This window comes from Daphnia pulicaria, chromosome 6 (genome assembly GCF_021234035.1).
Source record: "Daphnia pulicaria isolate SC F1-1A chromosome 6, SC_F0-13Bv2, whole genome shotgun sequence".
NCBI classification, from domain to species: Eukaryota; Metazoa; Arthropoda; class Branchiopoda; order Diplostraca; family Daphniidae; genus Daphnia; species Daphnia pulicaria.
This window is the reverse complement of record NC_060918.1, coordinates 8,327,360-8,394,336: the sequence shown is the minus strand read 5'-3', so window position 1 is coordinate 8,394,336 and position 66,977 is coordinate 8,327,360. Positions and strand designations below refer to the sequence as shown.

Below are 66,977 nucleotides of genomic sequence, written 5' to 3'. Positions count from 1 at the left end.
GTCTATTATTCTGTCAAAAGCAAAAAAAGATGCAGACATATTGAAGATCATCTCAGCTCAAGAAATTAGTAGTGTATCGTTTGAGATTGATGAGGTGAAGAAAGAAAAAATTGTTGAAGATCCAGATGTTGTTAGAAGAAATGCACACTTGGAAAAAATGTTAAGACGACAACGAAGAAAAGAATGGGATCTTGTTGGAAGAGTTCTACCTTCAATAACTGATGACCGAGAAAGGGAAAGAGTTCTTTCAAAAATAGCCACCAGGTAGGATAGCTGAAATCTTATTCGAATATGCATTTTAGTATTAGGTTACTTTTATGTGATATTTATTTACTAACATTTGTTTCTTTAGGGGTGTTGTGCAGTTGTTCAATTCTGTGAAAATTCAACAGAAAACAATTCAAGACAAATTAAGAGAAGCTGGTCCATTAGAGCGGAAACGAGAAAAAGCCTTAAAATCTCTAAATAAAGCTGATTTCCTCGAACTGTTAAAAGGTGGAAAACATGGAAAAGGAGAGGTACATTGATAAATTTTTATTTTTGTAATTGTTCAAAAAATGATTTAATTATATTACCTCCAGGTAAAGACGGAACACTCAACCAACATCAAACAGGAAGAGGCAACGTGGAGTGTTCTACGTGATGATTTCATGCCTGAAGTGACAATGCGAGATTGGGACAAACAAAACAGTAGCGATTCAGAAGAAGATGCATAAAACATTTCACGAGTTCTTTTTTGACTGGTTTAATAAATTGTCAAATATAACTCATTTTTCCTATAATTATTGAAATAGTCACATTTATTGGTTGAAAGTTTTTTTATATCAATTTCTTAGATGCATTCCGTAAACGATTATACTTTTACAGTATCATTGTATCAACTATCAACCTTGGAATCGAATTGATACCTTTATTTATTAATCTGGTTTCAAACACAGATGCTGTCCAAACTATCTTGGTAAAAGCAACTAGCTTGTTTCAAGGGATTTTTGTTTTTATTTTCCCTAAAAATATTTTCTTCCAATAATAAGTCTTAACTAACACAAGATTAATCCTAGATCTTTGGCATAGGTTCAAACATTATTTCGAATATGAAGTATATTGGACGCACAACAGTCAACAATTACACAATACTTTGAACAATCATTATAGGCCTGAGTAGCACAATGTTTTCATTGGTAAGTCATAGTTTAAAGAACAATAATAAAAAAGAAATTATAATAGTTGGAATAAGATGGATTTAGTTAAAATCGATTGTTAGTTTATCTTTAGTTGTCCTCTAGATGCTGTTCAAATGTCTCTGATTCCGGATTTTCAGATCTGAAGTGAATTGCGAAATGGCTATTTGGAGAACTGTCAACGAAGGCAGGTACGCTTTGACATCTAAGAACCCGACCGCCCTGTTGAATGTCTTCTGCCGCACCTGAAATGTCTGCCTCCCGCTCTACCGTTACAGAGACGAATGGACCGCTGGTTGAAACAATCGGTCCATGGTTTTCAGAACGCAAACTTGCTGAATACATGGACTGATTCAATGCCAGTGAGCTGTACGTAGGTGGAGCACAGGTGTTTTCTTGGCCAAAAAGCGCATCATAAGGTGGTGGAAGAATTTCTGATCTCAAGAGTCTGGGTTTGACTAAGAAGTGATTGCGTTGTTGGTCACAAGCGCGACTTGAGTCAGGATGATGCGCGCACGTTTCATGGTGATGATGCGGAGACCACATCATCATTAATCTTGGATCGGATGCACACGAGATGCTTGAATCAAATGACGCTTGACTCCTACTTCTATTCCTCGATCTTCGCTTCTGAATCAATTTGCAGCAAGTACCCCAGCAGCAGTAAGTTATTACTAAGCAAAGGAGTATCAGCATCACAGTCAGAGCCATTAGTCCTTGGGATGTCTGTGAAGGGCTGATTTGACCTGTAATACAAAGAAGTTATTAATTAACAAATTCAATGTGCATAATTGGGAAAAGAGGACAAGACATTTACATAAAACCTTACCGTTTTCCAGTTTACAACTGTCTATTACTCATTGGTCAATATTTAATTTTAAAACAAAACAAAAAAGGACACGTCACCCTCCAACAAATTTCACGTAAAAAGTCAAAACAAAACATACCTGGCCAGAAGCGAAAATGTAGTTTTTCACGTGGGCTGCATCCATTTTTAAATCGAATGGTACAATTACTGCTGCTGGTTGAGTTTATCGCTATGAGAACTCCGTAATCGATTGACATGGAATCACCCATGGCCAATACGTCTACAGTTCCAGATTCGTCTTCCATCATATTTTCCATCGTAAATTGTTGACTTTTTTTTGCTTTTCTTATAACTCCGTACGATTTTTCTACTGGGTCCGCTTATGCTTGGCACTTCCAATTTTTGTTTTATCGCGGGAACGATACACTTATAACGATTTTCGAACTGGGTGTAAGCCCTACGACGTTCCGATTCGAATTGAGACCAGTTCTTAAAAAACATTTGATCCAGTGCTCTTCTATGCTCTAGGCAATGTTTAACCGTTTAACCTTGTCCGAAGCAAGGTCAGAAATGATGAGTATCTTCTAAACATCGCCAAACGATTCTATAGACCTTGGGCGGAAAGAGAACCTATGGATACTGCTTAAGCTATAATCGCCTAATAATGCTAAAAGTAACAAGCAAAATATTATTAATTATTCCCTCGGTGTGCACACTTCAACAACGTTAGGAAGAGGAAAGGGAATTACGGAATAATCACTTTTGGAGGTCGATACAAAAAAGAGGAAACAGAACAGCTTTTATGACCCCCATTGAATTTCGCTAAGTTCGTGTGGACCTTCCCGTTTTACGGTTTTAGTATAGAAGAATTTGATATGCACATTCCGCCTAAACACGATTTATAATGTTTATAAGTCGCCACCGTCCATTTTTAGGCTCCTCCTACCTTCTGACATAAACACATTAACCAGTTTTTTTTTAAAATCTACACCAACAAATTTATCCACAAAAAATTTGTTAATTTAAAGTGGTGAAACTAATGGATACTAGATATTTCATGGAGAGGATTATTGTTCGATAACTTGCCGTCGGCAACTGTATTGCCATTAATATGATTAAAATTTAGGTGGAGTAAGAAAAACCGAATTTTTCTTTAAACGTATTTAACTATTTATTAATACAAACCAAATCCAGAAAATCAAATCGAATTCAACAGAAGTCGAGTGGGAAGGGAGTCCTAGTTAGCAGTTTCGGCCCACTGCCACAGGAGGAAAAGTGCTGAATCTGCGCAACTCGAACTAGATATGACTTCGATCAAAGGAATTACTAAAATTTTATTTTTCATTCACAATTTTACCGATGACCTAAACGACTTTCTGCCTTCGAGTTTCCAAAATCAACTGATTCTCTTACATTTGGACATGCTTATAATGTAAATTGAAAATTTGAAACGATAAATTTATCAAACAGTGTTTCAAAAATTCTTGAAAAACGTGGATTGGGTTTCCCGCCAAGCAAAATTTTTTATTCTAAAATCAATCACTAATAGGGTAAAGTACCTAATTCGGGACAGGCCCGAAAATTTCTTATTTGGGACGAAATAACATTTTTCAGTTTAAAACAAAAACTAACCCGAGTTTCGATAAGAAAAGTTGCTGAAATTAAAGAAAATGAACGGATCTACGTTTATATACAACTATGTCAATGTAGCTGTACAAATTTTAAAGATATGACAAAAAATATATTGGGAAAAAGGACTTAGAAAAAAGCTAGATTTGGGACGTTTGCAATCTTGCAATATTAAGATATTTAGGGGTTATTTTGAGCTGAATTTAGTCTTAAAATAAAGAGCTCGACAGAATCTTTAGATTCAATGCATAGAAATGCAAGAAAAATAAAGAAATTTCCATCAAATCGAACTTGAAGCTTGCTGGCGATAAATCCCATAACACAAAATCGGGACACCCAAGTACACAAAATCGGGACAGTATAATGTACGCAAGATGGCACTAGTTGAACTGTCAAAATCAGGGTTTTACTATCTAACTTCTAAGTTCCGTCCTGGACGACACTTATTGTGAGGTCGAATATTGATGATGAAAGTTTTTTTCATTACGTCTTTTATGATTTTGTATAAGAGTCTTGCCCCTAATTGTTAATTCTATATAATTTTGTTAAGACACTTTCCAAAAAATTCTTGTGGCACAGTGGGTTGAGTGACTCTACTAAGAATCGCATTTATAAACTCTCAGTCGTGGGTTCAAATCCAAGTCATTTTTGATATTATTTCGGAAATCGCCTCAGGGCTGTCCCGAATTTATAGCACAGTAAGGATACCCGTAAAATAAATTTGACGGTCATTTCCCTTTGGTTTTCATCACCTGTTGAAGAGTTCATCAAATATTGTCGTATTCCGATGGCACAGTGGGTTCAGTCGTTGGCTGGGAACCACGTTATACTTTTGATTATTGGTTCAAATCCCAGGAAAGGTATTTTTAAAATTATTTCGAAAAACGCCTTAGGGCTGTCCCGAATTTATAGCACAGTAAGGATACCCGTAAAATTAATTCGACGGCCACTTCTCATTGGTTTTTATCTTACATAAAAGAGTTCGAACAATATCGATAAGTTGTATTGGCACAATGGTTTAGTGGCTGGTTCTAACGCAAGATTTATTAATCGATTATGGGTTCGAATCCTGTTACCAGCATTTTTTGAATTATTTCGGATATCGCCCAAGGGGTGTCCCGAATTTATAACACAGGGGTTAGCTAAAAGCCATAGCCATAGCCAGTAGTGTACCCGTATGTAAAAATAATTCGACAGGCAACATAATCTCCCCGATGTAGAAGACTTTCGTTGTTCTCATGGCTCAACGGGTTAATTGCTGACATAGATGACATTTTCATTGAATGTCATTTTCAGCCCCGTGTTCAAATTCAGAAGATAATTTCGATAGACTTCAGATTGAAATATTTTTTAAAAATAACCAAAGTAAGATTCGAACACAGAACCAAACCAAAAATTTCGTAAGAGACAGGCACTAAACCACTGTGTCAATACAACATATCGATATTGTTCGAACTCTTTTATGTAAGATAAAAACCAATGAGAAGTGGCCGTCGAATTAATTTTACGGGTATCCTTACTGTGCTATAAATTCGGGACAGCCCTAAGGCGTTTTTCGAAATAATTTTAAAAATACCTTTCCTGGGATTTGAACCAATAATTAAAAGTATAACGTGGTTCCCATCCAAAGACTGAACCCACTGTGCCATCGGAATACGACAATATGTGATGAACTCTTCAACAGATGATGAAAACCAAAGGGAAATGACCGTCAAATTTATTTTACGGGTATCCTTACTGTGCTATAAATTCGGGACAGCCCTAAGGCGTTTTTCGAAATAATTTTAAAAATACCTTTCCTGGGATTTGAACCAATAATCAAAAGTAAAACGTGGTTCCCAGCCAACGACTGAACCCACTGTGCCATCGGAATACGACAATATTTGATGAACTCTTCAACAGGTGATGAAAACCAAAGGGAAATGACCGTCAAATTTATTTTACGGGTATCCTTACTGTGCTATAAATTCGGGACAGCCCTGAGGCGATATTCGAAATATTTTAAAAAAATGCCTTACCCGAGATTCGAACCAACGACCAAGAAAGATAATCCAATTCTCAGGCAGCCACTTATCCACTGAGTCATGGGAACATACAAAAATAGGGCGATCTCTTCAATGTATGATGCAAATCGTAGGATAGAACACGCAGAATTAATTTTACGGGTATCCTTACTGTGCTATAAATTCGGGACAGCCCTGAGGCGATATTCGAAATATTTTAAAAAATGCCTTTCCTGGGATTTGAAACATGAACAAAAAACGGTAACGGTTTCGTTATCCGTCACTCAATCCAACGTGCCATGAAACACTGTCGAAAATGATCTCTTGTGTAATACCGTTGACAATAGTCGTGCAATTCGGAATAAGAGGGATGCTGACAGTCAAATATGTTGATTAACGTTTATTCATATAAAGACACTTTTAGATGTGAAGGGAGTCGAACCCTAACCTGTTGTACGTGAGATTGATAGGTCAACATGCTATCCGTAAGACCAATCGTGTGTTTTGATTTCTGTTTTCATTACTGTCAAAAAGTGGTTGTTGCTACACAACCAACGGTAGATGGCGCTGGCGACTGTCCCGCATTTGGTTTCTTTGTCCCATACTTTTTATCGGTGTCCCCACTTAGGAAGGTGTTCGGCCTATACTAAAGCATGCGAAACGGCAATAGCCAAAAAGTGTCCCGAATTAGGAACAATACCCTAGGCCAAATGAATTAATAATTAAAAAATATATCTGTCTGTATTTTAAAAGTTGTTTGTGCTGCCTTGCCTTCTACCCTTCTACCAGTAATGACTGCTTACTGTTTAGACTGCGTCTGACCCACCCGCGACAATCGTGCTCCTTTTGTTTTCAAGTGTCACTTCACTCGCGTCTCACGTTTAACTTATTTTTACTTGATTGATCTGAAAATTCGGAAATACGGATTTCCCGCTTTCTATCTACCTATCTATCTTAATAAGATCTTCCGATTCGATAGTTTGGGGTTTTGCAAAAGCATGTGCCAAAATAATCCTCGCGACTGAAATCATTACTATCAAGCTTCACAACTAATTTAATACTTGAAAGTTGGAAATTACATCATTATATCAGTAAGTAATCACACCTTGACTGGTTTAAACCCAATGTGTGTGAAGCAACAAACAAAATATTACCAAAGTGTTTTACTACCACAGGGCACAGGCTGATTCAAAATCTTTATTCCTGTCCTAGAACTAGAACATACATAAACAATAATCCTAAACATTGAACATGAATAAAGATTTGGGATTAATAAGTTCTGCATCGCCAGATTCATCTGTTTCCCCCAATATAAGTGAAAGAGCTGAGAACAAACTATGTTTAGCAAACTCATTAAAACTGGAAGGCAACACTTTTTTTAAGCAAGGCAATCTAAAGGAAGCTATTCGCCACTACCACAGGTTAGAATTTACTAATTTAGCTAATAGTGTTTCATTTACATTTTAATTAAACAAATTCTAGAAGCCTAAAAAATATTCTTCAATTAAACAAATAATTATTAAATATTTTTTTGTGTGCATGATCTTTTTGTCTAACTTTAGAGCATTATTATACATCAAAGGTGTAGAAAGTGATGGATCTAATATGTTACAAAACTTAAGTGCTGCGTTCACAGAAACAATGAAAACCAAACATTTGGAAGAAAAAATGGATCCTAACATCATTGAAAGGAACACACAACTGAAAATTGATTGCTACAATAATTTGGCAGGTAATCCTACAATTAAAGATGTGTTGTTTGTTTAATAATAAACTTTTCAAATAATTAACAGCGTGTTTGCTGAAAACTGAACATCCTGATTTTGATAAAATTGTGTTTTATTGCGATGAAGTCATAAAATTAACTTCATGTAATCCTAAGACTCATTTTAGAATGGCGCAAGCCCTTTTTAAACTTGGCGATTATAATCGAGCATTAGAGTCCTGCCAAAAGTCGCTAGAAAACCAACTTCAACAAGGTATAATATTTTGAATTGTTTAAATTAATATTTTACCAAGTATGCTAAAATTTCCCACCTGTCTATTCATGTGTATGTATGTATATATTATAACTTTCTTAGATTCCCAAGTTATCAGTTTAAAAACAAGCTGTCTTGCACACCTTGCCAAGCAAACTTCACAGGAGAAAGTTTTGTATAGTAAAATGTTAGGATTGAAAATGAACAAACAATAATTTTAATATTGTTAAAATTACCAAAAAATTGTAATATAAAAGATTTGTGCGTGGTGTTCAATACATACTTTACTACAAGAGCTACAAGTTAAATTAATGATTTTATAATGAATGAATGAATTCATAAAATTTCTAGTGCAGGATTGAGACCTAGTTAATAGTGTTGTTGGTAAAAACGCCACTGGGTGTCGGCCTTCGAGATTTATGTAGGGCTGCGTGGGCCGGACCGCCGGTTTATTGCGAAGTCAAAATTTTGTATAATGGTTTCATCGGATAGTGGACATTGGACAATACTATATCGTAAATGAAACCCGTCAAATACAGATTATAGTAGTTAGTTAAGTGCAAAAACTTTAATATGCCCTTCAATATTTGGTCCGTTTCGCACAGCTGTTCCGCATTTTAAGCGTTTCGTGTTTCGCTTTCGCAGTTTAAGGGACAGCCAAGAACAAATGACAAACGACAGTCGCCTACGATATTTGTAAACAAACCGTCTAACAAAATAAAAGTTATAAAATGAACACAAACACCAATAGATTTGAAAATCTGCTCAGACACGTAGTTTTATACGAAGAATTGAATAAAAGATAAATGAAAACGAACAATAGCTCTGTTAACGCGCGATAATTCTGCATTTCTGCCCAATTTTGCAGCCTATCACCATAGACTACGAAGTAAAGACGGCGATCGGCTCCATAAGCCTGAGAGGAATCGTCCAAAGCGATGCTTCTGCATGCCGGTAGGGGTCAGGTCGTACGGACTAGGCTGGTGATATTCGTTTTCCTGTTTCCCTACTGTTTACGTGCTTCACACACACGCATTTTCAGGTATATAAGATAGAAAAGCAAGCTTATCAGCTCTCCGCGAAGGGATAGTCGTAAGCCAGTTGAAAACTGTCTTAAATGAAAAATTCAGGGCCTATTGTTAAGTCGGACTTTTTGCTTAATGCTGAATGCTATCCTAATTTTTCAGAATTTTTCTATAAATTCATTGTTTTTTCTATGAAATTTTGTGAAAAAAAATACTATCGCGAAATTTTGATTTGTCTGAGTCATGGTTAACAAAGGGCATGGGTCAAAACAATATTTTTATTCTAAAAAAAGTAAAGCTATAATGAGACTTGAACCATGGCCCTCTTCATGATCATGCCAGCGCTACAACCAACAATCTATTTATCGCATTTTAATTCCATCCATTATCAAATGAAATTGATTGTTGTGCGACAGTGTCGTGCTTTTTATTGAAAAATTTTTCATCACGATATTTCGTCAGTTCCGAACCTAGACTACACATACCCTATCCCATTCACGCCGTGTTCACGATAAACGATGTTGGTGGGAGGCGGACTTGAACCAGTCATCTTCGCCAGAAGCAAAGAGCAAAATGGATTCCGGCGAAATATATTTGCAGGATAGAGGGTTTTCACGAATAGCCTACGGTGGTAAATTTGCACGACAGAGGTGCACTTTTATCAAATCAAAGATTGCGTCACCACAGCGATGCTATGGACATCTGGTGGTGATTTATTTTGACCTAAATTGTAAAAGTTGTAGTCGAAACCACCAGATGTCACTAGTCGTAAAACAATTATTTTATCAGTTTTTCATTAATTACGGGAAAACTAATTAAGTAAATGAAATTATTTTTGTTCTGGTCGCACCGCATATTTTTTGTGTAATTTTTAAGACCAAAAAGTCCGAAATCTATCGTGAAACGTCCGAGCTATAGAACGTTACAGACAAAGTGACATGGCTTTTTTTTTCTGCGTATGCGATTATTAGCTTCGCCCTTCGGGCTCGCAATAATTCATATGGATTTTTCGATTTAATTCCATAATTTTGTATAGCCCTTCCCTGTGCCCCTTGAATTTTTACTTAATTTTACTTCAAAGTTCGGGTGTATAAAAAAAAGGTTTTATGTGACCCCCTTTTCCGTATGAAAAGAGCCCTCACAACAGTGTTGCGCGATTTCTTTTAAAAATCAAATATTTAATCTTGCAACACTGTTGTGAGGGCTCTTTTCATACGGAAAAGGGGGTCACATAAAACCTTTTTTTTATACACCCGAACTTTGAAGTAAAATTAAGATTCTTATTTTGTTGGTGAATACTTATATATCCGTAGGTATCGTGTTTATGATTCTTATTTTGTTGGTGAACACTTATATCATGGTATAGGATTCTATGGTACGCGTTCTTCCCAGAGCCGTCGACTGCCAAACCGGACCGAAAACTGGAATCGTCAACTATCGGCAACTCTGGCCGGGTGTGTAACTAGAAGGCCCATTTTAACATGGAGTCTTATGGGACTACCTATTTTGAAGCCCTGCATTTCTGTGTTTAATTTTTTTTTTCAATTTGTAACAATTTTTATTGTATGTAGAATAAATTTATATACAAAGTTCATGTAATTTATTTTTAGTTAAGAATGTCGAAGTATTTTTTAAAAAATACTTCGACATTTTTTTCTTAAAATTATTTGTGGTCTAAATGCCATATTTCTGATTTTGGCTTGGATTTTTATACCTTCATCATTTTGGATCCCAAATATATCCCTCCTATTCCACAAAATAAATTGTGAAATACTCGGCACATTTCTGGAGCACTCTCTGGCCTGGATTCGATAACGATTCTCCCCAGCAAACAATCGTTTCTATTGGATTTAACATCCAAAAAGTAATTCGTTCTAGTGGAGTGGCTTCGGTGTAAAACTGGAATGTGCTGGGGAACTTGTACCGGAAATGTCTGCATCTGATTACTGTCTGTTTTTTCATCTAGACTAGTTCGTTCCTCCTGTTGTTTCTTTATTTTAATGCAATTTCCATTAGTTTAATTTGTGCAATACATGGGTTCAATTTAAATTTTTTAAGATGTACGGTAAAGTTCTTATTCTACTTGTTCGTACTTACGTGTTCACCACTGTTCTCCATCTTTAATTGGTGTGAGTTCCACTGATTTATTTCTGTTTGTAGTTCTTTATTTTCCTATAAGGAATATTTTTAGATTTAAAGTGCAATATATATCAAAGAACCAGGTACGTAAACAGAAATTAAAGCAAAAGTTGGTTTTAAAAATCAACACGACGAAGCAATGAGACGATGAAATACCTGTTCTATTTGTTTCATTTTCCTTTCATAAGTAGCAATAAGCGATGATTTTTTGTAAAGTTCGTCACTAAAATATAAGAAATTCTATTATTATAATCGGAATGAAATGCACGTTTTTTTTATTAAGTTTGTTCTTCTCGACATCAGTATAAAGCCATTATGTCTTTTCAAGCCGTTGAATTAATAGCCTGAACCAATTAATGTTTCATAAATGGAGATATGAGAGATTCGTTGCCTTTTCATTTTTAAGATGACACCAACAAAAATTTGTTTTATCTCGTCATTTTCGTCACTGGTTGATGATAGATTCCCAAAGCATGGCAAGCAGATTTCGTGATGATTCTGCAACAATAAAAAATTCCATCAGATTATGCTCAAGTGTTTGTTGTATATCATCCATAATTTTAGGTTGGCTCCGACAATAACATCAAATATATATTGTTGATTTATTATACGGTTTAATTAACAACTTAATAGGTTACCACATTACAGATGAGACATAACTTTATGTTGCACGGATTTGGAATAAGAATTTTAAATAATTGGCTGCAATTATTACAGGAGAATGGTTGTGCTGCTGAACTACTGCTATTTCCCATTTTAAAACCAGTCAAGACTCTGCCGTTTACAAATTTGTTCTAGAAGTGTAAATAATAAATGATTCAGTTGCGTAGCGTGTGCATTCAAAATTCACCACTGCTTGATACTTATCTGTCTGGGTGGATTCTTTTTGACAGAAGATAAGATTAAATTCTCTCCCATGTAGCACAGTGATATAGATTTGATAGCAGAGATAGGAGTATCATGGGACACGATTCTCTCCCCTCCATATCCAGGCATTAAAATTGGTATGTTATTTTCGTTGTATTCTCTATCCCTTTTACTAGTCCTCGTTTTTTCATTTCTTATTATATAGTTTTGCCAATATGAATTTTTAAAGCTGTTTTACAAATTGTAACCTCAAATAACAACTTACTGATTTAGAAATTACAAAACGTGAATTTCTGATCTAGAGATGATTGTTTCTGTCGTTGAGACAAAAAGTTGTTTGGAGATAGGAGCCGTTCAGATCCCTTTGAATTTGAATTATGTATAGATGCATTTTAGTATACGTTTGAATTATGTTTACATTTTACTGGAATATACCATCGAACAAAGTCTGCAGTTTCCCTGTGAGACAAACAAAACAGTGAGACAAAAAGGTAGGGGAAGATACACTTAACCTCTCGAATAAGTTTTGGTTTCCCACCGGTACCCGATTTCCTTTTGAGTTCCCCGCTTTCACGGAATCATTGGTGCCCATGAGGGACGGCAGATTTTGAAACATCTAGCGCGGCGGAAATTTCTCTGAAAGATATCCCCGCTGAAGAAAGCACAATAATTCCAGCGCTTTCTGAAAGACTAACGTGCTTACGACTAAGATTGGGACGAAACATTATGTCGCTGATGCCCAAGAATGCTGAACTAACTATACATATAGTGGAATAGGTAGTCTACTTAAATGATGGGGTAAGTGTATGAAAAAAAAGAAAAAAAAACAATGTTGTGGAATATTGTGGACACTTAGGGAAGGGACAGATTTTGGTTTCTAAAATCTCTATCCTTACCTTCGTCATATGAGTAACGGATTTTGCACCCTTTTCTACCCAAAAATGGTTGCACTTATGAACCAAGGTAATTTTGGTTTGCGTGCCGAAATTGATGAGAGACAGACCAAAAAAATACAAGGGGAATATTTTTTGGCCAACAATATTCATTTATACACGAGTTCAACAGCGATAAGGACATGTTTGCTACGGAGTTCCAAAATCATTCATTTTCATTTTGGAGAAACACCATTTTAATTGGTGAAAATTATATTTCTTTGGTAAATTATACTTAGAATTCTCTACTTTCTTTTATTGTATATCATTTTGATTATTTGTTTATTTCTTTTTTCATTTTTATTGTATATTATAATTTAATTCTTTTATTGTCGTCTGTTATTTTCAAATTGAAGCCAGAGGAAAAAATAATATCGCTACCCAACTTTGGATTTGCTCGACACTGTGTTTTCACTTGCGGGACGGTTTCTCGCGATTAGCCCGATATATTGGCCGTATTGAAGGGAACCTCAAATCGACCAAGTATCTCAAAATTCTGGAATGGGCCAGCGAGGGTATTTTCTCAAGAAATGTGGCGCATTTACCTACAGTCCTAAACCTTACCACAGATCCAGATGAGCCGCAGCCGAATGGTTTTCTTCAGGTTACCTCAACTTTTTGTCTTGGCCGAACAATAGTCAAGACATATTCCCGCTTTCCACCTTCTGGACATATTTTATTCTAGAGTTGCGTATGACGGTTGATGTAGTGGGAAATGTAGAACAACTGGGTCCGTAGTCAATTCGGCCCCAAACTTTCCGCACCCAACTTTTCCAGCCCCCAAGTTTTTTATTAAATCGGGCCAGAATTGTAAGAAAAACAGTTCCATTCCGGTCCCATTATTTCCGGCCTACAGTCAAAGTTTACTGAAAACGGGAATTCAACGCTTGCTTGGGTAATTTATCTTACTTTCATGAAAAAGGAATGAAAAACAAAAAAATTCCCTATTTAGTGGGAAATCAGCTATGCTGTTAACCTGTTATGAATGATTGTCCTGCCCCTTGAAGACAAATTAAGAAAAAATTATCTTATAATCCAGCACGGCACACCTCCCTCCTGGGGTCCTCCTAAAAGGCTCTTAACCTCCCAAAGATGAGAGTGGTAGAGGCAAGAGGTATTGGAGAAGGTTGATGTTCAATATTTTTACTTCTGCGTAAGGAAGTCCCAGGGAACCAAATGTGCTGTTTGGGATTGACTGAGAGCTTCTCAGGTTCGCCTCTTTATATGGTAATACTTGTGTTCATTTTTTCAAAGGATCACTAGCGTTCATTATCGTATTATCAGAGTTTCTTTCCTTTGGTCATCCTGTTAAACTAAGGGGTGCTCTTTATCCCTCACCCGAACTAAAATGTCAGCTTATCGCCTCATGACGTTGAAGTTTTTTGTTCGTTAGTTTTTTGGAAAAAAAGAGTTAAGTCTGTAGTTTGGAGACCTTAAAGAGGGTCTTCTTATCTATCAAACAAGAAAATCAACTTTTTGTGGGCTGCTGTTTCTTCTTTCTCTTTGTTCCTTCTGCATATTTAACTTGTGAGTATAATATAGCATGTAACAGTTCTAGACAATAGAATTACTCTCCACAGTGAGATTAAACTACAATACGTAGTTTTAATATTATATTATAAGTACTTAAACGAGAAGGCTCCTAGTTACTGTCTCACATACTACAGGTAATATATCCATATGAACAAAGTAAGAGCCATGAAATTTTTAATGAAGTGTGGCTATACAGGTGATGAAGACAAATTGCTAAACCTAGTAAAAGACTATAACTGTTTCAAGCTCACTATGGCGACGCGCTTCCGCCGTCAATCGCTCAGCTCTAAGCCGCTCAGCCGATAGGGTCCTTAGCAGTTTGGCAATTGCGGCCCGTCTCACGTCGGGATCAGCCTCCTTCGCTTTGCGTTTAACTTAACTGACGCGATCCTCGATGGCTCTAAGTGTTTGGGCAATCAACTCGCCAGCTAGCGACGTAATTCGGACTCCGCGTCATTTACTGGCAGATGAGAGACGGGGAAGAAGAATCCAATTTACTCATCAAAATATAACAACGGAAATGGATGAATACGGACCGTGTGAATGTTTCCTCATTCTTCGTCGCCTTGGAGGATGGGAAGAAGGAGAGACAACGCCCCATTAGGCCATAAGTCTCTGCAGAATGAATTTTACACACTCGTAACCCCTCTCCCTTACTGAAAGATGCCAGTTTTAGGGAATTACAGGGGAGACGACGTGGGAAAAATTCTTTAAAACAATTTCAAGTTGCTCTATGTAGGAAAAAATTTCATGGATTTTTCCTTTTTGTACAAAAATTTTAAGAAATTTTCTTCCATCTTCATATCTTTTTTTCAGAATTCTTTTATTCGAACTTTGGAATCAACTACAATTTTTTTGAATGACTACATACCCAGATAGCACACTGCAGTGCCATAGACGCCCAAAACACGTCACTTTGAGACGTCTGGGATGTACTTGGCACATAGCAGATTCCCAAGTTTACATTCCTAGGACGTCTTTTACGTATGGCCAATGTCCGCTTCGCCGAGATCTCATAGCGGTCCTTATCCCGTCCCATTGGATGGACTTTACACGTACTTGGGACGGAAAAAGGATCTCAAGAAGTCATTAACAATAAATCTTTTTCTGGACTCTGAATTTCGTTCCTTTTTTCTTTCCTCTTCTTTTTCTTATGAGTGTTTGCTGTGCCGACATTTTTTCACGAACGGTGATCCGGATATCCGGACAAAGTTTATTTGTCAGAGTATGCAAAGGGTTACCAGGCACACATCATAATTCGACTGCATATAACCATCATAGTTGAAGAATTCTGGAACCTGACCCGGGGATCGAACCCGGATCGTCGTGGTGAGAAGCCAGTACTATACAGATGGGCCACGAAATCATATCTGAGTTTTGAAGATAAAGCTAATAATGGAATTTTAGAATCCAACTTTGCCGCGAAAAGACAAAGACAGTTTCTCCGAAATTTTCTAAGTGTCGAGAAGGAGCCAAAAAATAAAAACGGGACGCATCAGAGACTTCTACGAGAGGGAGTAAAAAATGACGTATCCGACAAGATTAAAATGAGTAACGTGTTCAAATAAGGGCTCGCAATGGGACATCTTAGAGATTCCCCTGTGCCCCTCGCACCATCCGCACGGCTTTGGTCCCGCCTTGGGACAAGAATTCCTATCTGGGTATCTTTTTTTCGTACGGGAAAGAGGGTTGGGGTTACTTGGAACACCTCATTTTATATATTTTTAGCTATAATTAAGTAACATTAAAAAACTGAGATAGCCATAGTATAGAAATTTTTTTTCTATCCATTGGTTATGCACAAATCGTGTAAAATAACAATAGCGGGGTTGGATGGGACAGGGGTTCGATGGGACAGGGGTTGGATGGGACAGAGTGGTTCTATGTAAGTTCCTGAAATGCCAGAAACATTTCTTTTAGCCGATTTAGAAAGATTAAATAGATGCCTTTAATGTTCATTTGAAACATTTTCTTAACTGTATATATTTAAAAAGATATAGGAAGTTACACTTGGTGTTATTTTATTTTTTTTGTCCCATCCAACCCTGCTCTCCCCTATAATGCATTTGTAAAAAAAATGTTCTTCAAAACAACCATTTTTGTGGGGATGGACTTACAATTGCCGTAGGCTTTTTTAAAATCCGCCCTTTTTGGTTGGCCTGAATCTGTCCCAAGTAGCTCCAATTGAAATGTTCCGTTTTAACCCGCATGACTGATTTTTAATTATTAAACTATAACTATAACAGCTGCACTAGTCTGTCCCACTTTAAGTTTTATTTTTATTTTTTACGGCCTTTGAAATTTGGTTGCGTTTCTTAATAAGAAATCCAAATCCAAAAAATGAAATTTAAAATAATTTGCCCATACCCCACCACTTGAAAAACATGTTTTTTTACCTCAAATTTGTTTTAAAAATTTATAAAAAAACTTTTTCTTATTAATAGTTGGCCTTTTAACATTAGGTGTAGTATAGTGTTCTTTTCAATTGCTCCAAATGTCAATGAAATAAAACAAAACTTGATGACGCTCACCAAAATCACCCTTTTCGTATTTCGCCTTAAGGCCCTAAGGGCAAAAGAGGGTTGTAGTCAGCCGTAGGCAGTACGAAAAGGGTGATTTTGGTGAGCGTCGTCTACAAATTGATCAGAATTAGGCTACGCTCATGAAAAATGGCTGAGAGCCCGTTTTGAAATGGGAGGCGCTTATCTGAACTTTGAATTAGAAATACACATAGTTAGGTTCATTTAAAAAATATTTTAAAAATACCATAAGAATCAGCGTAAAAAACTGATTCTAACCAGGTATGTTTTAAACAAATTGAAATTTCATGCAAAGACCCTATTATCAAAAATCCTTTTGGATTCTGAGAGAGGGATGAAAGGGCTACATTTTGAATCAATTAGTTTTTTTGTAGAAACCGAATATACGGCTAAAAGCGATGCAGTCGGAGGGAGAACCTTTGGGTTTTCGTGATATTTCACGATTTTCAATCCCGATTATCTCGGGAACGAAACAAGATAAAAATCCGGACTTGGCTCTTCCCTACCAAGACAAGTTTTTTGCTATCGAAAAACGGTTAATACAGGGTTGTAGATCTTTTTATGCTGATCATTTTTTATATATGGTTTAGGGTGTGCAAATGAGCGGGAGTGCCCGTAAAACGCGTTCAAAGTTTCGAGTTTTACGGGGCTGACGCGCAGCCCACGCCGGCCAGAAAGGGGGTCGAGCGGGGGGGTGGCGCGTACCCATGGGAGAGGGGTGAGTGAAGGGGGGTATACCTGGGCCATACTATACGAGCCCATGTTTCCCCATTTGCTCCCATGTCACCGGTGGTCTAATGGTCAGCATCCCGGGCTGATATGTTGAAGGACCGAGGTTCGAATCTCAAAAAAGAGAAATTCAAAAACAGTTGAAATTTTAAAATTTTAAAATGGGAATAGCATCAGTCACTGCTATATCATGCGGTCATATGTTGCATTACATAAAGCTATGTTTGTGGGGAGCTACCATACGGCTCATGCTTTCCCTCATCTCACACATGTCAACCGTAGTCTTATGGTCAGCGACCCGAGTTGCCATGCCAAAGATCCCAGGTTCAAAACTCGGTCAAACTAATTCGATTTTTGATAAATTAAATTTAAAAAGCTTCCCGAGTTGATGGAAGTTGAAGATCGGTGGTAAACTGGTAACTCACGACCGCGACAAGAGCGGGAGGACGTGACCGTGATTACGGAGAGGAGAAGGGGAGAGGAGAGAGATGACCCAGAGCTGCAAAATGAATATAATCTAACGTTTTTTAAAAATGTAATCCTCGACTTCTTCGGCGATGAAGAAGTCGAGGATTACATTTTTAAAATGTTAGATTATATTCATTTTGCAGCTCTGGGTCATCTCTCTCCTCTCCCCTTCTCCTCTCCGTAATCACGGTCACGTCCTCCCGCTCTTGTCGCGGTCGTGAGTTACCAGTTTACCACCGATCTTCAACTTCCATCAACTCGGGAAGCTTTTTAAATTTAATTTATCAAAAATCGAATTAGTTCGACCGAGTTTTGAACCTGGGATCTTTGGCATGGCAACTCGGGTCGCTGACCATAAGACTACGGTTGACATGTGTGAGATGAGGGAAAGCATGAGCCGTATGGTAGCTCCCCACAAACATAGCTTTATGTAATGCAACATATGACCGCATGATATAGCAGTGACTGATGCTATTCCCATTTTAAAATTTAAAAATTTCAACTGTTTTTGAATTTCTCTTTTTGACTTGGCCGAGATTCGAACCTCGGTCCTTCAACATATCAGCCCGGGATGCTGACCATTAGACCACCGGTGACATGGGAGCAGATGGGGAAACATGGGCTCGTATAGTATGGCCCAGGTATACCCCCCTTCACTCACCCCTCTCCCATGGGTACGCGCCACCCCCCCGCTCGACCCCCTTTCTGGCCGGCGTGGGCTGCGCGTCAGCCCCGTAAAACTCGAAACTTTGAACGCGTTTTACGGGCACTCCCGCTCATTTGCACACCCTAAACCATATATGAAAAATGATCAGCATAAAAAGATCTACAACCCTGTATTAATCGTTTTTCGATAGCAAAAAACTTGTCTTGGTAGGGAAGAGCCCCGGACTTTTTTTCGTTGGAATCGCCTTGCGATTCTGAGCAGAATAGACCTAGTCCGGATTTTTAGAGTCCTTTTCCGGATTACAATCCGAAAACGACCTCCGTAAAAATGGGGTATTTCGGTGCGTTTGAGTGGGAGATTGCTTGTTAATAAGAAAAAGTTTTTTTTCATAAATTTTTCAAACAAATTTGAGGTAAAAAATTATGTTTTTCAATTGATGGGGTATGGGCAAAGTTTTTTTTTTATTTAATTTTTTGGATTTGGATTTCTTATTAAGAAACACAACCCAATTTGAAAGGCCGTAAAAAAAACCTTACAGTGGGACAGACTAAGCTACACAGGTTTACTGTGTACCAAAAAAAATTAAAATTAATTTCACATCGCATGGCATGTATCGTTTTTTAACAATATTCCTGCATTCTGCATTTATTGTAGTTTAATCATTTGCGTGACATTTTGCGTGATTTCTGGAAAAAGAAATTTTCACTTATAACTCATAAAGTAGGGGAGACGGAGACCGGACCCACTTGGGACACCTTCGGGATTTCCCCCATATCTCCCATCCCCTTACGCAAAAGAGAGAATTTTTTCTGCAAAAACACGCGGAAATAATTCCCACACACCCTCGATTGTTTCCAATTTTATACCTTTAAAAGTATAAAAGTTATTGAGATTTTAATTTTTCGTGTTTTTTTACCAGACCGGGGTCATATTGGACAGATGGACTTTACCATATTGGACAGGGTATTAAAAGAGGGATAGGACGAATAAAAAATTATTAAAAAATAAGGAAATGCCTCTAAAGGGGGGCAAAATCTTTCATTTAAAAAAATTCGATTTTTTTTTAATGTCTGGTTTGCCGAAAGCTGATGTCAAAAATCAGAAAAAAACACTACAATTTCTGGGGGGCCCTCTCCAAAGCCATCACGATATTTCCGTGGTCGTGAAGAGTTACCATGATGCACCATGCAGATGAGTTACCAAGACACCGGAGTTAATGGAAGTGGAAGATACCTATCTTCCACTAATTCCGGATAACTCCAGAATTTCAAGTTCAATTTTTCAAAAGTTGAACTTTGTTTTCCTAACCGACTTGACCAAGATTCAAACCTCGGGCCTTTGGCATGTCAACCCGGGTCGCTGACCAATAGACTACCGTTGACATAAGCCGAAAAGGAAAGCATGAGCCGTATAGTAGCTAGCCGTCCATTAGCTTAGACATTGACTTATTAAATGCAACATGTGACCGCATGATAGAGCAGTGACAGGTGGTATGGTCATTAAAAAATTAAAAAAATTCAATTTATCAATTTAGTTGAACTTTATCTTTCGACTTAGTCGAGATTCGATCCTTGGTCCTTCGACATATCAACCAGGGATGCTGACCATTAAACCACCCGTGATATGACGGCTATGGGAAAAACATGGTACCGTATAGTATGGCCCAGGTTCACTCACCCCACTCTCCACGCGCCACCCCCCGCTCGACCCCCCTTTCTGGCCAGTTTGGACAGCGCGTCACTTCGTAAAACTCAAAACTTTGAACGCGTTTTACGGGCACTTCCGCTCATTTGCACACCCTAAACCCTATGTTAAAAATGATCAGCGTAACGAGATTTACAATCCTAAATTAATCTTTTTTTTCGATATTAGAAAAATTGTCTTGCTAGGGAAGAGCCCATTTTTGTCTTTTTCCAAGCTTCATGCAATATCATGCGAGCAAAATAAAAATCTGCTGTGCGAGGCACCCCTTCACACTGCAACGCGCCGCTAGGGTGTCGGCTTGACCCATACCTTTAGATACTAATAAGGTCTATTGAGAAGACTTTTTAAGAGCCCTGTCTAGTATTTTATTCAATAATATTATTCGGGGGATGCTATTGTCTAGAATTAAATTTAGTTTTAATTTTAATGTTCTATTGTCCTGTAATTTAAATTTTAAAAAATCCTAGGCGAACTATTGTCCAGGAGATTGAAATGGACAGGAGATTAACAAGAACAGGAGTTCCACCGTCTGCGTGCCCCTTAGTTTTTATTAAACAAGATTCCTTCGGTAATGTCCTTCGGGAATTTTTTTAAACGTTAAAGAGACAGAAAATCAAGGTTAAATAGTAGAAAGTAAATAGTATACATTTGGAAAATTCTGAGTCCCTTTATTCTCTTAAATGATTTGATTATCATTAACTAATTGACTAATAATCTGTCAATATTATGAGTGGTGCGACTTAGGTGTGGCGGAGGCTTCGCCCCGCCACCCCACGTCGCACTTCATGTTTAGATTAAGTTAAAGTAACACTTATTACTATAGTAACAATACAATTATATCATGCGGTCACATGTTGCATTATATGAGTCTTGGCTAATAGATAGCGAGCTACCATTATACCCATTTTTTTCCTTCCAACATTATAACAATGATGGTCTAATGGTAATCAACTCAGGCTGCCATTCGCATGGTTCGCGGTTCGAATCTCGATCAAGTCGGAAAGAAAAACTAAGTTTGTAATTTTTGAAAATTCCTCTTAATAAGCTTTCGGAGGTAAATGGAAGTGGAAGATCGGTGGTAACTCTTCACGACCGCAAGAAGATCTTGATGACCGAGGAGAGGACAGAGGAAGAAGGGAGATATGACCCAGAGCTTCAAAATGAATATAATCTAACAGTTTTAAAATGTTCCTCAACTTCTTGGTTGATGACTAACTGTTAAAAAAGGAGGCATAGAAATTTTACTTGGACAACCAAATTTATTAAAATCAAGATAAAAAATAGTAAAAAAAAGAGGTAATAATAAAACAAAAAGGGTTAAAAAAATAAGAGTGGGAAAATACAAAGTAAAAAGAAGAATAAAGACGAAATCGAAATCGAACATGAAAACCAAATCAAATAATTAATACTCTCCACTCCAATAGCAGAAAACTTGTTTTGTTAGGGAAGATTCGAACTTTTTTTTTCTTTTTGTTTACACTGCTGATCATGCACTGACAGTTGGAAGGTTACGCAAAAAAAGCGAATTCACTAACTAGGATTCGGCAACCAGCTAGGTAACAAATACGCAAATTAAATTTCTAAAACAGTAATAAAAACAAATGAAAAAATCGTTCCGCAATGTATCAAATTTTGACAGAATTATGTACAAAATTTGGTGACGATTGGTCATTCAGGGAAGAAACGTATAAAGGATTACAAAATGGACATTAAACCCTCTGAATTTCCCTACTAGCTACTACTACCCTACCCCCTATACCCCACACCCTATATTGTTAAGGACCTTCGTATATAAATATACCTCAGGGATAACTTAAAAACTATGCTAGCAAGAACATTGCGGATTTCTCCATTAGAGTTTCCGTAAAATTCTGCACAAAATGGTTTATACGGGGACTGGCTGCGATGCCTTGGTCACCCTTTTCCAAAAATTGTAAACCCCCAAAACCCCCAATTTCGGCCTCATTGAGTGGTGGACTCAGTGTTAAAACTGAAAGATTTCTTATAGAAAAAGATTTGCAACTTTTAGATAGAGAAAAAATTTAGGTGGCAGTGAAGTCTCTCGTTAAGATAGGACAATTTCGCTGTCCCAAATGGCCCCAGAGACCGTCCTCCACTAAAACACAATGTGGCACAATGTCACTTTTAGCTAGGAAAATTTTTTTTTTCCCAGCTCAGGAAATAACCATGATATTTTCATTAAACTTATTACAGTTAATGATTACACTACAAAGAATAAATTTTATAAAAATTTATTGTTTTTTTTTAAATCATTTTTAATAATTTTACCGTCCATTATGGCCCGGTGTCCCAAATGGGTCCGGTCTCCCCTACTTCAATCAGATCAGATCAGTCAGTCAGATTTTATTGAAATTTTTCTCAATGTGCGTCATATTAATCCTAAGAAGTAGGAAAAAAATATTTAAAAAATATTACGGAAAACTGCGATGGTCCATCTAGCCCCTGCTCCCCCTACTCAAGGACCAAGGGTAGTATTTTTAAAAACACTGCCTTGCGTTATAGTGTTTTAATACTTCCACGACCATGATAAAAGCATGGTATATGGGATGGTAAGCGAACTCCGGCAACACCGTCTAGTCTAGCGGCCAGCATTTTGAATTGCTGTCATCCACCAGAGAGCGAGGGAGAGCTGATATAAAAACATTATTCATTTAATATTTTTCATTCTATTTGATTAAAAAACATTTTTCATTTAATATTGTTCATTGCATTGTCCTTTCATTACTTATTAACGTTTTCCAGACTCGACCATCAGATTAACTTCGATTCAAGTTAGTTCTCGCCGAGTGTATTGCTGCAGACCATTTGCGGTCAATCTCAAATAAATTATCCTACAATGCACCGTGCAATGCGCTACAAAATTCGAGCATGTCAATGGAAATTATGTGACATAAATAGCTTGCCTCGTATTTGTTTTGGTTTTCACTGAGACCTAAATTCAATCTTTTTACCAGTTCAAATATGTACAAGGTTGTGTCCAAAATGCATACAACAAAAACTTGTTATTCTTTTTCTTCGTCAAGCGATCGAGAAAAGGAATGAAAGGCAACAATTGAAACATAAAAATACAGAGTAATGTAACATGTTTTCAACAGGTTTTTTTCATTTTTTGCCTGAAGGAACTTATTTTGAAATCCCCTTAAAATACTCAGAAAAAAATGCGCTGCACACGCAGGACGAATGTGGAAAGGTTTTTGTGAAATAATGAGAAAAATCAGCCATTAGGAATCGGCTCTTCCTACTTGAGTTCAACCCATATCTTACATTCATACAAGTATACATTGTCTTCAATGCACGTAGAATAATCACCATTGCTTCCACTGGAGGCCAACTATACAGTTGAATAAGTTAACTCAATAAAAGTTTAAATTCATTACTAGAAACTTTTTATTTTCACAGGAAATACTTGTTAAAAATTAATACACATTTTTAAAGTTATAAAACTATATGATAAAGATAGGAAATTAGAATCACTATCAATTTAAAAACAACAGTATTTAATATAGATGCATGTATGATTTCACGCGATTTCATAAAAAATTAAAAAAAACAAAAAATTAAAAAAATTAATATAGTTTACATAATGACAATTGCAAATATAAATCACTTTTTTAAATCAAAACATTGCCAATAATACACTGCAACTATTTGCAACATAGCTCAATAATAATTTTTAAATAATGTGTTGTTTTAATTTAGCAGTACACATCAGGTGTCACACAAAATCACGAAAGTTTTTGTCGAGTTGGCCATTCTGTCGTTATTGATTCTACTGTTGTCGGTCGAGGCACGCAACTGGCAAATCCACAACGGCATAAACTGGAATTCATAGGTCACGATATTGGGAAGGTCCAAGTGACAGAAGTTGAGTGCTTTAACAAGCAATCCACCACTCAAGCGCACCAAATCCACGGAGCTCTCTTTTTTCCCATTCCGCCATGGGACTTAAAAATCTGAAATAATTCAAGCATATCCAGTTTTCTACTCCGGATTCACCTGTTTTTGCATAATTTAAATATTTCTTGCCGTTCGGGAGATATTTAACGTTATCGTCTGTGTTTTTTCAAATTATTTGTTTTAACAATTTTGATCTTTGGTATCGCTTTTTGGGTAAATGCTAACCTTAAAAAAAAACAAAAATTCTCCCAAAAGTTTTCTTGGCCATCCCTAAATATGAATCCAAAAGGAATTTACATTCCGGATTAGATTAGCCGAGTTATTCCCAATCTAGTTAAGTGTAATTTTGACAAGTTTCCCACCCAGCCTAGTCGCCATTTTTTATCACTCTCCCTCGTTTTCCTGGCGGATTACAGCCGAAGCGTACGAGTTCTGTGCACGAGTTTCATATTGCTGGCCACTAGACTATATGAAAGGGCCTACAGTATGTCCCCCGGTCTAAAGTGAAGGCCAGGAAAGCGTAGCTTCAGCTGTCATCCGCCACTAACGCGTTTTTCCCTCTATTTCAAATTTTTCGTAAAAAAAATTGAAATATATCTGTAACATTGAATTTCAGGTACAGGAACATTATGCAATTCAGTCGATATTTTAAAATTCTAATTCCGATTTTTCCGAAAAAAATTTTACATGGCCGACATAGGAAACGCCGAAGAGTTAGAGTAGTCCATGGTTAGAGCATGAAGGAGGAAAAGAGGAGACGCTGCTATATATAGTGCAGGTGCATTTCCGTCCTTCCGTTTCAGGGCCATGATTATCCGATGTAATTTGTTTAGTTCAGAAATGAAATCCTTTAATAGATCCTCTACCGATGATGGTTTATGTTTTCCGTGATAATATCCGACGATAAAGGGAAGTCTGATTTTCAAAATGATTTCATTTTCTAAGTCTTCTGGTGAGGCAGATTTGCTTATTGAATTAACAAAACACAAAATAGGGATTACTTCACCCTGTTCGGAATTTTTTAATACGCATACACCGTCGATGTTGCAAGTTATTTTGTAGCGAATTAATTTATCATTCAGTGCTGCTACGTGGCCGCGTATGTCCAGAAAAGCTTTTTCCATTTGCAATTTCTCACTCATTGATTCGATCTAAAAAAATTGAGTTTTTTTATTGTTCTTATGTATAATAGACTAGCTTTCACCTTTTTTCGTAATGAGTCGTGAATGTAATCAGGGTGGTCTTTGTATATAGCTGCATAAGTAAATAGGTCGGCATTTTTGTAGACGAGATCAGGAGAATCACCCATCAAAGCATTTTCGAGACCGAAATGAATATATTTGCCCACTCCTCGTATTGTTTTTGGCTTAGGTAGAGAGCCAGGACGATTTCCTTTTTTTTTGTTGACTTGAACTCGATCTGGGAGCAGAATAAGGCATATTCCTCTCGATCGGTATTGGTTTTTCACGAAAGTAATCTTTTTTCAACAAACTCTCTCCACTGTATGGTAGTGAGTCGTAATCTGCTTCGGGTTTGTTATCTTTCAGCAGTTTAAGTAGAAGGTTTAACGCTTTATGAGTCTGGTTAGTTCCAACAGCCCAGTGCTGTAATATTCTTTTAAACGTTAGAACGCGATCTATTTTTTAAATTTATAATAGATTATATAAGATTCGTCAAACGTAAGTAATAAGTATGACTTGCCTTTGAGTGTTGCATTACGTATTAAGTTAATTGTTTCAGATAAGTCAAATTTTACTATGTTATCGTCCTCTGATTCTTCAGACAAATCCTGATTGCTCATCATTATGTTTTTACTTGCTGCTGCTGATCGGGTTACGTCATTCTAGATAATAAGATGTAACGTAAATATGGATAAACAAATATTGTAATCAAAGCTTGATAATATTTTATTACGTGATTTTTATCTCCATCAACAACATCTGGGTATAACAGTTCCTCATCATCATTGAAACTGGCGAAGTTATTTTGAAACATGTCTCTACTTTGTTCATCAGCTGTATCGTTGTTAGGCATATTTCCTTTGTTAGGTTCTTCTATCACTTTCAGTTCAAAACGTTTCAAAATATCAACGTCGGACAACAATTTGATTTCGCTATAAAAACGGGATGGCACTCCGTTTTCTTTCCAATCAATTATTATTCTAGCCACTTTACCACGCAAATCATTTTTATAATCTCGAGTTAACGATTCCCAAGGTTTTTTCTGTTTATTTGTACCAGTCACTTTCAAAATCATTTGAACTACTTGGTCACTAATTTGCCTTTTCAATTTAATCACTATTTCTTTATTGAAATCCATTTTAGGCAAATAATGGAGGCAACTAAACGCTCAAACCTTCTTGACAGTTCTGATTTCGTTGTTTTTAAATGTCGACAGTCTGACTTGTAATTTTAACTGAAATTGCAATCGTGAATAAATTCACGTAGATGTTGCCATATATTACTTGAATTTAATTACAGATTTGATTTGCGATCCGCCAGATGTCCAGTATTAGAGAAAGTCATATGATTGCAGACAATCATACATTCTCTTCGATAGAGAATCGGTAGTATCAAGTTATAATGCTTGATGACAGTTCACAAAGGACAGACGAAGACAATTCTGGTGAGTCCCATTTTATTATAATATTACGCTTATTGCAACGCAATTGTAAACGGCTATATCTACATATATTAATTAATTGTTATTTAGTGTTTAATCAAAAAAAATTTACAAATATTTTGAATTCCATAGACCTGGAATGAATGGATTAAGTTCACCTTGAAATGGGGCACGACTAACATTTGTCCAACAACCTGGGTCAAATGTAGATGAATCTTCATTTTTTGTAAGTTTCGTCATATTGTTTCTCTTTGTATGTTTTATCGAAAACCCAACTTCATTTACAGAAGGTTGGATATCCAAAGGATGCCTGGTATGGGGAATATGAATTCCTTGATCAGGATGTTTTGCAGTTTAAAGAAGTTCTTCTATTTTATGTGATCAAGTCAACAATTCAAGATCCAATAACATCCGAGACAAGCCAAACATTTCTCAAAATTCCAAAACAATGGTTGTCAAAGTGTAAACGTTATTATCTTTTTCCAATAATCAATTCTTCAGAACCTGAAACAAACCCTGAAAATTATTGAGCATCTGGGCTCTTTCAAACAAGTGTCTATCCAAACAGTTCCTTTATGGAGTGGAAACTAGCTGAAATTTTAAATCTAAATGATCCCAGTAATATTACATTATTGTTATTAAGGGCAATATATTTAAACTTATACATTTTTTTTTAGAAAAATTTAGAAAGGCTTCCAAGAGAGTTAAAACATTCCAGGCTGACCCAAAAAGTGTTTGGATTTCATCTGGAAGTGAAAATTTAAGAGGAACATCCAGACAGAGAATCCCTAAGAAATTTCCCGATTACGAGCTATCTGTCCCCGATTTTACTCAAAGTTCACGCCGACCAGGTTTGCTACAATCAATTGCATCATTTCTCGTTATTTTAACTTATAATACGACTCTTAATTTTTTTTTCTGAAGATGAACCAACAGAAACTTCTGAATTAGTCGTCGAAGAAGGTAATCGACAAGCGGAAATATATCATCAGCAACATCATTCGTCGTCTGTGACTGTTGAGGCTGCCGTTTCCGAAAGTCCCAGTCCAATTGTTTCATCGTCCGTCGTTCCAGCAGGTCCAATCCGTGCCGTTTCAAGTCACAACAGCAGCAGTTTAAACGTCAGAGGAATCGGCAATAATTCTACAACTCTATCCGTCGAGGACGGTCATCAAGGTGATATGCTAACGGAAACGTCTCTATCCGTCGAGGAGAGTCATCAACTGTCGACTGTGAATCAACTGTCATCTGTCGACTATGAATTAAACGGTATGGTAATTAGTATTGATTTAAACTGTCTCTACTACACTAATAATATCCTTTATTGATAGATGATTCCCGAACTATATCAATTCTTCAAAGCGTGAGACCAAAACCTTATGATCTTGGTTTTTCCGATGGATATCAAGAAGCATTCACGATGTTGGACGGCTTTTCTGGCAGATCGCCAACTCTTCCACCTAAATCTTAAAGACCAAGATTGAGTTCTTCTGACGAGAGATGTAAATATTTCTTTATTGATTTCAAATTCGAATGAATTAATTTTGTGTATTTTTAATATTCACAGGTGCTTGTTATGAAGAAGTCATGAATATGGCCAAGAAGATTAACGCTATTTTCAAGTTTGTTATTGCACAGGAGCAAAAAGAAAATCCTGCTCCTGTGCAAAACTATCACGACGTGATCGTGAAAAAATTTCTCTCCGTTGATGATGATGAAACTGGATTTAAAATGCTTATATACCAACAGATAAGCCGGAGGTTCTACCTAATATAAACAAACTTTTGGAGACCAATGATCAATTATCTATCAGCTTGGTAATTAAACGTTGTATATGTCGTTAGAATGTTTATGTATTAATTTTTTTTAAAGACTTTGAACCTAATAGATTCGTATCAGTCTGCTGCTTCCGATGTTGACGCCATGATAAGAGCTTCCCTTTTAGCCGTTCTCAGCGAGGCTGGATGCAACGCGATGCATTGGCGAAAAACTGCAAATCTAACTGGATTGAAAAACATGTCGCATGTATTGGCTGTGTTAAAAGGTGAAATATTTGACTAGGATAATTAGAACGTTATAACTAAATAGTGGCTTTATTTTTTTATTTAGTCGCAGTTGATGCATACTGCACATAAAAAAATTCATCCAGGTGTCGTCGAGAGATTTCCTTTTAAAAGTACAGGTGCTACGGAAAAACGTACCGCCGTATTCCGGAAAAAACTGGTTCCCTGCCACCGATAGTGGAAAAACATGGAGCTGATGGGGTAAACGAAGAGGACGAGTCCCTAGAACACGTCGTTAATAGTTTAAAAAATAATATCAAAAACTTTGTGATGTCCCTGTGATTATGTGCCATGTTTTTTTATTCTTTAACTTTTTGTTTGATTTATCTCATTTGTTGATACATTAAAATACATGACAATGATCTCATACTACTTTTTTTATTTATTATCAATTAATGAAGGCAATGCATGTTTATTAGGAACGTTTTGGAAATTAAAGCGGGTAGAATAATTTCAAAATGGGATATTTGTCAGTTTCGGGATGTTTGCCTTTTTCTGTCACGAGATGCGGAAGAGTACCGAAATATGTGAAAATTTAGGCTTTATTTGGGTTGCCACCGTTACGGACTTTCATCTGCTAGACTCTTGTCAAAACTATTTTTAAAAGAATGTTGAAGTGAAATTTTGAGTGTAGGGCATACTGTTTATATCGTTTAGAAAGAAAGTGAAAGTGATAATGACTTGTTGCATCATAGGGTGTAGGACAGGGTTAGAAACCAACAAGAAAACATCCAAATCCTACCAAACATAGCAGCTTTTATTTTCCAAAAGACTTTGAACTAAGAGGCAAATGGATAACTGCAGTTAGCCTCCATTCAGTTAAAAGAGAAAATTGGGCTCCGAAGCCCCAAAGCAGAGTGTGTGCACGTCATTTCTTGTCTAGTGATTTTCGCGTTGATAAAATAAATATTGAAGAAGAAACCATAAATACAATTGATGGAATGCGAAGCAGGCATTTACCACATGCAATACCATCTATTTTTTTAAAATTTAAATGGGCGTACTCGACACGAGCGCTGCCCAATTGTATTGCCAACATATAAATTCATAATATTTACAATGATACATTGGGTCGGCAAGACTGGTAGATACATAAGATTGGAGAAACTGGGCCTATCGGCCGTGTGAGTTCATGAAGGTCACCCGGTTACCGCTCTCTCATTTTTCGCATCTGCCCGGCATGGTTAGACCTTCAAGGCCGCCGGTATAGCCGAGAGAGAGAAGCACTCTGAAGCCCCCAATCCCTATCACACTCCGATCTGGGGAATCTGACATTAAAAGAGGAGTGTAAGTAAAAGAGGAAAAGAAGAAAGAAAGCATTGGAAATAAATGACATGGCGAACATATAATTACTTTCGTGTAAAATATAAGAAGCAGTATTGCTGGTTGCTGAAATCAGCTAAAAGACCCAAATGGCCTTACGCGAGCAAGGCTAAAAAGAAGCCTTTTGGTTCGAGAAATAAAACGCGTGAATTCAGCCCACAAGATAGGACTTTGAGGAATGGAATGCAGTGGAGGCGGCCACTGGGAGAGCTCAGCCATGGACTGTGTTTTAAAACCAGCTCGATCATAAAGGGGACAGACGAAGTGTTCCACAGACTCAGACTTATCACCACAACGACAAACAGGATCAGTAAGAAAGCCGAAGCTATATTGATGCGCATTTAAGGCGCAGTGAACAGTGATGATTTGCACCATCCAAGGTTTCAAGTCTAAAGCCCCAATTACCTGTGCGGATGCCACATCAAGAAAGAACAATTTAGTGCAAGTTGGCGCGGATGATAACCATTCCTCATCCCACTCAGAGCTTAGAGATTGAGTATTTGAGACCTGGCTTTAGCCACCGAGTAAAAATTTGGAATAGTTAGGCTCACTGGCATTTGTCTGGCAAGCAAGACTGCTGCCTTGAATCCGTCGGACTCCAAGCGCAGGCCAGTGAACACTGTAGATAAAGATTGAATAGAAACAAGCAATGAGAAGTTCTTGATTTCCATTTCATGAAGCCTCCTGTTAGGGCAGGAAAAGAAAGAAGCTGTAGGAACAAAGAATTCAAAGATTTTGTCAGACGAAGAGCATAAGAAATCATTAGAAAAAAGTAGGGCCGAGTTAAGAAGCGAAGAAGAAGCGTAAGCGCTAACTCTACGTAAAGAGCATTCTAGTGGGAGATGACCATAACTTGAGAAAGCCATACCGTCGACACTGAAACAGACCACACCGAAGCTACGGTGCTTGTCGTCGCAGAAGCAACCACATAAAAGCGGATCAACCTGTCATGAACAGGATAGAGAGAGACTGTACCATCAGACGGAATGGCTATGCGACTAAGATCAATATTCCAAGGAGGATGACTAGAGAGGTGGGGCTACGTAATCAGCTCAGTTCTTGGAGAGCACACAAGCAAGGGTAGCCTTTTATAAATGACACGGCGAGAAGAAGGTGAAAACATTTTGGCATGAGACTGACTCAGCAAAGCAACAGAGGCTAACTCAAAAGCCCTTGCCTTTACAGGTCGTAGATTGGAAAAAATTAGAAGGGAGAGCCTAGGTGCAGTTTTTAACGCTCGTGTAGCCATAAGCGCTACTGAGCGTTGGAAGGAGCGCAGTTTCTTAATCACACTTTTCTTCCAAAGAGCAGAATTCCAGATGCTACAGCCATATAAAAGAACCGGTTCAACCACAGTTTCGTAAAGAAAGAGAATCCTCTTTCTATCGACACCCCATGTCAGTAACAAGCAATTGTTAACAGAGAACAGAGCCCTCTTCGCCGCAGCACATTTTTGAATTGTATGTTGTTGCCAGTTTAACTGGGCATCAATAAAAAATCCAAGGTAGGTTACAGTTTGCGAGCAAGGGATCGAGAATCCATTAATGAGCACTTTGAAAGGGGGTAGAGGGGCAAAGTGACGAGAGAATAGAATGACTTTACAGCACTGAATGATTTAACATCATTTAGAGAGAGCTTGACTCCTTCCAGCCATCCATTTATAGCGTCACAAGCTATTTGAAGGTGAGCAATTGCCACTGTCGAATCCGGGTGTGATGCTATGATTGACAGATCGTCTGCATAAGCAATAAGCATATAAAGAAAAGGAAAAACGATGCGCAGAATGTCATCGATCATAACGTTCCATAGGAACGGCGAAAGGACACCACCTTGCGGGCATCCAACTTCCACTCTCTTTTCAAATGACGAACCATTATGAGACAGAATTGCACAGCGGTCAGCTAGGAAGCTGCTTAAAATTTTTAAGAGGATAATTTTGTGGAGGCCGTGCGGTTGAATGCAACCACAACGAATAAATAAACTTAAATAAATGGGAATTCAGTGACTTACAGTTTGTATTGGGAAACCAAGGAAATTACACTCAGATGAAAGGGGGGTTTCTTCGCGAGAGGTAGCCAGTGGGTGAAGAGGGCTCTCTCTTAATTGCTGTAACCAGGATCACACACTCGACCGACTGTCCTCCCTGGCTTGGGAGACAGACGAACTTGTCGGTGTCCCTCTGACGGTCGATCTGCTTGCTCCTTGCGGCCAATCCGCAACATTCGGCCTTTCCTGACTTTTGACGATTCGAAACACATTCATACATATCCAACTCCACATTTCGAGAGACAAAACATTTGAACACATGATAAAAAAAAAACACCAAACCAAACCCTACCCTGTGGCAGCTTTTAGTGGCACTGGAAGAAGAATGAATAGTATAGACCGGTATAGACAAAAAATAATTGTGAAAGAGAAGAAAGGAATAAAGAACTGGACGGAAATGGACGGATGGCTTCGTTTTCAAATGGAATTATGATGGAGGTATGAAGGTGAGGTGAAAGACACATGAATGAACAATGAGAGTAAATAAATGCGGACGAAAACACAGAAATAGACAAAAATAAAACACAATACAAGCCGTGGTCAATGCCGTTCGTATTCGTTGTGCCACCGTGGTGCTCGAGTCTGTCTCCCGGCCCTTGTTCTTTCCGGCTCTCTCGGCTGGACTGGCTGTTGCTCCTCCCCCACTGTCTCTGTAGCAGCAACTGACGGCAAATTCTCTTCCGGCTCTTCCGTGTCGTTAATGCCTTCTCCTTCCTCCTCTGTGTCAGAACTTTCTTCTTCTTCTTCGGAATCGTCTCCTTCGACATCCTCACGAGCGTGAAAGCGGCGGATTTGACACACATGAGCATTGAACATCCTAAACTTAGTTTTTTTTCGCCTCGCGGGCAAGTCCTCCACTAAATAAGTCGTCTCACACACTTTTTTCACCACTTGATAAGGGCCAACAAATTTCGGCAAAAACTTTTTTGTTTTACCCTTCTTGATCAATTTGCGTCGCACGAGAACAAGTTCACCGACACGTAACTCTTGCGTCACTCGGCGACTACGGTCTACACGCTCTTTCACCTTCTGTTGTTTCTCGATGATTCTGAGTCTTGCAGCTTCTCGTAGGTCCGCCACTCGTTTCGCAAATACTGCGTAAGGTTCCGGACGTTCTGGTGGCCACGGAAACTTGTTTTCTTGTGCCATCACTGGACGTCTGCCATAGACCATCTCAAAGGGTGTGATTTCGGTTGCTGACTGCCTCACTGTGTTAACTGCTAACGCTGCTCCTTGTAGTCTTACATCCCAATCCGTATGTGTTGTGTTTAAGTATGCTGCAATCGCCAAAGTTGCTGTCCTATTCAGCCTCTCGACAAGCCCATTGGTTTGCGGATGTTCCGGTGTAGCCGGAATATGGTCGATTCTCCACTCCGTCATTCTAGCGTCGAACTCTTTGGATGAAAAAACGGGACCTTGATCACTTACGAGCCTTTTCGGATGACTATGGCGATGGATGATGTTATCCTGAATAAATGGAATGACGTGGTCGGTTGACGTGTCTGGAACGGCTGCCACTTCCACCCACTTTGTCAGATAGTCGATCGCCACAATTACATACTTGTTTCCGGAATCAGTCGTTTGCAGAGGACCCAGATGATCAAAGCCCAACATTTCAAATGCGTGAGCTGGCGGTGGAATCGGTTGCAATCTTCCGACGGTTTGACCAACGGCATGCTTGTGCAATTGACAGTACATACAAGAAGAAACATATTTTTTTACACTAGCAAACATTTTAGGCCACCAGTAGCGCTTACTAACCCTTGCGAAAGTCTTTTCCCTTCCCATATGCCCAGCATGAAGATCATCATGACAACTTTTGAGAATTTTTCTACGAAGAACGGAGGGAACAACAAGAAGAAATTTCCTACCGGGACCAAAATTCTTCTTATATAAAACTTTCTTATGTACAATAAACTCGTGAGGTTTTCTACCGGGGTTTGGGTAACTTAAATCTAAACAAATTTTACGCAATTGGCTGTCCACCTGCTGGAGGAAGGCCAATTCATGCGGAGCATAGCCCGAAGGCTTATTACTTTGCAACACACAAATAACATGATCTGTCTCGCATTCCGGCAAGTCTCCGTCCGGATTGCGAGAGAGAGCATCCGCCATAACATTACTTGTACCTTTTAAATGGCACACCTCAAAATCATACTCCTGCAATGAAAGAATCCATCTTGCAAATTTACCGTTCAGTTCCTTTTTCGTATGCATCCATTTTACCACTGAACTGTCGGTTTAGACTAAAAATCGCCGACCATAAACATATGAACGAAATTTCTTCAGCGCCCAAACTAGCGCAAGACATTCTAACTCCTTAGCATGATACCGTGACTCCGCGTCTAACAACGTCCTACTTACGAATGCCACTGGCCGTGGCCCAGCACCATCATCTTTCAACTTGACGGCTCCTAATCCTAAGTTGCTCGCGTCCGTTTGAATAACGACATCTAATTTTTCATCGTAATGGGCCAGTACGGGTGTGGGTCAGAAGCTGCACGAGTTTTTGTTTGGCCGCTTCCTGCGTCTCCGACCAATTCCATGGCTCATTTTTCTTGAGCAATCTGTACAGTGGGCTGGCAACAGCCGCAAAATCTGGGATGAAGCGCCTGAAATAAGAGGCTAGGCCTAAAAAGGCTCGCAACGATTTAACATCTTTCGTTTGGAAATTAATAAGAGCTTGAACTTTGTCCGAATGCGGACGGGTACCATTACCGTCAATCACGTGACCCAAATTCTCAACTCGGGACGTTGCAAAAACACACTTTTCCACGTTAAGCGTCAAACCTGCTTTTTCTAGTGCCATAAGCACAAGCTCCAACCGCTCCTGATGTTCTTGGAAATTTCTGCCGAAGACGAGCACATCGTCCAGGTAGACAAGACACATATGCCACTTTAAACGCGATAGTACTTTGTCCATCAACCGCTGGAAGGTTGAAGGCGCGTTATTGAGTCCAAAAGGAAGGCGACGAAACTCGTAAAGGCCATCTGGAGTGATAAATGCTGTCTTGCACTGATCTTTTTCCGCCACTGGAACAATAGTTTAATAAATTAATTTCAATAGCCACTAGCTAAATCAAGACTTGAAAAAAATTTGGCGCCTGAAAGGCGATCAAACACGTCGTCTATTAACGGCATCGGGTATACATCTCTCTAGTTACTGAATTTAGTCTTCTATAATCTATACAAAAGCGGTGGCTACCATCTTTTTTTCTTACCAATACGACCGGGGCTGCCCAAGGGCTCGACGACGGCCGAATCGTTCCTGACCTCAACATTTTGGCCACCTCGTCCACAATTATTTCCCTTTCGTACCTTGAGACCCGGTATGGTGCTGACCGGACTGGTTTGGCGTCGCCGGTGTCGATTAAGTGTTCGGCCTTATCCTTCTTTCCGATTTGTCCATCTTCGTTGGGAAAACATCGCCAGCGTCGCTTGATGACAGACAAAAGATCGATGTTCTCCTCCTCCGATAAATTTTCACCCAACCTCAGCTTGTCCACCCATGATGGTCGCAGTGTTGTCTTTGACTCGTTCACCGTCGCCGTACAGCAAACCGGAAAATCTGCCTCCTTCACATCCATCACGACCTCTCCTTCTAGGTCGATGTCCACTGTTGTGATCAGGTCGCGTCGTTTGAATTGAAGAGGACTGGACTGTAGGTTGACGATCGGAATCATTAGTTTACCTTTCTTGATGTTCACTATTGTCGACGGAACCATCCACTCCTTGCCCGGATGAGCGCATTGATTCAGCTTCACTGCTCCTTTTCCGGTGAATTTTCTTTTTACTTTTGCGGCGACGAACATCATGGAGTCGCCTGGAATAAACGCCGAATCGATTAATTTAATTCCGAGTCCACCACGAGAACGTTTCGGTGCGGACTCGGCTTCATACATTTCAATCAATTCGTCTGACACACATAAATTTTCCGAAACAATTTCCTCAACTTCGTCTGCGAATCTCACCTTCTTCATCTTCTTTTTCCTTTTTACCTCCTCACACTTTCTACAATCAAAAATTTCCTCCTCTTCTTTCCCCATATTAATATCCGTACCCTTCCCTTCTAAAAAAAGTCTCCCTCCCTTTACAACAAGGTTTGCTTTACTGCTTACTAACCAATCTACTCCTAAAATTAAACAAAATGGCGATGATTTAATTACTGCTACTTCCGATAATTTCGTCTTGATACCTCCCCACCCAATAATTAAAGAACAAAATGAATCTACTGGCACAATCTTATTGTCTACACCTCGTTACTTATACCTTGTTTCTCCCGGTCTGAGCGCCATCTTCCCCAGCTTACTGGCCGTACCAAACTTAATGGCGCTACCGGAGGCCCCCGAGTCTACGAGTGCGACCACTTCACCAATTTTATCAATGATTACTTTAATTAAAGGGAGACAAGGGCGCCAAGGTAAAGAAGCGTAGCTGGTCAACAATGGCCTTGCCTCTAACGACCAGCGCTTGTGTGTTCCGGCCGTGTCGGACAATAACGAGCTTTATGGCCCGTGTTGTGACAGAGCCAACACTCCATCGGAGGCCTTGCTGCCCCAGGTGGACCTCCTCGGCCTCTTCCTACACTTCTACTTACTGTCAAGCTCTCCAATTTGGTCGCCAACTCTGCAACTAACTTCTCACTAAAGTTGTTGAACGCTGCTGCCAAATCAGGGGGCTGAGGTAGCGGAATATTCATATGACGATTGGGTGTCACATCTGATCTCGCTGACACACCTAACTGTTCCAGCTGCTGGATTTTAGCTATGAAAGCTGAGATATTTACTGGTGCTGCTGCTGTCATTGCGGCAACGTGTTCCCATTTAGCCAGGCCGTTGATCAGGAAAGGAATGGCGTCTTGTTCCGCCAGAGGAGTTGGTGAAAGGCGGCATAGCCAAAACTTATCCAGTGCGTATTCCATTCCCGATTCGTTTGGCTGTTGAACTCTGTCTTGAATTAGTCGATTTTAGTCTGCAAAAGACAATCGTCTAGAAAAATTAGTAACCAAAGCCACCGACCATGTGGCCCAATCAGCGTGCGTGTGGCCGGTCTGTACATGCCACAGGAGCGCCGTTTTTACCAAACGTCGGATTCCTACTTGCAATCTGTGAGCATCAGTCCAATCTTCTGAAGTTGCTACTCTATCTATATGATTAATAAACCCTTGAACGTCCTCATCCATACGTCCTTCGAACTTTGGTATACTATCAACTACTGCAGTAGAAGGTCTATTTACCATTGGTCCAGCAGTTACCAGATTCCGTAAAGCCGTGTTCTCATCTTGTTGAGTCCGAAGCGCCTGCAGTAAATCGTCGTGCTTCTGTTGTTGTAGCACTCTATCATTCGCTGCTGCTTGAGTGAAGGCCGTCAGTGCCTGTATGAGGTCGTCGTTGGTCGCCATCGGTGCTGGGCTCAATCTGGCCGAAAGACGAGATGGTCTTGTTGGTGACGGTTGACTGACAGCTACACTCCCTCCTGATGAACTCCTGAAGAAAATGGCTGGTGCCCGCGGAATAAAAAGGCAATAAACATGCGGCAACAATCACACAAAAGAAAATGGCACGGGGGCGTTTAACGAAGAGGGTGGGTGGGAGAGAAAAAAAAATGGCGATAATAATTATTAGACCAAAAAAAAGAAAAATCAAGATTAGGGCGGAGGGACCAAATATACAAAAAAAAATATTCGGCGTGGGAACTTTTGTGACTATCTCAAAAAGAAATGAGACAATTCAATGGCCACATCTCATCCCTGACACCAATTGTTGTGGAGGCCGAGCGGTTGAATGCAACCACAACGAATAAATAAACTTAAATAAATGGGAGTTCAGTGACTTACAGTTTGTATTGGGAAACCAAGGAAATTACACTCAGATGAAAGGGGGGTTTCTTCGCGAGAGGTAGCCAGTGGGTGAAGAGGGCTCTCTCTTAATTGCTGTAACCAGGATCACACGCTCGACTCAAACCGACTGTCCTCCCTGGCTTGGGAGACAGACGAACTTGTCGGTGTCCCTCTGACGGTCGATCTGCTTGCTCCTTGCGGCCAATCCGCAACAGTGACAAGATCTTTTAGACAGAGCAAGAGCAGCAATAATGGCAGGGTGCCAAGCAGAGTCGAAGGCACTCTTAATGTCAAGGAACGCGGCAGCAGAGAAGTGTTTGATCGCGAAACCATTTTCAACAAAAGACGTAAGTGAATGGGTTTCAGTAGATTTACCTGCCAGAAAACCATGTTGCTCCTCACTGAGCCAGTCGCAGTCGAGTCAGCGTGCCAGTTAAGACGTCCAAGGATCATTTTTTCGAGAATTTTAGCCAGATTGCTCCCCAAACCAATAGGCCTAAAGTTCTGAAGATAATCATAGGATTTTTTGTTTGGTTTGCCGATGATGGTTACCTTCACAGATTTCCATGAGACTGGGAAGAAACAAAGTAGAAGGCACGCATTTAGGATCGCAATAAGCCGAGCCTGAATCGAGGGAATACAAAGAATCAAGTGTGTGACCCTCTGTCCATTATTTCCAGGCGAGGAATCAGGATTGAGCGAAGAAACTCCAGAATTAAATTCCCAATCACTGATCAGGGGAACAGGAGTCGAGACCGGACAAGAAAGCGCAGTCTCAACTAAACGCTCAGTTTCAGCGTGAGCAGCCATGGACGGGCGTTTACTTGGAAAGAAGTGATCCGTGCAGTGCTCAACAATAACCGACGGGTCAGAGACCAGTTCACCATTTATAATAATAGTCTCAGGGAGAGAGATAAATTTGCATTTACCCGTAAAAGAAGACAAGGCTTTGAAAGTGTCACTATTGGATGCGGTTGTACGGTAACAAGACCATGAACGGTTTTTTTCCTTTCTTAACTTTCTTTGATAAATAGATTTGGCAGTTTTGTACGATGCACGGTTTGACTCACTTTTGTCATGGGACCAAACTTTAAAAGCCTTTCGAGTCTTCGTTTAAAGAGCACACAGCTCCCTGCTCCACCAGGGCAAGTTTTTGGCTGAAAAAGATAGGGGCGCTGTTCGAATTCTCGCTGCGCGAGCACACTTTACAATAATACTGGTTAGGGTCTCAATTTCGAGGATGACCGAGCTCTCAGAAGTAAGGTCCAAAGAACCCGACAAGGTCGAAAGCTGATTTCCCCAAAACTTATGAAATAGCTGTTTGTCAAGTCGTGCGACCTTAGGAACCGGTCGAAAATGAGGCTGGGCAAGAGGATGAACATACAAAGCAGTTTTGGATTCAACTTCAAAATAGAGAAAAGAATGATCGGAGGGAGAGGCGAAAGGAAGGAAAAGCCCTCTGGGCATTTTCACCAAGCCACCAGCAAGGGTAACATCCACAAAAGATGTGCCACCAGGAATAAATTCAAGATGTTGCTTGTTGACATTAATAAAGTTAAGCTTGTGCATCAAAACAAGAGACTCAAGATCCACACCTTTTGGGTCTGTACGGTTGGAATTCCACAATAGACTTTTAGCATTGGCGTCGATACCAAAAATAGAGCACGGGCTGGCGAGTTCAGTAAAAAGTTCATTCAAAGAATCACAGAAGTTGACCAGAGAAGGTCGTAAATAGAGGGACATAAAACGATAGGTTCCAAAACGGGAGGAAACCTCGATACACTCAGAGTGGTTGGCTCTGTGCATCAATTTGACACGACCAGAATCGGCAATGGTCTGTCGTAGGAGAATAGTAGCACCATAAGCATGATCTGAGGATAGGGCATGAAAAGCAGCGTACCTAGGGGGAACATTAGCCAGAGTCGGAGATGGACCGGAAATGGTGTAAGGCTCTTGAATTAACACAATGTCGATAGACAGGTCTGGCACTAATTGAGAAAGATTAGCAGACACAAGTTTTGAGTGGTAAAGGTTGATCTGCAGACAGCACAGATTGGTACAAAGGAGAGAAGAAGAATGCGTTGGAAGAAAATTGCTCTCCATTTACTAGTCATGGGATGCGCGGTATCTGTCAACAGCTTTAATCTGCGCAGGACACTGTTTATCGCCGGATTTACGTCGTCCATTACAATTGACACATTTCCACTCTTCCTTCGCAGCATCACACGCGTTTGTTCGATGTCTTCCAGCACATTTGCCACAAGCCAAGAGCTTAGCTGTACAGCCTTGTTGAAAGTGACCATATCTTTGGCACTTATAGCATCCTCTCACTTCTCTATGAAGGTCAACTTCAACAACCCGATGTGGCCCATTGTCGCAAAAGACGGTCCCTTTGCGCAAAATAATTTGTTTTGCCTCCTTAGAGATCAAAAAGATTTTTACATGTCCGATTTTGGTGTTAGGTTTCGTATAGATCAGCTTACAGACTGTATCTTTTTGGAAAACAAGGGATTACGGTACTCAATCTGAGCCTGAAGCTGCTTCAGATAAGAGACATCAACGAAGTGGGCAACAACTGGGTAATAGATGTTCAAAGGATAGACAGATTCAAAGATCAAGGAGCACTCAGCCTGCTTTTTCAGGACATTTGCAGCCTTGGCTGCCTCTTCCGTATCATTAAAAGTAATCAAAAGTTTGTTATTTCTTTCTCTTACGTTTTGGGGAACCAAACCGCTTGACTGAGTATCCATCATTTTCTCAACACTGACAATGTTTAGAGGAACAGCTGGTTTTTCACCTTTGGCATAGCTGGCTACAAGAACAGCACCAAGTACTGTCCCTGGTAGCACACTCACATCCATAATCCATCATACGGATGTCTTCATGTCTAAATCGAATCTCATCTAGCTACAACCTAAATAGGATATCACATGGATGCTCAATTTACTACGGCCTTATGCTATGTTCGTATAGATCTACATTTCTCATACGATCACGGACATCCATTTGTGACTAGAAATCAGACGCTTAACAGACAGACGTAACATGACATCTGGGAGATGTCCAAATTATCTTTCCACAGGATAGATAAGGACGACAAGGACTTTAAATTTTCATCATTTTAACTGCTAGAAATATTACAAAGCCGTTGATCCAAATACAGTTGAAATGTAATAGCATGTGATGTAGTGGGTAGAGCACTGAAGTACCACTCCAAAGAACGTGGTTTCTTGCCCACCGAGGAACGATCCTTTTTTTTTTATTTTTGCTTGAATTTAAGTAATTTGAAGACGGGTGTAAGCCGTACCCATTTTGGATGCCTTACAGTGCGACATTAGTATAGACATATGCAATCCTTTTGACGTAAGGTTAAGATATCTCACTCGGCGTATTAGATGGGCGACGTACATCCTATGGATAGAGGCCAGTGTTTCCTATCTTTTAAAAAGATAGATAAGATACCGATAAGATAAGATACTTTCGGTAATTTTTGTGTATCTGTATCTTCCTACAAAAATGTCATTAAATATCTTATCTTATCTGTATCTTTGATCAATTTTGCTCAAAGATACAGATAAGATACAGATACTTGCATTTTATCTTATCTATTGAATTTATCAGATAAGATAAGATAAGTTACTAAAGAAAAGTGGCGGATTTTGTTTTTTTGGCGCCACTTGTGGCTTTGCGTCACAAAATATGTTGTTTAGTATAACCTCAACGGCTCTTTCACATTCACAGCAGTCGAAAATTAACGTTTTTCTTTGTTTTTGGTCAAAATTCACAGTTTCACACGTGTTAACTGTTAAGTAAGTCATGGTTAATCTTAGCTTACACTCATTATTTTTCAAAAAGAATTTCAACTGTGACTTCACTGGTAGCAGCACTGTGAGCACTGGTATCGAAATACTATGTGCCAAACGAAACAGAAAAAAAAACAGATCTGTTTTTCTACTTTTCTAACCTCATGTAGTCATGTTTATCAAGTACAATGAACAATGCGAAAGTGAACGCTGCTACAATAAACTATAATAAACTTTTCTTTATTAGTAGAATTATATTATGATATAAAATTTAATTTTCTCGTTTTATTACCATTTGATCACTATGCTCACCATGTATAATAGAAAAAGTACAGAAATTCAGCAAACAACACTAAGCTGATTGAATGATTAGGCTACTAAACTTTGCTACGCTTTTTTCATTTTTTTAATTTTGATTTTTGAAACATATCTTTTTAAAGTATCTTGTATCTTATCGGTATCTTATCTTTTCAACTCATTTTTCCCAATACCTTATCTTATCTTTTCAAAAAATGGAGGTCAAGTATCTTATCTTATCTTTTTGGACTTAAGAAAAAGATAGGCGTGCTACCAGGGAAAGCACGAAACACGCCTTTAGTTAATTTGCGCTCTACATTTGGATTTTTTTTGCGACATAAAAAGGGATGGGGTAATATCAAAATTATAAAGTCTGTCGCAATAAAAAAAGGCGAATATTCGCTTTAGTTATTCGCTTAGGTTGAGAGAATTTTGGTTTAGTTTAAAATGGTTGTCGATGGCTTGCGGAAAGGTTACCAATCATCTGCTCGATGAAGGTCAGTTGCTTGAGAGATAAATGTCTTAAAGGCTGTTTCGTTTTCTTGACAATTAAGTTTTTGGCAGCTTCTATAAAACTACCTTCTATACTCCTGTTCCCATTATGACACCGAAGCTCAGAAATATAACCATTTAGATCCACTGAGAATTACTAGTGGCACGTTTCTAACAAAAAGTGCTCTGATTTCCGCTTATTTTGCGTTCTTCTGTGATGACAACTTTGTATTAACAAGCATAAGAAAAGGTATGAGGGGCAGGTAGGACAGAACCACTTTTAAAATTACTGATGACCTTGTCTACGAAAGCCAATTTGCTGTCAACTAACTCAGTTTTCAGCTTCTTAACAGTGCTTTCCAGTTCACTGATTCTATCAAGGTAGACAGAGTTATCCATCTCCAGCATGTGAGACATACAAGATTTGAGATGAACAATGAGATCAGATTTGTTTAGAGAGGATAGGCTCACTTGTGACAGCGTGTTAAGAAGAATGCTCATCTCATACTTTCCTTTCTTGAAGGCAGGTCAAGGCAGGGATGGTGACGAGGTAGGAGAAAGAGCTCTCTCTCCCTTGTGTCCACTTTACACAGTAGCTGTTGGCAAAGGAGTGCTGGGCTGCGAAAGTACGGTGAGGCTGTTTCGACGTCTCACCATCTGTCTTGTTTCTGGGAGGGGGGGAGGGGGCAGCCCCCACTGTTGCAGCATTTTGGGTTTGATCACTTTTAGCCAGCTTGGCACAGTTTCTTGTACAGAATTCTTGATTTTGGCAACAGAATCAGTTGTTTGTTTTGTACCTTGAGGCTTGATTGACAGCTGAATCATCAGCCAGAGGGTGGCAGCGCCACCACCAGCAGCATTCATAGAGGGGGGAAATCGATCCAGATAGGAATTTAAAACTAGATGTCGACCAAAAACGAGTGGCTGACTGGATGCAGGATAAAAAACTGAACATGGTAAGCAGACCAGGGATAAGTGTGCACAATTTGAAAATTAGATCTGAGGGAAATATCACAGACAGACTTCCAAACGTCATACCCGATCACGCGCATCATGCCCGATCTATCAATCTAACACCGGAGGAAGGTGTATATGGTTTCATTAGTCCTAATTGATCAATATTTATTAATGAGTCATGTACTCGTAGTATCATTGCCAATCTTAAAATAATTTTATATTCCCAATCAAATAAGCAATGATGAATGATGTTCGCGGTGCAATAATTACGCGAAAACACGCACAATCAAAGTTGTCTAAAATGTAATGTCAATTTTGTTTTTTTCATGAAGTACACATGTTTTGTTTGATATTTAAAAGAAATCACCCTTTTCATATTTTAAACCCGCGCCAACCCGTAACGATAGCAACAGTGAAAGCCCAGATTTTCACATATTTCGCTACTCTCCCGCATCTGGTGGCAGAATATGGAACGAATCCTTCCCGTGAGGCAAATATCATCATCGCCTCAAAAATTTGCCCGACCAGCTCCTCCTCCATTCCTCCTTCATGCTTAGAGTGCTTTATTATCTCTTGTCGTCTGCAGCCTTCCTGTGCTAATACTTATATGTTATTCAGATATTTGGAATATAACGTGGGTGCTAAGGTGCTTGTACTTGTTGATGAATATATTTTGCCCATTGAATAAATATAACCAGTTGCCTGTAATCTTTGAGTTAAAAATGATGCGTTACTCGAGAACGTGCAACATTTTTCGAGTATGGCGAAGATTTTCATCCATCTCTGCGGAATCGGTGCCGGTAACAGAATCGATAACAAATGATATATTTCGAACCAATGAGTCTAATCCAGTAAGTTGTTTTCATCATTATTGTATTGTTCTAACAACTTTCTTATAATTCTCATGTCATTGAAAAGGTAAATCACAGAGTTGAGCACAATAGCCGTTTCTATAGTATTTCTGAACCTGTCAAGAAGCAACTCTTTGCAGGAGGAGGATTACCAAAAGAATACCAATCGCTAAGTGAAACATTAAATGGATTGTGTATTATGGTAAGAAAGCCTGCAATTGAGCTTATACATTATCTGAACAAAACAAATTTTGATGCTCCAGTTCTTAGATATGTGCTGTGTAAGTTACCTTTTTTTTCATGCCTTTAATAATGTTAACAAACCCTTTATAAGTATTACACCATTTATTGCAGATGGAAAGACTGGAGTTGGAAAATCTCTTTCTCTAGCTCATATTGTCCATTATGGTAGCAGTGCTGGATTTGTTTTAGTTCATGTTCCGTGGGGTAAGAACTAAGGAAGATTATTACTAAATATTTTGTGCTAATAATACCATCCTATTCAACTGATTTTTAGTTCCCAAATGGTTTCAATACGTGAAGGTTGCCACTCCTTCATCAGTTCATGCAAATAAGTATGATCAACCAATTGAAGCAGTAGAATGGTTAAAGCATTTTAGCACACAGAATGGACATCTGTTGGATAAATTAGAGGTGATATTAACATATTTATATGTTCTTTTTGTATTCAGTAGTTTTAAGCCAATGCTTTTCTATGTGTACTCATTATGGGTTTTCTGAACTTAAAATAACAGCTGAAGACAAGTAACACCTACACTTGGAGTAAACGAGAAGTGACTGCTGAAGGATCTCCTCTGAGTGAATTGATAGATTTGGGTCTCAACAGGGCCAAATATGCAACTGGTTGTATTGTTGCTTTGTTAGATGAACTTAAAAAAGCCGCTTCAAGCAAACAGTACGTTTCATAATGCAATTTTGAATCATATTAAACCACGGTTATCTTACGCAGATGCCGCGTTCTCGTGGTTATCGATGGATTTAATTCTTTCTTTTCACGGAAATCGAACGTGATCAGGGAAGACAAATCCATGGTTTTACCCTCAGACTTTTTGCTAACGGATGCATTATTGTCTCTTACAAGAAATGATTGGGTATAAAACATAAATAGTGATTATTGGAATGTTATTTGATTTCAAAATATGGGTTGAATTTAGAATAACGGAGCCGTCGTAGTATCAGTTGATCCATCGGCTCATCCTCCGGAACTGCGTGAATCACCTCTGCCTAGATATCTTCTTGGAAAAACAGTATTTCAATTTATGGTATTCATATAACAAATTAAACAACTCCGTTGCCATCCATCTAGGGTTTCGAACATCTAGATCCTTTCGTCCCGATCGAAGTACAAAACTATAATGACAAAGAATTTCGTTCGCAAATCGACTATTACATTGAACGAAATTGGCTTCAGCAACCGAAAGCCCGCACGGACAATGGACGAGCTGAACTGAGTTTTACTAGTGGCAAGCATCCATACAGTTTAATGAGACTTGTTGCTCCATATTGATTGGATGATTATTAACAATAAAAATAAAAGTCAAATAATTCTTAGTCCGAAATCATTTATTTAAAAATACATCACATACAAATTACAATCACATACAATATTAAATATTATCTGTACATTTCTCGGTATTTCATAGTAGTCGGTTCATTCCTTTGATAAAGTGATTCTGGGGAATCAATTTCGGAAGGTGTGTCATAAATAGTTGCGATGGAAGACCCTTTACTCGTGTTTGAATTCGCAGTTCTGAATCGAGGAAGGCGCTCCCCGAAATAACCTAATCCTTTTCTTTCTTTCGGTTTTTGTCCTTCGCTTTCAATTGGCTTAGCGATTCCTTTTTGAGCGATTCCGAGACCACAACCATCCCGCCATCCGTGTTTTTCCATTAAACGACGGCCGATTCCTTTAGTATGCTTCTCAAAGGGGCCTACGACTTCCGTTTTTGCTGAATGTCGAATGTGTGGTTTTGGTTGCATTAAAGGTCCTTGAGGTTTTTTAAAAACACTTTCCATATTTCCTTGGCGCCACATGGTACTCCGACGCATATCTAAGCAATCTCTTGCATCCTAAAGGAATTTAAAATTTACGAAAAATGAGAATAGATATAAGCTAAAAAATCAAAGAAAATAATAAGTAAGGTAGAAAATTAGACAAAAGCGTACTTTATCACCGCCATTTTCTTCAGAATACACTGAGTAGTCTACATCCCAGTCGTCGGTGGTTTGTTCATCGAAATCTCCTTCCGTTTCTTTCCATCTCTGAGCGTCAGTGTACCAAACGATTCCTGGTCCCCCTTTCTCCCAGACTACTTCCATTTCTTCTTCATATAGTCTCTCTTTATTTCTCTCCTGTTCTGTTACATCATCATGTAAATCTTCATGTCTGTCCCACTCTTCTTGTTCCTCATCATCAACTCTTTCTTTATTGTTTTTATCAATTAAAAATGCTTTAGAATGAGTGGTTGACCCATAAGAAGTATTGTCTTCTTTGTTTTTGGAAGATATAATTTCTTCTGATGTATGACTTCTGTAGTTGAAGGGAACACTACCATATCTTCGAGTTTTCGTCTTTGGGAAATTTAGTCCAAGTTTACCAATGAGTTTTGTGGGTAAGCGACAAGACTGAATTAGAGCCAAAAAATGTTTTGTAGGTGTTCCTATATTTCCTTGAGGCATCAGAGGGGGAGGTTTTAATTCAATCATCTCTTCTATCTTGTTTAATGTTAACTTGATTTCTGCTTCATTATCATTCAAACAGAGAGAGGAAATGGGGAGATTGTCTAAACTGTTTTCCACCACTGTTACACGAATAGAAATACATCTACTTGAAAGAAATGTATCATCTTTATTAATCCAATTCTGAAAGTGATATTTTTGAATTGTTTCTTTCCTTTTTGCTTGGTTAAATAATTTCACTAAGCAGCACCGAGAATTTTCAATTAGAAAGGCATTGTTCAAGCCAGGAAATTTTTTATTGGTTATTTCCGAAAATTTTACCAACTCATGTTGAGGTCGATGACGAAAATGAAAACACGAAAAGTGTGTTTGACGTTCTAAGAAATCTGAGAAGAAGTGCCTTAAGTCCGAAGAATGAAAATTTGGAGGAATGTTCAATATCATCATGTAAACCGAATCCATTTTTGATGACCACAACAAAACAGAACAAAGCGAAAAGTAAAGTAACACGGTAACACTTTGTGTTTCTCTGTCGTCTGTCTACAGACGCTTTTATCTCCTTTATTAGGAGTGAATAGAGCATGGCTATGGAATAGAGTTGGGACCGAAGCGGCTGTTGCGCATTGGATCCACCAGCCACCAGTCCACCACTGTCCACTCATAGACCATGCCACCATAGATAAAGAAGACTGGTTTCGCATGTCCTATCCTTTTAGCCCTATCCCTACTGACCCCGAGTTTCTGTTTTGCTTGTCCTGCCCCTAGCGGATAAACTGCTGTACTGCACCGTGGCTACCAAGGGTGTTGCAGACGAAAGTTGTTTTCCTTCTGTCTTGGTAAAATTCTTTGCTGGCGTTTAAAAGTTCTAGGTAATTTTTTCATACAAATTTTTACTTAAAAGTCATTTTGTATTAAATTTTGACGTTTGCCAATTGCAAAGGCAGAGAAATCAATTGAATGATTGCAATGGAATAGATGTTAGCAGAGTGTAGAGAACAAAACGTACACTAGAGGGCAGGACAAGCATAACAGAATCGGGAAAATCGGAGGAAGGGTAGCAAGAATTCTGGCGACAGTTGGCCATGTTAATTTTCTTATGGACAGCATCAACCAGTGGTCTTTGTCTATGATGCCACCACCACGCCCAACGCCAACCGTGATGCACGGGCAGCACGGCAGGCTGACTGATTCGTAGTACACCACGGCCTATTTAACTCTAGGTCACCACTCACCAGATGGCCAGTGTGTTTGTTATATATAAATATATAATATTATTATTATTTATATTATATTTATTCATATTATTATTTGTTTATTTTATTATTATAGTTATTTTTTTTTCATATTGTTGGCCATGTTGATGTTGATGTTTATGTTGTGTTGTTGACTGTTGCATGTTGTCGCGTTCTAGTGTCGGATTTGAAAAGTTCTTGTGCTTTTCCGTATGCCTCTAGGGCATATTGGCGCGTAGCAGCCGAAACTTGTTTAGTTGTTTGTAATTATTTTTTACTTTTGAATGTTGTAGAACATATCTGAAGAAAGTCTATCTTTGACGATAGTGAGTTTGCATTAATTGACTTGAATTCCATCACATCACGAAAAAAAATTACTAAGTGACTTTTTAAAAATTAATAATTTCAGAGTCGCAAATAAATGCAGATTTAGGGAATGGCGGGAAGTCTTCTCAATATATTCTCTGTATTACCAGCTGATTGTCCTGATAAACTGAAGAAGATAATCAATGACAGCACAAATCCCAATGAAACACTGGACAATCTCCTTAAGGCAAGTTTCACATTATTAATTATAAATACCTTGTGTTTATCTATATCATATACTATATTGAAGTTACTTAACATTTCAGCTTTTAGGGGATGTTGCAAACGAATCTCACTTAGCTAATGTTATCCTTGAGTTAATTCAACAAATTTGCTCAAATTCAGCCATTCATTCATCAGAAATAGAATTCACAATTTTAAGCTTTCAGGTAATTATTAATAGGTTTAAATTATGTATGTTAAATTACTACTACTAAATATATACTTAACAGAACCTCTGTACTTTTTCAGAATATTTACAATGTGAACCTTCTTAAAGTTGATATAAAATGCAAATTACTTGAAATCATTGTCACTGTCCTTGTCACCTACCAGCCAAGTCAGGAAGTAACCAAAGATGTTGTTCAGTTTCTGTTAAACATTCTAGAGAACAAAAGTGAACCTACATCATCTTGTCTCACCTCGATTGATTGTCTAACTGAAATAGAGTTGAACATGCCAGTATTTCATAGTACTAATTTCATTTGAGTACTCCTTATATGAATTACAATTTTTCTAGGAAAGTTTGAAAACACATATAGAAACTTTTGTTGATATGTTAAATCATGAAGAATTGAGCAACAAAGTATCTGAAATTACCTCACTGATAATAAGACATGCAACTAGTCTGATTCCAAACCAATTTCAAGTATCACCACCATATCAGCTATATTTTATAATCATTAAATTATCTCTGCAGTTATTACTGATATTCTTTTATGTTCTTTTTAGATTATTCATACACTTCTGGAATTATTACCGTCATTGTACCCGTTTACAATGGTCACTGTGACAAGAAATATTTTAGGTCTTTGTGGAATTGGTTTTCAAACGGAATTAGAAAACTCTGTCGAAAAATTAATTGAGAGGTACAAAACCACATTTGACTTGTGCATTTTGCAAACAATTACATCAATCCAGGTAGCAACGTCATCGCTCAAAACTACTTTTTAAAATCTAAGTTCATTTAGTAATATTGTGCTCTTAAGGAACGTCTCAATGGAATTTCTAACGAGAGTGCCGTTTTCCTGTGTTCTACGCATCCCGCATTGCCTGTTGGACGAAATTTGATAGCTTTAGACTGGTTAGCCGCCTCATCTCTTCTACTTAAGAGTGAAGCAATTGATATCAAGCAATTTCAACCTACGGATTTCGATGGAGCAGATGCGCGTTTGAAAAAGCTAATTTTTTTAAGCAAAGCTATGCTTCACCAATCGTTAGGTATGCAACTATTTGCCGAAATTCTATTCTTGATGCCAAATTAATTATTATTTTTTTATTATTATTAGATTCTACTCCATTATGTCTACACTTTGAGCAACTTGTCGCGTTTGCGGTGAAAAATGGCACGAGTCGTTCATTTGCTGCAGTTTTCCGAGTGATGCGAAATATCCTTGAGAGTAGATTCCCTATAAATGCAATCCAAATTGTGTTGCTCAACACCGTTGGTTTAGGTGCCCGGCACCCTGTTTGCTTGCCTCATATCGTTGATTTCTTAAAGCATGTTGGTTCAAATCAACCGGAACAATTATCAGAGGCCATTACATTAGGGCTAGTCGACGCCTTTGATGAAACGGACACCACTCTTTTCTTAATGCCGCATATGGAACATTTAATTCAGTTTTTTACTGAATCAACTTTGTATCAATACGAATTCTGCCAACCACGCGTACGAAAATTACTGCGCTTTTAAATGTTTCGTAAAATAGTTTTGTTTTTTCTTAGATGATTCTTCGAATTATACGTCGTGGCTTGGAAGAAAATAATAGTTGTGGTAGTGGAGTGGAGATTTTGGAATTGTGCCAAGCTTTGATAAGGAATCAGGACTACGAGATTTTTCAACCAGGTAGTTAATCATACTTATTATTTTAAATTTTAATATATTAATTTATTGCTAATTTTCTTTGTATCATTCCTGCTTTCATGCAATTTTTCTTCTCTTTAGAATTAAAAACCGTTTTATCTTTGGTTGAGACGTCGAATGTCGAATCGGATGTCAAACAACGTGCATGGATGCTCCGATCTCTAATAACTCACGTTAATACTGAGAGTGTAATAAACATTATTATTATTTTTTTTAAATTACCATTTGGTATGTGTTAAAAATTCGAACCCCGTATAGTTAAAGGACGCGTTCGATGCTGATATGGATTTATCGTCAACTGGCAAAATAGAAAACACCGACTACTCATTGATTTTCATGAAAGTTCTTTTCGATTACAAGATTGCCAACGCAATAACAGGTAATTTTAGATTGTGTAAATAAATGGCCGCCTGATTTTATGTAAATTTTTTGCAGCAGAATCTCTTCCCGTTTGCTGGTCATTAGAGCGGAAGCGATCTAGTCGATCTTTCTATTTTCCATTGGAGATAAGTCTCGTTGAAAATCAGAAAAACCCCTACCACGAGTTTTTCGGTAGCAAAATTACAATTCATTTAATCAGTCAAGATTTTGACTTTCTTGTTATTATTCAGGATTGAAAATCGATTTCATAGTAGACCCCAAGTTTGGCCGAGCAGAATCCATTTACATCCCTGTACTGGAAATTAACCAAGTGAGGAAGGCATGCCTTCAGGTGCATCCAATGGCATGTTCAGCTGTGACCATTGATTCAAGGTAACCTATTAAAAAAAGGGGGAGGGTTCTATTTTTTTTTTTTTTTTCGAAAATTAAGATGAGGCATCGCTTCCAGAGTCCAGACGTTATGCACACACCAGCGGAATTTTTGAAAAATAAAATAGTGCATTCCGCCAGACTGTCATAACTTTTATAGTCGATGTCTAGTCTCAATTTTTGAAAAAATGAAACCCACATACTTACTCGATCTCATTGAACCTTGGATTCAGTAAAAGTGTTAGTTAATTAATTTTCTTCTTCTTCCTCCTAAAAGGGTTGTGATGACTACAACTGATGGTCGGATATTTCTTTCAAAACTTGATCCTATTCACCTGAAGTTGGAACACTTTTTGAGTCCGTTGTCGTCAACTGCTTCATTTTCCGAGTTATGGGATCGCCTTACTAATCAAAGTGATAAGTGCTATTCCAGCGCTTTGTTTCTTCCTCGACCCGATCAACTGCTCCAAGCGATCGAATATGGAGAATTGGAGAGATTCCAAATGACGAAAAAGAAACCGACAGAATTAGCTATGGTTACTCCCGATTCTTTTCTTGTTCTAGTTCATATTTTATCAGTTAAAAATAGCTGGAACGCTGAAATTCTCGTCGAGGATCCCTCCGTGTTGCCAGTTATTCATTCCCTGCTTATCGAATATTCTACTTGAAATTTATTATTAAGCTCATTATCTGGGTTTTCCAACATCGGGATCAAGTTTCATTCAACACAATATTGTGATCTAATACACCAAATTCGTAATTAGAACATATTAAAAATTTAATTGCATGTTTTCGAAGCATTCACGTGTGTATTTTCACTTCCATATGTGATGGTGAAAGTGTTTTTTTAATGCTATAATACGCGGCACTGCCTGGCTAAAACACGAAAGCTTTACTGAACGATGCATTTGATTTCTGTCTGACGCTTAGTATACGTGTCTGTGCGGGAAATAGTCCTCAGTGTTCTTGAAGCTTTTCAGTGTCAAGAAGTCTTCCAATGTTCAGTCGTGCTGTATATGTATAGACATTATCGAAACAATCCTGAGTTAAATCCGGCGGAATTTTTCGAAGCGGATTTGTTTATTTAATTGGCTTCTTGATTTTCACGAAGCGAAATAGAAGAGAAATGGGTTGCGTAGGGAGCAAAGATCAGCAGAAAGCCGCATACGATAGATTATCGCAATATCAACTAGGTAAGCCACGCTTATGTTAAGTAAACTTGGTTGCATATTAGGAAAGAGGATGAAATTGGCATATTTTTCCTAATCTTAATTGTTTAGATTGCATTATTAACTTTAAATCTTAATATGCGTTCAGTTCGCATTCAATCTTACTTTTAAGCTTTTAAGTCAGTTTTACGAAGATTCTGGTCATTTTCGACATTTGAACTGTTTTTGAAAAGTGCTATAATTTATGTACTACATACAGTATTTTCGAGATTATTTTTCACTCTAGCTATAAATCGATTTGTCGCCTTAAAAGGCATCAAACGACCCGCCCATCATTAATTATATTGTATGTATTTTTATTTAATTTAGTTACTAAATATTGCGTTTGTTTTTTTTTAATTTGTGAAAATTGCCATTATCATCCTTCCTTAAAACGAGACTACGTCACGTTCCAAGTGTAGTCTGCGTAACAGAACTCTTGAGAAGGCAGAACTCCAGTGATAAAATTCGATGAAAATGTTCTATTTTTGGAAAAATGACGTACTACAGTTAGTTCTAGAGTACCCGACTGCTTGAGCCACGTTCGGAGTCTGTATTTGAGATATTTCAGGCCAACCACTTAAACATTTTCTGGATCAGAAAACTGGAAACTGGTTTGGAAATAGAAAATGTTGCAGGCAAAATTCATCTAAGCTGTATATTAAATCATTAGGTCTACATAAATTGTCTTAACGTCTAGTCATTCAAAAACTGAATTATTGATTGTTTCAGCTTCTCTTGAAGAATCAAAAGGGTTGAAGAAGGTACCTGTTCCTTTGAATCCGGAAGAAGATCGCAATAAAGACCACAGCATATCGCCACGTCAGTTTCACAACTTGTTTTATGATGGCTTTTATGCACCGTACATGAGCAACCCAGATTATTTAATGTTGGTCGACGCCCGCGACGAAAATTCCTTCCTTGAAAGACACATTCTATCTGCTCGGTGGTACGGGGTTCTTCCATTAGATAATCTCCAGGACTTGAGCAAGTACACCCTTATTATTCTTTACGACCAAGATGGCAGTGGTATCGAGGACCAAGACTCAAATATGAGCAAGTTAGAAGCTCAATTGAGAAAAGCCAAATTGGACCCTTTCTGCATTTGCGGCGGCATCACAGAAATCGAGCGCTCATTGCCTTACATGATTGCTTCCAATGTTCTGGGTGTTCCAGAACGTCAGCTAGCGCTCGGTTGGTATCCATCAATCATCTTAGAAGATACGATGTGGCTTGGAAGGATGGAACAAGGATCAAATACAACCATCCTTTTAAATTTAAATCTTACCCATTTGATACACATTGGACAGACCGGACCTGCGTTGGCTTTTCCTGGCATGACGTGTTTAACAGTCAACTGGAGCGAGAGCCTGAAAGGTAAACACAAATACTAGTGCACGCCCATTTCGTGGAATTCGCGCAAAACAAAATAAATGCATTAGGGATGTATACAGTAGAATGTTTTCAGTTGATGAAAGTGAAATGTTCCATCTATAAATAGCTCAGTAGATTTTTGTTGATCCCTTCGTACATATAAAGAAGATAAGCGTTGTTGCAATTGGCGTGTAAGCCTGGACATTTTTTGGGTGTGGATAAATAGCAGGGTATTGACCATGAATTATTACATGTAAAAAATAAATCCCTCTTCATCCTGGAGAAGTTAAAAGTTTTGCATTTTGCACAAGAAAAATTACATTTCTTATAAAATAAATATAGAACTTATTCGTATAAAAACGTGCGTGTGTTTTCTCTTTTTTAAAATATCAGGCCAAGAGTTGTATAACGCACTCAAAGGAGCAGCATCATTTGCCATCAAAGCAGCTCAGGAAAAGGGCCGTATACTGATCCTAGGCGACCAAGGAGTGAACCGCAGTGCGACTTTAACCGTAATATTGTGCTTTCTTATATTTTATATTGTTATTACACGTGCACGTTTAGTGTTGCATGTGAATAGACGAAGGATAAAATTTCACAAGATCACACATCAGTAAATAACTATCAGTTTCTCGATTTATTTTTCTAACCCCGAATTTAGTTTTTAATAAAATTTACTCTGCTAAACATTCACGAATGATTCATTTCAGATGGCTGTCCTGATGCAAGATAAGAACTGTACCCTGGAAGATGCATTTTATTATGTCAAGTGTTTGCGACCGGCAGTTCAGCCAAGTCCTTCTCATTTAGATGTTCTAAGTAAGTTTGAAACGGAGCTTTTCGGGAAGAAGATCTCGTCCGTTGAGGATCTATGGTGATCGATTCGCATGGATTCATTCTCATAGCCAAGTTACGCATAAGCGATTTTTTTGGTCTACACCGTGCAGCAAAAAAATTTTAATCATAATTTTAGTATGTTATCCAAAGTTTAAAGAAAAAATTGTTGGAAATGTTAACTGGGCGTATTTCATGAAAAGGACATATATGTAATTAACGAAACCACGTCTGCGGCATAAAAAATTAATTTTGGATCACCCCCACGAGACCATGGATATCTTATTATCCGATTGTTGTAATGCAGATATCCTCCACTTTTCTCTGTGTATCGAGTTTCTTTGACTATCTAAAATTTAACTTGTGTTGACTACGTTCTATACTTCGAAAAATTCAATCTTACTACTTTTAAAAAAGATTTTTTTGCAACTTATTCTATATAAATAAACATATCTAAATGCCTTAAATCTAATCAAGCTTTCTTGTTCTTAAAATTAAACTGTCAACTATTTGAATTAAATCATATAATAACTCATAGTGCTGATTACTATCATTTTAAATCATCCAAATTCACCAAAAGTAATCAATCGGAGTCATCGCAATTATTACGTGGCACATATATCTAATAGAAACCACAGTGAAACAAAAAATAAAATAAAAATTAACTTGATGCTGAAATTTTAGTTGTTAGACGGAAATTGTATGCCGAAATCATTTTCAAGAGTTACACAACTTTTTTCTTCAATTTATATCTTCAATGTTCCGTCATAAAGTTTGGCTGCAGATAGTTTGGTCCTTGACGAGGTAGTGGATCTGCTTTAATTATAGGAGTCATTTTGTGATTGGGTTGATGATAGCCAGCCTTGGAGGATAACTGAACGGCACATTTTTCACACAAGTCAGTAGAGATGTTTGAGGGACACTGGAAGCAGTGCCAACGAGAGCCAGATATTGGATCCATGCCACAGTGATCACACCGGTAACCGTAATGAATCATAGCACTGCTATGACTTGTTTTTAATTTGACCCGTTTTATCAACTTTAGCCACATAAGTTCCATATAGCTCTCAGACATTTTCACTGAATCAGGAACATCTTCATCCTTGGAACAAAAACACACGCCAGAGTTCGTAAAAAATTAACATTCACAGCATAATATTTTTGATTTTATTACGTACCGAGACTTGTATGTCTTCCCTTTGAGGTGCCGGACTGGGTTCGTTGAGTGCATCAGTGCTATCATCCATGTCATTCATGTAGACTGGAGGAGTAGCTGATGCAAAAAAAGTGGATGATGGAAAGAGAAATCTATTGTTTCTTTGATGACGGTGGCCACTCTAGAATAATAAACATTTGCTACTTGTTGCTATTCTCCAAATATTGCAAAATTAAAAGTATGGTATACCTTTCGGTTACTGCTGTATTGAGTGAAGTTGTAAGTTCTCCCTGGAACTGGAAGGCCAGCTTTCTGAAGCTTAATAAAATATTTTTGAACACGACTCTGTACTTGAAGAGGAGTTCTATTTCCAAGTGCCCTGGCTATCTTTCTAAACCTTTCCATTTCTATTTGTTCTGGAGGATAGATAACAAGTAATTCTTCTAATCTCTTTTGTTCTTCTGGAGTCCATAATTGGTTGAAAGTTTCTGGTTTCTTTTGATTGAACTCCCTGCCACGTACAAGTAATTTTCCATCTTTCCCTCTTTCTGCATCTTTGGATGTTTCACTGTCACTATTATTTGTAGAAGAAGGTTTTGGATTTTCTGAATTCTTTTCATCAAGGTTGTCTGGAACTGCAACTCCATATTTAGACCAATTTATTTCAGGAATCTATAATTAATGTCAATCTTTAATTTTTAAATTCTGAAATTAATGTTCTTAAAACTAACCTCTGCTATAACCTGAGGTACTGGAAAATCCAAGTGCTCACCTCTTTGTAGTTTTTCAACAAATGCTAAGGGTGACTCCAGTGCTTCTTTTTTAAGTGGTATTAATTTTTCCATGTTCTGAACGGCAATCATTCTTTGGCCTTCGAGCACTACTAAAGTTCTGCAATGGAATAAATTAACTGTGCAATGTTTATAATTATGAACTAAAATTTTATTATTGGTCTATGATACCTTAGTAAAGCCTGATAATCAGAATTGCCCTTTAAGGCTAACTGGTCAGTTTCAAAGCAGTATTCACCGAAATTGTCCAAGTTTTTTCCGGCCCATCCAACATCATGCTCCTCTTTAATCACTACGTCGTTATTTTTCACTTCCGGACCCTCCAACATGTTTAACAACGTTTCGTGCAGTACCAAAAGGAAAACCAACAAATCGCAAGAGCAGCACGTGTTCCAAGATAGAACCTGCTAGAACTTAATGAAAACAATTCACGACATTCGACGGGTCAGACGACTCCTCGGAGGCTCAGCCCGTCAGCCGATCTTTCAAATGGCATGCCGCAAGCGTACTTCGCGCAGAGTGATAGAGATTACAGTATGGTGAAGCGACGCTGTAGGAATTCTCCATAAGGCTTCGTCCCGAGCAGTCTCCCTTATATGCGCTAGTGACGCCTTGCGGATTTTTCCAGAAACATGTTTGAACACGTTTTTTTTCTAAGTCCTTGTCAAAGGAAACAAATTCAGATTTTTTTTTTTTTATAATTTCGTTCTTTAACTTATGGTGATGCGTTTTTGATAAATCGTGTTGCGAAATGGTGAAGTGTTTCGTGGTTGGATGTTCTACGGGATACAAATCAGCAAAAGAAAATTATGCCAAGGTATTTAAACCACCAAAAGAAGAAAGGCAATTCATTTTATGGGGAAAAAATGGAAAGAAGTGACAGAAAATGTTCTAGAAAAGATCATGTGTGTTCTAGACATTTTAAAGAAGAATTCATCATCAATATCTCTGTAAATGGTGGGGCCCCATTGAGTCGCTGGATAATGAGAGATGATGCCATACCAACCCATTTTCTTGGTAAGTTACGCTTTATAAATAATTCCTGTATTATTCATGAACTTATTTTAAATTATGCAGGTTACAAAGATGGGGTAGCCCCAAGCAAAAATTATCAGAAACAAACAACCTCTCCATTACCAAACAATGCATGCCATAAGCAACCAGAAGAGAAACTTGATGATCGAACAACATATGATGTGAACGGTGTTGAAGTCACTCTAGGTGGAGAGAACGGCCTGGAACACACAACCCAAGGAACAAGAGGTTGTTGCAATCTGCTCAGCCAACGAGCGGATTCGACCAATCAGATTTTTTAGGTTACACCAATAAATGAATACACGACAAATAAACTAGGGTGTTTACACGAATATATTACTCACAGAAACACAATGCACGCGAGGGAGCCAGGTTTTGGCCAAAGCTCTCTCTTAAACTTGCTTACGACAGTAAGACTTACAGAGACACACACTTGTCTCAACTGCTACACCAGGTCTGACTGACTTTCTCGTGCGCCGGCCGTCTTACATGACAGTCGCGCCAACTAACGGTCATAATCACAATCACAAGGGCCCTCAGGCCACCCAAACAATACAGAAAGGGGCTCATAGTTGAAGTAAGGAGACAGACGGGGCCGTCTGCAACATTCGGCCCTTCCTGACTCGATTTGACACAAATATTCAAATAGGACAACAACAAAAAAAACTATTTACAAAAGACACACGCTACTTGTCAAATCGACACAGACAATTAAATAGTCAATGCGAGATTGGGGACCTTCATTCTAACCTTTCCATTCCCCTGCTTCTACCTCACCCAAAAAAATAAATATAAAAAACTAAACTTATGGAGATTGATGGGGGGGGGGATAGACGGGCGAAAGCTATTAAGCTAACAAACAAAACAGAATAAAACAATAATGGCAAAGCCAAGAAAACAAAAATGAAATGGTTCAGGGCTATTTTACAAAAATTTTTAACCAATTAGGGGGGGGGGGGGGGCTATTGTCCTTCCAGCTCTCGTTTTCATTGGAGGGGGTGGCGCCACAACTTCATTCGGCGGATCGATTGGTGAAATGGCGGATGATGGTGCCACCACATCATCTTCCTCAGCCGCTTGCTGGACCAAGCTGCCATCTGGATCGTCCGGCATCCGATCATCCGGCTCGTCTGGCCAATCGTCCCACTCAGGATCCTCTCTCGGGTGGAACTTACAGATTTGGACGACATTGTAGCGTAGCTATAGCATATGCCCCCAATAGATATATCATGTATCCCGTAGTAACACGTTATACCATGCGCTGCTATATAACGCGCTGCCCCTTGTAGTAAAGAACATTAGTTCTATTCACCGTAGTCACGAGAATACACACATGAGAGAACATTACACTGACGACGAGGTAAAGTAAGTTTTAAATCCTTTACATTTTTTAATGGATTCGCTGCCGCATTTTGAACAGTTTAAAGTTCATTGTGATCCGCATACCGCTGGTTTGAGATGGGAGAAGTGGATAATTCGCTTCGAAAGGCTTATGGAGACAATCGATGTAGTCTCACAAACTGCAGACTCAGCCAACCAAAAAACTGCTACCGATAAGCGTAGGCTGGCCCTACTGCTTCATTACGCAGGAACCAAAGTTGAAGACGTATTTGACACCCTGCCAGGTGTACAAGACATTTACACTTAAGCTAAAACTCTTTTTCAAGCCTATTTTCAATCAAAGAAAAATGTTGAACTTGAAGTATTTAATTTCCGAAGATCCAGACAAGAACCTGGCGAAAACATGGACACTTTTGCAACAAGACTCCGTCAACTCGCAAAAAGGTGTAATTTTAATGATTCTGTCTTAGAAATTAAATTACAGATTATTCAAGGCTGCAAGTCAAGGAACTTCAGAAAATTGTGCTTAAGAGATCAACTGTCCCTGAAAAAAATGCTAGAAAATGCACGCGCAGCAGAAGCCGCTGATCGCTATGCAGAAAACGTGGAACAGTCAACGAAACAAGCCACTAACTCGGTAAATAAATCAAGAAATAATTTCAAATTTAAGTCGCATAGAGAAACCGGAGACAACGGAAAGAAGAAGACGTCGAAATGTCGCAAATGTGGAGGACAATGGTGTAAGGCGCTTTTTGGGGACTCGAAAAGGCGCGCTTACTTCGAAGAACGGTTCAAACATTTAGGCCGAACTAGTTTATTTGCTACATAGCACAGAATACAAACTGAGAGAGAGAGAGAGAGTTTAACTTACAACTGTTGCCTTAGGAGTGAGATGACTAGTCTGACTCTTGGAGGGTGCGACGGGAGTTTATACATGGATTCCCGCGCGGCCATATTGGAATGGTGTAATTCCAATATGGCGGGACAAAACGATCATGATTCATATGGGGTTATTCAAGCGGGGTGTGAGAAACGATTGTGGCTATTAATAGACGAAGAGCATGAAGGGGGCGGGCTTACAGAAGATACATACAGTAAGCGATATGTACTCCTTTGGTCAGTGCTCAACTGCGCATTACACACCTCCTTTCTTTAAAAAGACACGTCCTCGTGTCTATACCAAATTTCTTGCACATTTTAGATAACATTTGAAAACTCACGACAAGATCAACGAGAAAGCAAAAATCATTACTATTAGCGAGTATAAATGCATAAATGAGTTTTTCTCGCGATGCTTTGCGTGGAGATCGTCTTCGAGTAGCGGGTGTCCGTGGTTCTCCGCCGATAGGAAAGTACTGATGTATACGGATACGTACTCTTCCTTACAAGAAAGAGTAACGCCGACTAGTCTGAAGTCTGGTATTACGGCGTCTAGTCTTAAGCGGTAGTACAAGAGGGAGACTGAGGGGAAGAATGAGAGGGAGAATAAGAGGGAGAATGAGAGGGAGAATAAGAGGGAGAATGAGAGGGAGAATAAGAGGGAGAATGAGAGGGGGAGCAAGAGGTAGAATAGAAGGGAGAACACACTGGGATCCTGCACGGCAGTTACATTCATGACGTCACATTTATTTAGCAATCACTGGGCGGCCATCCGAAGTGGGCATTACAGTACTGATGTACATAATTTTATCACTTTTTTTCGATTCCGTTAACGGTCCCATGAGTCTGTAACAAAGTTGGTTAGACATCATTTGGGGGAGGGGATCGGGTAAAAGTGGTTTTGAATTGCTCTTCTGTTTCTCTTTGGTGCTGATCTTGTATCCACGAACGATTTTGTTTGATTTGTTTACCACTATTTCCAATAAAATCTAAGTTGAATCCGTGCCGTTGTCTTTCTTTTTTTTCTTTACGGATTCCTGTACCAGTTGTCTGTCAGCTTGTGTGGCGATTAAACTTTTGTCAAGCTCATTGATTTAATCGTTGTCATTGAAGACGTCGTTAGCTGAAAGATGTACTTGGTCGCTGTCTCAGGGGCTGTCATCGATTGCATTGTCCTTAATCGACGTTTCTGTTTCCTTATTCTTCTTCTTTGTAATTTCTCATATTTTGCGCGCGCATTAACAGTACTTTTAATTTTCCTGTTCATCTGCGAAGTTTATGTTTGATAACGCGTTATTCGCTGGCGGCTGCTCAGGTTGCGTTTTCAGTTTGTCGTAGGGATCTGGGATTCTGTAAGTTCCGTTTGTTATTCGTTTTGTTTTCCAGATTTTTAGTCCATGACAATATCACAAACTTGCAGGCATAAAGCCCATCTAGCAAATTTTGCAAATTTTCTTTTATTTCTTTATAAATTTCTTAACGGCTCGTAGTTGCTCGATGCTTGATTTTTCTTCCGTTTTCTACGGGTAATTAGCTATACCGTTTGCACAATTGCGTAAGCTTTTCTTTTAAATTTCTCGACATTTATCTGAAATGTCACGAAGTTATAAGCAATGGCGAAAAAATTTTCATTTCACGCCAATTTGTGTGCGTTTGGCTTATTTAAACTGATACTACACCGTAATTCTTGTCGCATCATTATGAATATGAATCTCTCGCGAAAAGATTCGGATAGCGTAAGATTGGTGGGCTGATCAGGCACTTCGTTAAATAACTGGGAAGATTTAAATTTTTTTTTTCTTCTTCTTCTTCCTTTTCTTTTCGGGCCCTTTAACTACGGATTACTTTTCCGTGTCTTCTTCTTTGTTGTGAGCATTTTCAGCAAAATTTGATGTTTCTGGCTAGTCTGAGAAGACAGATTTATTGGCTAATGGTTTTCTTTCCTTGAATTTTCTTCTTCTTTTCGCTTGGTTTCTTCATGTTTTAAATATATAGTATTTTCTTGCACTTCCATTACTTTGGATTTTTATTTTTAACTATCTTCTTTGATGCAGCTATTCTATTACTACGATTATATATACCTACTACAAGCTGTTGATGTGTTTTTTTTTTTTTTAGTTTTCGGCTTTCTGTTGATTGACTGACATACTCTCCAACTTCTGAAGTAGTAGTTTCAAGTTGTTGACTTCTTCCGACATTTCCTTACTTTCCTTTGCTGCTAACATGATGGCAGTGGACAAGTCATTATTTTCCGTTATTTTTTTCATTTCAACAACTTTTTCACATTCTTCGGCAGATTCTACAGTTTCTGGATATGTTTTGTCGTTCAAATTGGGCCTATTCCAGACTAGATCTGCTTTTTGTGGTTTTAGTCCGTTAAGCAATACGTCTTTCAATGTTTCATTACGCAGTGCTACTACGTCTGCATGACGACTTGTTGCTGCGTTTACGCCGTATGCAATTCTGTAGGTGTCGTCGATTCTGATTTTAAAATCTCTGACTCGTTCTGTTTCTTTTTGTTTGAGGGTCTTCAGTTGTTCCTTTTTCCTTGCTTTTGTTGTATTATCTGTTAGGCCGTCTAGTAGTGCCTGTTTCCATACTGCATAAGTAGCTTTTTCGGCTGCTGTTAGTGAGTCGTTGAAGTTTGCGGCTGATTTTTTCATTCGTTCTTGGAAAAAACGTAGCTTTTGCTCGTCTGTCCAAGCTGCGTGTGTTGCTATGCGTTCGGCTATTTTAAACCATTCTTCGATTGCCGTTTTGCTTTCAATTTCTCCGGTGAAAGCTGGTATTTCTTTCTTTACGTTCTGTGCATTTATGAATACTAGTCCGTTTTCTAGAATTTCAGCTTGCCTATCTACTGCTTCTTGCCAAGCAGTTACGGCTGCGTTTGTTAGGGCCATTTCGTCGTCGTCGTCGTCGTCGAAAATGTTTCCAAGTGTGGGGGCTTGTGCTTCAATTCTTGCTACTTGCTGATGAGGTTGGGCTAGGTGCTGCGTGGGTGGTAGGTGTACACGTCTGGGAGGTTGCAGTGGTACTTCTTCTTTTGGGTCGACTCGTCTTATATTTTCTTTTGGCTGGTTTTCCTTCAGGGGTTGGCTGGTGTTCTGTTTCTGCTCTTCCTCGTTGCGTGTGTCTTTGTGTGTGTTACACTGCCTACACTGTTCTTTGTCAGTTGTTATCGACAGTAGGATAGGGGCGTGACACTTTGCGCACTCTGTCGTTCGTTGCTTCACCTGAGTTGGAAGGGCTGTTGCTCCTTCTTCAATTTCGTCGATTGAATCGAACAAGGTTACTACCGGTGATTTTGCTGGGGCAACTTTAGGTGGATTGGGCTTGTCTGGGCCCTGTGAGCTTGCTCGGTCAGATTGTTCAACTACTTTCTTCTTTCTTTTATATATGGTAACTGTTGGGTCTATCAATTCTGCGTATTTGGCTTTTAAACTTTTTATGTCGTTCTCTAGCGTTTCTATTTCTTCCGGGTCTCTTTCTTTTGGTCGGGTGGTTCTGTTTAACAGGTATTGGATTCTGATTTCTGCTGTTGATATTTCTGTTTTAATCTTATTTTTTAGTTTTTCTAATTCTTCGGGGGTCAAAATTTGTTCAGTCGGGGAAACTACAGAGTCACCTTCTTGTGTCTTAGGCTTACGAAAAAAGTTTGGTATTTTGTGCATTACTTACATTTAATCTGTTCGGGTTGGCACGTTCACCAAATGTAAGGCGCTTTTTGGGGACTCGAAAAGGCGCGCTTACTTCGAAGAACGGTTCAAACATTTAGGCCGAACTAGTTTATTTGCTACATAGCACAGAATACAAACTGAGAGAGAGAGAGAGAGTTTAACTTACAACTGTTGCCTTAGGAGTGAGATGACTAGTCTGCCTCTTGGAGGGTGCGACGGGAGTTTATATATGGATTCCCGCGCGGCCATATTGGAATGGTGTAATTCTAATATGGCGGGACAAAACGATCATGATTCATATGGGGTTATTCAAGCGGGGTGTGAGAAACGATTGTGGCTATTAATAGACGAAGAGCATGAAGGGGGCGGGCTTACAGAAGATACATACAGTAAGCGATATGTACTCCTTTGGTCAGTGCTCAACTGCGCATTACAATGGCCTCTCACAGGAAGTCCGTGCCCGGCAAAAGGCAAATGTCGAAATTGTGGATATGACTGGCCGCATCCCGAATCAAAACTGTGCCCGGCAAAAGGCAAGAAATGTGAATCTTGTGGAATGTTGAATCACTTCAGCAAGTGCTGCAAGAACAGGAAAGCAAAGCCCGGATCATCTTCAAAGAAAGAGCACACCAGACAAGTCAATGACCGAGAGAGCTCGAGTGACGAGTCGATCGACTTGGACAATTAGTCCAACCAGATCGGATGACATGCCACTCACACACATTAAGCTGTGTGGCGGAAAATTCAAGATGATGATCGACACAGGATCAACTTGCAACCTGCTGAGTTCTAAAGAATTCAATGAACTCCCAAACAAGCCGACACTTCAAGCTACAGGAAACTCCGTTAATGGATACGGCGGAAATCATTTGAAAATTATAGGCAAATTCAAAACACTGATTGAATCAAAGCACGCTTAGGCCGATGCTGTTATTTACGTAAGCAACAACGAAAAGGCCGACAACCTTCTTGGATAATCCACAGCAAAAGAGCTCAAGTTGGTAAAAGTATCAAATTCAGTATCTTCTTCAATTGACTATTCATTCGTAAAACAAAAGTTTGGACCACTGTTCTCGGGACTTGGAAAAATGAAGAATTACCAGGTAAAATTACACATAGATCAGTCGATCAAGTCAGTAACTCAAAAACACAGAAGAATCGGTTTTCACCTGGGCAAAGGTGTTGACAAAGAGCTGACAAACCTGGAAAATGAAGTCATAATTGAACCTGTCACAGATGGCCCAACTGAATGGATTTCTCCATGTCATGCTGTACCAAAGCCAAAGCAACCAGGAAAACTAAGAGTATGTGTCGATATGCGAGCACAAAACAAAGCAATCTTGCGAACCAGACAAATCATTCCAACTATAGAAGATTTAGTTGTGGATTTAAATAAAATTTCGAATACAGCACGATTCGGCCAGAAAATATTTGGCCGAATGCAACAAAAATTATTTGTATGATTCGGCCGCTGTCCGAATGTTACACAAAAATTTGTATGTTTCGGCCAGTGGCCGAATTACACATAAAAATTTATATGATTCGGCCATCCTTTTTTTTCGGCCAGCACAAGTTTTTCGGCCAAAAAAATAATTTTCGGGGACGTTGAAAAAATGTAACTGGCCGAATCGTATATTAAAATTTGTATGATTCGGCCGGATTCGGCTTGTGGCTGGGATCCGCGCCACTCGCGGATGGTGTTGGAACCATAGGTATATGGGAGGTATTAGAGGCCAGGATAAGGGTAAATAACAGGGAACGAATAAGTTGAAAGTGAAAAAGTTAGCCATTAAGTGATTTTATTTTTTACACATATTTTTACATTCGATTAGTTTATCATTCAACCACGACATTTTTTTTGGTGTAAAGAACAGCTACTCTTTTCAGCAACTTGTAGCTCCCATTCTTTTCTCTACTTTCATCGTAATTTTCCCACAAACGAAAAAGTTTGCCTTGCATCAATTTCTGATCAAGTCTTGTGTGGCGAGTGGTCTGATTTTGCTTTAAATAAGATTCCTCTACCTCAACGAACTCGGATCAATAACCTCTTTCCTGCAAAGAATAAATTGATAAACACGGGAATACTGTTGAAGATATATATCACTTACCGAAAAAACTCTTTTGGTAGATTCCTCGTGTCCAGATCAAAGAATTGGTCCTTAGGGTGTTTCGGTCGAGACTTAGAGCGCATTCTATTACCAGCAGCAGCAACGGCATGAAGGCCAGGTAATATGGCACCAGGATTCGCTTTGACAGCTTTCAGTAGCAATGGCTCAGCAATCGATGCTGCAGATGCAAAGCTTTACATTGTTGTTTGGCTTCACCCAATATAGTCAGTCGAATTTTCTTATGGTCTTCATTTTGGCAGATGTGATTCTTCACAATGTGATAATTCTGACCAGATTGCTGCCATGCAGTTGCTGGACAAGGATCCTTTTTAGGCCTAACTGTGCAACGCCACACAACTGTACCATCCCGTTTGGTATTTTTCACGGTGAATGATCTTCCGGATGGATCAAATAGATAGCGTGACATTCTATGAAATAAATTTATAATCAATAACAGTTCACTTGGTTTTTGGTCAAATTTTACTCATTACCTTTTCCCCAGTGCTTCATGGTATTCCCAACCACCAACTCCAGAGTTCGTTTTGTCAGATTCCGAAGCATCTTCAAGACTAGATTCCACGATTGGAACCTTCATTCTTCTTTCAGAATCCAAAAGGATTTTTTATAATTCTTTGAGATGTTTGAGATATCACGATTTTCGTGATACCCCCATGTCGACACATTTTTCAGGCATTTCATTCGGCGTTGCCGATTGCCGTATATGTGCTTTTCGCCCCCTTTTCTGTCCACTCCTTCGTTTTTTCCTTGTTTCCTATGTATTAAGGCCTTGTATATCGATACAGATGGGACTTGATACATAGGAAACAATGGAAAAAGCGAAGGAGTGGGGGCGAAGTCACATCTACTGCAATCGGCAACCCCCCTCATGATTCTGGCAAGGATTGCCCAGCTAAAGGTAGAGAATGTCATAATTGCGGCAAGTCGGGTCATTTTTCGACGGTTTGTGACAAGCATAAAGCTAGGAGCGAGAAACAGGACTCAAGTGTCAAGAAACTCGCAAGCATTCGCCT

At 38.7% G+C, this 66,977-nt stretch overlaps 11 protein-coding genes across 20 annotated transcripts in view; 6 read left to right on the top strand and 5 right to left on the bottom strand.

The window, feature by feature from the left end:
* The window catches only part of LOC124343061 (RRP15-like protein), a 1,187-nt gene extending 405 nt beyond the window's left edge, over positions 1-782 (top strand). For both annotated transcript variants that reach the window (XM_046796179.1, XM_046796178.1), the window contains exons 2-4: positions 1-264; positions 353-518; positions 582-782. The exon at positions 1-264 is cut by the window's left edge. In XM_046796179.1, coding sequence (XP_046652135.1) covers positions 1-264; positions 353-518; positions 582-716 — 565 coding nt within the window. In that variant the 3' untranslated portion in view covers positions 717-782. The remainder of the gene's footprint in view (positions 265-352; positions 519-581) is intronic.
* Positions 783-1,268: 486 nt separating this feature from the next.
* LOC124342063 lies at positions 1,269-3,530 on the bottom strand. Its single transcript, XM_046795034.1, has 2 exons — positions 2,126-3,530; positions 1,269-1,924 (listed from the first exon to the last, which is right to left on the bottom strand). The coding sequence occupies exons 1-2, from the start codon at positions 2,301-2,303 to the stop codon at positions 1,269-1,271; spliced, it is 834 nt and encodes a 277-aa protein (XP_046650990.1). The 5' UTR covers positions 2,304-3,530.
* Positions 3,531-6,413: 2,883 nt separating this feature from the next.
* On the top strand, positions 6,414-7,892 carry LOC124343067 (tetratricopeptide repeat protein 9A-like). 3 transcript variants are annotated; one of them, XR_006919116.1, is made up of 5 exons: positions 6,414-6,709; positions 6,910-7,039; positions 7,181-7,350; positions 7,412-7,597; positions 7,700-7,892. XR_006919116.1 is itself a non-coding variant. In XM_046796188.1 (5 exons), the coding sequence occupies exons 2-5, from the start codon at positions 6,870-6,872 to the stop codon at positions 7,810-7,812; spliced, it is 639 nt and encodes a 212-aa protein (XP_046652144.1). In that variant the 5' UTR covers positions 6,414-6,709; positions 6,778-6,869; the 3' UTR covers positions 7,813-7,892. The 3 variants fall into 3 exon arrangements, 2 of the variants coding, with proteins under 2 accessions (XP_046652144.1, XP_046652143.1); XM_046796188.1 differs by having other exon boundaries at positions 6,778-7,039; XM_046796187.1 differs by having other exon boundaries at positions 6,415-6,709; positions 6,794-7,039.
* A 2,407-nt stretch (positions 7,893-10,299) lies between these two features.
* LOC124343066 lies at positions 10,300-11,601 on the bottom strand. Of its 2 annotated transcripts, none has more exons than XM_046796185.1 (5): positions 11,400-11,601; positions 11,153-11,259; positions 10,918-10,984; positions 10,720-10,794; positions 10,300-10,612 (listed from the first exon to the last, which is right to left on the bottom strand). In XM_046796185.1, the coding sequence occupies exons 1-5, from the start codon at positions 11,514-11,516 to the stop codon at positions 10,331-10,333; spliced, it is 648 nt and encodes a 215-aa protein (XP_046652141.1). In that variant the 5' UTR covers positions 11,517-11,601; the 3' UTR covers positions 10,300-10,330. The 2 variants fall into 2 exon arrangements, with proteins under 2 accessions (XP_046652141.1, XP_046652142.1); XM_046796186.1 differs by having other exon boundaries at positions 11,477-11,597.
* Positions 11,602-25,832: 14,231 nt separating this feature from the next.
* Positions 25,833-29,110, top strand: LOC124343064. 4 transcript variants are annotated; one of them, XR_006919115.1, is made up of 10 exons: positions 25,833-26,524; positions 26,600-26,744; positions 26,874-26,967; positions 27,029-27,359; positions 27,419-27,592; positions 27,678-28,010; positions 28,073-28,243; positions 28,309-28,558; positions 28,614-28,785; positions 28,851-28,984. XR_006919115.1 is itself a non-coding variant. In XM_046796181.1 (7 exons), the coding sequence occupies exons 4-7, from the start codon at positions 27,317-27,319 to the stop codon at positions 29,084-29,086; spliced, it is 687 nt and encodes a 228-aa protein (XP_046652137.1). In that variant the 5' UTR covers positions 25,868-26,524; positions 26,600-26,744; positions 26,874-26,967; positions 27,029-27,316; the 3' UTR covers positions 29,087-29,110. The 4 variants fall into 4 exon arrangements, 1 of the variants encoding a protein (XP_046652137.1); XR_006919114.1 differs by having other exon boundaries at positions 25,840-26,524; positions 26,621-26,744; positions 27,666-28,010; XR_006919113.1 differs by having other exon boundaries at positions 25,840-26,524; positions 27,666-28,010.
* Positions 29,111-44,108: 14,998 nt separating this feature from the next.
* LOC124343053 (28S ribosomal protein S29, mitochondrial-like) lies at positions 44,109-45,978 on the top strand. The gene is made up of 8 exons (XM_046796169.1): positions 44,109-44,412; positions 44,480-44,693; positions 44,767-44,859; positions 44,930-45,066; positions 45,168-45,328; positions 45,383-45,524; positions 45,588-45,680; positions 45,740-45,978. The coding sequence occupies exons 1-8, from the start codon at positions 44,224-44,226 to the stop codon at positions 45,938-45,940; spliced, it is 1,230 nt and encodes a 409-aa protein (XP_046652125.1). The 5' UTR covers positions 44,109-44,223; the 3' UTR covers positions 45,941-45,978.
* On the bottom strand, positions 45,979-47,741 carry LOC124343048 (G patch domain-containing protein 3-like). The gene is made up of 2 exons (XM_046796162.1): positions 46,600-47,741; positions 45,979-46,503 (listed from the first exon to the last, which is right to left on the bottom strand). The coding sequence occupies exons 1-2, from the start codon at positions 47,572-47,574 to the stop codon at positions 46,048-46,050; spliced, it is 1,431 nt and encodes a 476-aa protein (XP_046652118.1). The 5' UTR covers positions 47,575-47,741; the 3' UTR covers positions 45,979-46,047.
* Positions 47,742-48,549: 808 nt separating this feature from the next.
* Positions 48,550-52,306, top strand: LOC124343038. Of its 2 annotated transcripts, XM_046796146.1 has the most exons (14): positions 48,550-48,670; positions 48,754-48,897; positions 48,977-49,099; positions 49,182-49,391; positions 49,450-49,578; positions 49,662-49,850; positions 49,919-50,150; positions 50,219-50,598; positions 50,655-50,775; positions 50,875-50,981; positions 51,052-51,172; positions 51,229-51,345; positions 51,405-51,546; positions 51,821-52,306. In XM_046796146.1, the coding sequence occupies exons 2-14, from the start codon at positions 48,781-48,783 to the stop codon at positions 52,209-52,211; spliced, it is 2,379 nt and encodes a 792-aa protein (XP_046652102.1). In that variant the 5' UTR covers positions 48,550-48,670; positions 48,754-48,780; the 3' UTR covers positions 52,212-52,306. The 2 variants fall into 2 exon arrangements, with proteins under 2 accessions (XP_046652102.1, XP_046652103.1); XM_046796147.1 differs by lacking the exon at positions 48,550-48,670 and having other exon boundaries at positions 51,232-51,345.
* A 172-nt stretch (positions 52,307-52,478) lies between these two features.
* LOC124343058 (dual specificity protein phosphatase 16-like) lies at positions 52,479-55,496 on the top strand. The gene is made up of 4 exons (XM_046796175.1): positions 52,479-52,736; positions 53,484-54,128; positions 54,519-54,637; positions 54,836-55,496. Exons 1-4 carry the CDS (start codon positions 52,670-52,672, stop codon positions 55,001-55,003), a joined length of 999 nt encoding a protein of 332 aa, XP_046652131.1. The 5' UTR covers positions 52,479-52,669; the 3' UTR covers positions 55,004-55,496.
* A 141-nt stretch (positions 55,497-55,637) lies between these two features.
* LOC124343051 (ZZ-type zinc finger-containing protein 3-like) lies at positions 55,638-57,429 on the bottom strand. Of its 2 annotated transcripts, none has more exons than XM_046796167.1 (5): positions 57,078-57,429; positions 56,847-57,006; positions 56,365-56,787; positions 56,138-56,296; positions 55,638-56,061 (listed from the first exon to the last, which is right to left on the bottom strand). In XM_046796167.1, the coding sequence occupies exons 1-5, from the start codon at positions 57,233-57,235 to the stop codon at positions 55,714-55,716; spliced, it is 1,248 nt and encodes a 415-aa protein (XP_046652123.1). In that variant the 5' UTR covers positions 57,236-57,429; the 3' UTR covers positions 55,638-55,713. The 2 variants fall into 2 exon arrangements, with proteins under 2 accessions (XP_046652123.1, XP_046652124.1); XM_046796168.1 differs by having other exon boundaries at positions 56,847-57,025; positions 57,078-57,215.
* A 4,846-nt stretch (positions 57,430-62,275) lies between these two features.
* On the bottom strand, positions 62,276-63,832 carry LOC124342062 (filamin A-interacting protein 1-like). Its single transcript, XM_046795033.1, has one exon. It carries the CDS (start codon positions 63,830-63,832, stop codon positions 62,276-62,278), a length of 1,557 nt encoding a protein of 518 aa, XP_046650989.1.
* Between the last annotated feature and the right edge of the window lie 3,145 nt (positions 63,833-66,977).

What these genes read in the sequence shown, in the direction of transcription:
- LOC124342063 (XM_046795034.1), bottom strand. Translation starts at nt 2,303, where the DNA reads ATGGAAAATATGATGGAAGACGAATCTGGAACTGTAGACGTATTGGCC. An exon ending in ACATTTTCGCTTCTGGCCAG is followed by an intron (nt 1,925 to 2,125) that starts GTATGTTTTGTT and finishes TTTGTATTACAG; the next exon opens with GTCAAATCAGCCCTTCACAG.
- LOC124343067 (XM_046796188.1), top strand. Translation starts at nt 6,870, where the DNA reads ATGAATAAAGATTTGGGATTAATAAGTTCTGCATCGCCAGATTCATCT. An exon ending in GCTATTCGCCACTACCACAG is followed by an intron (nt 7,040 to 7,180) that starts GTTAGAATTTAC and finishes GTCTAACTTTAG; the next exon opens with AGCATTATTATACATCAAAG. An exon ending in TTGCTACAATAATTTGGCAG is followed by an intron (nt 7,351 to 7,411) that starts GTAATCCTACAA and finishes AATAATTAACAG; the next exon opens with CGTGTTTGCTGAAAACTGAA.
- LOC124343066 (XM_046796185.1), bottom strand. Translation starts at nt 11,516, where the DNA reads ATGGGAAATAGCAGTAGTTCAGCAGCACAACCATTCTCCTGTAATAAT. An exon ending in GTCATCTTAAAAATGAAAAG is followed by an intron (nt 10,985 to 11,152) that starts GCAACGAATCTC and finishes CTTATATTTTAG; the next exon opens with TGACGAACTTTACAAAAAAT. An exon ending in AAATGAAACAAATAGAACAG is followed by an intron (nt 10,795 to 10,917) that starts GTATTTCATCGT and finishes TATTCCTTATAG; the next exon opens with GAAAATAAAGAACTACAAAC.
- LOC124343064 (XM_046796181.1), top strand. Translation starts at nt 27,317, where the DNA reads ATGGAGTGGAAACTAGCTGAAATTTTAAATCTAAATGATCCCA. An exon ending in TCAAAGTTCACGCCGACCAG is followed by an intron (nt 27,593 to 27,665) that starts GTTTGCTACAAT and finishes TTTTTTCTGAAG; the next exon opens with ATGAACCAACAGAAACTTCT. An exon ending in TGTCGACTATGAATTAAACG is followed by an intron (nt 28,011 to 28,961) that starts GTATGGTAATTA and finishes TTCCGGAAAAAA; the next exon opens with CTGGTTCCCTGCCACCGATA.
- LOC124343053 (XM_046796169.1), top strand. Translation starts at nt 44,224, where the DNA reads ATGAATATATTTTGCCCATTGAATAAATATAACCAGTTGCCTGTAATC. An exon ending in GAACCAATGAGTCTAATCCA is followed by an intron (nt 44,413 to 44,479) that starts GTAAGTTGTTTT and finishes GTCATTGAAAAG; the next exon opens with GTAAATCACAGAGTTGAGCA. An exon ending in ATCTGTTGGATAAATTAGAG is followed by an intron (nt 45,067 to 45,167) that starts GTGATATTAACA and finishes TTAAAATAACAG; the next exon opens with CTGAAGACAAGTAACACCTA.
- LOC124343048 (XM_046796162.1), bottom strand. Translation starts at nt 47,574, where the DNA reads ATGGATTCGGTTTACATGATGATATTGAACATTCCTCCAAATTTTCAT. An exon ending in AAGAAAATGGCGGTGATAAA is followed by an intron (nt 46,504 to 46,599) that starts GTACGCTTTTGT and finishes AAATTCCTTTAG; the next exon opens with GATGCAAGAGATTGCTTAGA.
- LOC124343038 (XM_046796146.1), top strand. Translation starts at nt 48,781, where the DNA reads ATGGCGGGAAGTCTTCTCAATATATTCTCTGTATTACCAGCTGATTGT. An exon ending in AAATAGAGTTGAACATGCCA is followed by an intron (nt 49,392 to 49,449) that starts GTATTTCATAGT and finishes CAATTTTTCTAG; the next exon opens with GAAAGTTTGAAAACACATAT. An exon ending in CTCACGTTAATACTGAGAGT is followed by an intron (nt 50,982 to 51,051) that starts GTAATAAACATT and finishes AACCCCGTATAG; the next exon opens with TTAAAGGACGCGTTCGATGC.
- LOC124343058 (XM_046796175.1), top strand. Translation starts at nt 52,670, where the DNA reads ATGGGTTGCGTAGGGAGCAAAGATCAGCAGAAAGCCGCATACGATAGA. An exon ending in ATTATCGCAATATCAACTAG is followed by an intron (nt 52,737 to 53,483) that starts GTAAGCCACGCT and finishes TGATTGTTTCAG; the next exon opens with CTTCTCTTGAAGAATCAAAA. An exon ending in ACCGCAGTGCGACTTTAACC is followed by an intron (nt 54,638 to 54,835) that starts GTAATATTGTGC and finishes GATTCATTTCAG; the next exon opens with ATGGCTGTCCTGATGCAAGA.
- LOC124343051 (XM_046796167.1), bottom strand. Translation starts at nt 57,235, where the DNA reads ATGTTGGAGGGTCCGGAAGTGAAAAATAACGACGTAGTGATTAAAGAG. An exon ending in GATTATCAGGCTTTACTAAG is followed by an intron (nt 57,007 to 57,077) that starts GTATCATAGACC and finishes ATTCCATTGCAG; the next exon opens with AACTTTAGTAGTGCTCGAAG. An exon ending in GGGAAGACATACAAGTCTCG is followed by an intron (nt 56,062 to 56,137) that starts GTACGTAATAAA and finishes TTTTGTTCCAAG; the next exon opens with GATGAAGATGTTCCTGATTC.
- LOC124342062 (XM_046795033.1), bottom strand. Translation starts at nt 63,832, where the DNA reads ATGCACAAAATACCAAACTTTTTTCGTAAGCCTAAGACACAAGAAGGT.